The sequence below is a fragment of the Schistocerca gregaria genome, chromosome 5 (assembly GCF_023897955.1).
Source record: "Schistocerca gregaria isolate iqSchGreg1 chromosome 5, iqSchGreg1.2, whole genome shotgun sequence".
Lineage (NCBI taxonomy): Eukaryota > Metazoa > Arthropoda > Insecta > Orthoptera > Acrididae > Schistocerca > Schistocerca gregaria.
In genome coordinates, this window is record NC_064924.1 from 590599649 (window position 1) to 590671737 (window position 72089).

The window sequence follows — 72089 nt, forward strand, 5'->3', positions numbered from 1 at the left end:
TAGAGCCATACTGTATTCCGCAGCTACAATGCTAACTCTCTCTTCTTTTTAACTTAGGTAGTAAATTCCCATACTATGTCTTCTTAACATTTGTTCTTACTAGTTGTTTCTCTCAGTCTGTTTAAGCAAAAACGTTATGTCTAACCTACTTCAGTCCACTGAAAAGTACTAACATATTTTGAGAATTAACTACTAAATAATAAATAAAATAATATAGATGACTGTATGGGTAGAGACTTAAAAGACATTAAATAAAAAAAGTCAAACAAGTTCTTTTGATGCGCTTACAAAGACACAGATGGTGACTGTGTGGCAATGCTATGAGGCTGCTAATGATACAGCTTCCTGCAAGTCTGTCAGTATCAGTTCGCAACAATTGCCGAAAGAATGATGGATGGATGAAGAAGAGTGTGGATTGATCACTATGTTTTGGAACTATGATTCCTGGTGTGGAGGTGTCTTATGTAAGAGTACGCCTTTATCAAGAAGGGGTGGCGATAGCACTAGCAAGGTCAGGAGAATGTGTGTGATATTACGGCCTTAAACTAAAAAAAAAGATTAAAGGGCTTAGGCTGTAGCTAGAGTGACGGGCAAATGCCAGCAGGGAGGATAGGGTTGGGAAGATAGACCTTGTTGACGTTCCTTTGGATAGAATGTGAAGGATAGTTAAAGGGCCACCAACTGGTAAACGTGTACTATCGGTGTTAGGTTTTGGAATAAAGTCAGATTTTGATCTTCAGACTTCCGAGTGCTGCATGGTTTCAAAAGATGTGGTGGGGGTAGAGAATTGTGTTAGCTATTAAAAGGTGACATTTTGAGAGGGAAGGCTAAAGACGTTTTGAAATGCATTGATACGTATACAAGCTATGAGAATGGAAAATACACCTGTCAGAATCAAAGAACTCATCCAGTCTCACAGGCAGTAGCCAGACGCTACAACCTAGGAGAACACGACAAAGTCTCATGTAACTATATATATGTACAACACGTAGAGCAACATCTTGCAAGCGTAGTTAGCTCGCCATACGTGTTACAACGACCCCTCAGACCTCGACGCACAGACGTCAGCTCCGACTTCTCTGCATCCCTGTCTCTGCTCTTATTAACGAAGGTCAGAGCAATACTGCAAGGGAGGTTAGCTTGCTGGAACAACAAACGCAGTGACACTGTACTGACTGCAGCAGCAGGGGACATCGCCAAGTCCCCGCTAGACGCGATCTGCCGCGCCCATGACCCTGCACAAGTTGCTCCGTCTGCCCCCCGTACATTCCCACTGGCGTTACGGAGTGAAAAGCGTTCTCCTTGAATGGCAGCTAACGAGGCCGAACATCGGCTGCTAAATTGCTCCCGTCGAGAGATAAAAGCGTCAGAACTACTGAAACTGGGAGAGGGGAAGGGAAATCGCCGTATTTCCGCCCTCCGATGACCCTGACTGAAGGCTTAACAGGAGTTCCTTGCGTTGCCCCAAGGTCACCACACTCTCCAGAATGGCCAACATGGCAAGGCAAGGGTAAAAAGCTAACGTGCTCGTGGATATATTTTATTCTCCTATACTTTACACCACACGACATGAAATCAGTTTATGGCTGCATATCACGAGCTGCAAGCGAAGAGGATGAATTCCAGACGCTTATATCGGAGAGGATACTGCTGGAATTTGTGCTTTCGCATATGTTTTCCTGCACTTGTTAATTCACTGCGCATCGCAGTGACGAAGAACGATGTAGCAGTGTTCAAATGAACCAGGTAGACGAGAGACATAGCTAACAACGTTAACAGAGTACCATGTGATAAAACTTTTCTTTCCTACATCTGCGCCAACGGCCTTGCTGCACTTGTAACACCGGTTCCCGTCATATCACCGAAGTTAAGTAATGTCGGTCGGTACCGTTGGACCTTCGAAGACCTGTTCGGACAGGTTGTAGCAATATCAACGATAAGGAAATGGATAGCTGCGGCTGTAAATACGTGTGAAATTTGAGCAACTCTTCATTAATTTGTTACGTGACTTCATAGTTCGATTATACACTGAAGCGACTGAGAAACTGCTACAGGCATGCGTACTCGAGTACAGAGATAGGTAAACAGGCGAAACACGGCGCTGCGGTGGGCAACGCCTGTATAACACAACAACCGTCTGCTGCAGTTGTTAGACCGGCTACTACCGCCACAATGGCAGATTATCAAGATTTAAGTGATTTCGAACACGGCATTATAGTCGACGCACGAGCGATGGAACACAGCATCTCCGGAGTAACGATGAAGTGAGGATTTTCACGTACGAGTATTTCATGTGTGTACCGTGAATATCAGGAATCCAATGAACCACAGTTTCCGACATCGCTGCGGCCGAAAAACATCCTGAAAGTATTGGACCAGCGACCATTATAGAGAATCGTTCAACGTGACAATAGTGCAACGCTTCCGCAAAGTGCTGCAGATTTCAGTGCTGGGCCCTCAACAAGTGCCGGCGTTCGAACCATTTAATGAAACACCATCGATGTGGATTTTCGGAGCCAAAGGTCGTATCGTGTAACCTTGATGACTGTACGAAACAAAGCTTTACACCTCGCTTGGGCCTGTCAACACCGACATTGGCCTGCCGATGACTGTAAACACGTTGCCTGGTCGGGCGAGTTTAGTTTCGAGTAGTATCCAGTGGATGGGTATGGAGACATTTACTGAATTCATAGTTCCTGTATGTCATAGGGGACTGTTAAAGCTGGTGAAGCTCAGTCATAGTCTGAGGCGTGTGCAGTTGGAGTGAAATGGGACTCCTGACACGTCTAGATACGACTCTTGCAGTTGACACATAAGTAACCAGCGTGTCTGATCACCTACATCCATTCATGTCCATTATGCATTCCGACTTACACGGGCAATTTCACCACGACTATGCGACAACCCACACACCCATAATTGCTGCAGAGAGGCTCTAGGAACACTCGTCTGAGATAAAACACCTCCTCTGTCTACCAAACTCCATAAACATTATTTTTGAGGATATCATGGATGCCTCGCCACGTGCTGTAGAAAGAGATCTCCAACCCCTCGTCCTCTCACGGATTTATGGACCGCCCTGCAGGGTTCATGGTGCCAATTCCCTCCAGCACTACTTCAGACTAGTCGAGTCAGTTCCATATCGTGTTGCGGCGATATTGCTTGCTTGGGGGGCCTCTACGCGATATTGGGCAGGTGTACAAATTTCTTTCTCTCTTCAGTGTAGTTCAGTTGCCATATTATTATTGAAGATAGAAATTATCAATGTAGTTTTAGGAAATTTTTAAATTACTTTCCCATGTTTGAAGTGTACTACAACCGAAAAAAAATTATTTGATCTCTATTCATTTTTTAGTGAAAATGTGAGTAAATCGAATAAATGTCCACGGTCAGTTTAAAATCCTAGACAATAGTTTTCTTCTCCTTCCTGGCCTTATCTCATGCCTCGACGTGGTCGGAATATTAATCTGGCTTTTTCTCACTATTTCTGTACTTGGCTTTCCTTAAATATTTCCCGGACAACTTCCTCTTTCCGTATCTTATCAGTGAACACACGTTTCAACACATTTCTGTAACACGACATCTCATACGCTTCTTTTACCATTTTATACGATTTTCGCACAGTACGTGAGTTACTCTTGTACAATGCTGTTATGAAGAAGTGCTTTCCAGAAATTTATTTCCCTAATTAAAACATGTGTTGATGACTTTTATACTGCATTCACGAGAATTTTTTTCGTTATACAAGACGTTAGCTACGATAACGGTGAAAGAACACGACCTAACTAAGTGAATTACCACAATTAAATCAAGTCGTTTGAGCCAAATGTCTGGCCAGCGAAAGTCAAATAGGTAGTAATCTTTCATTTTCTCATCTTTCCCCCGTGTGAAAAACAGCCGATCGGAAAAAGTGTAAGTAAATGCTTCTAGGTCTTAGACGTACAGCACAAATTAGAATGGTTTCAGTGGCTTACGGTTCCGTGCGTTGTGACCATATTCATGTAGCCCCGCATGGCACAGATTTTCTACGACTACATTGCGTAACTCCCCTGATTATGATTAGGTCATAAAAGCACTGCCTTCTTGTAGCAGCAAATACGTCTGCTATTGTCTGCTGCAGTGTTCAGGTCATGTGGTGTTCTTATCAGCGAACGTTATATCACAACATGCTCTTGACATACAATTCTCATTATTTCGAGTGTGAGAGTGTAAGTTGGAGGAACTGCTGATAACATACGCCAAGGTAAGTTCTGAGGGACAAAGCAATATCATAAACTTTCTTCACATGTTTAAGTCGAAATATCAAATTTATATGTACAGCTCACTTTCTTCTTTTGCGTTAAATAGACTTTTGACTATGAATAGCATCCCAGCTCGTTCCTTTAACCAGACATTCTTCCATGGGTTTTTATATTCTTTGTATTGAAAAAGAACAAATATGTTCTTCACGACCCGTACATATTCCATTTCCGGTTTTTTAAAGATGGTTATCACAAATTTCAAACAGAAACAAGTTTTAGTACAAAGAATTGCCACCACGTGCTGTGTTTCTTGTATTTTGAATTGCAGTTATTTGCCTTACACAATTACTGATCTGGAGTCATGTAAAAGATAATATAGAATTTTTTTTACATCAAATGTTTGTGCTGGGAGCGTTACGTTTCGGCCTAAAATTAATTAATTCTATGTGGAGTATTCTGTGCGTGCTTGTGTTTAGGTCTGTGTACTCAAATTGTTGCACTTAGGTTTCTGGTTTCCCATTATCTTCACTGTCAACAGTGTTTTCAAAACTACAAACACAAGATTGTGAACAGCTGAAAATTTAAATGTGTTCTGAATGTGAGTTTTAAATCTTTCCGATGTGTGTATGACACATTGTGTGTGTGTGTGTGTGTGTGTGTGTGTGTGTGTGTGTGTGTGTGTGTGTGTGTGTGGATGCTTGTGTGACAATAAAAATTAATTCCACCAATCTTTACCATTATCATTCCCTTCCATTACAACAAAATCATACGTAATTTGTATAGAATGTTCAACAGCAGTGGTCTCTAGTGTTACATGCTGAAGTAGTTGTTTCCTTAACCTGTTTTCTTTTTAATACATATACTTAGTTAAATTACACAGTATTTCCCCAGAAACTATTCAAAGTAGACTACTGATTCAGTAACCAGCAAAACAACGTTTTTTGTTACGTTAAATCTTGCTGTTCACTCTTGGAGTTCAGTAATAAATAATCCATGGGGAAAACATGCAATATTCGTTACAAATATTTCGTTTGATTATAAGAATACGTACATAATTTATTCAATTCAAGGAGTATCTCTTTTCTAGGATTTGAGGCTTCAATATTAAAACCAAGTTAACGTAATTTCCATTTGTCTGTAGGATGACCTTTCACTTCGAGACAGTGAAGGACGTCAATTTTTATCACTTGGTCGAAAACTGTGACTCTTGTTACGAAAAGGGCTCAGTTCGTGTTTATCCTTCTGGATGCATTCTACAGAAACATTTTAAACAATATGCAATGGAAATAAAAAATTTTAAAGTGTACTCGGATGACATATGGGTAATTTCTTACCCCAAATCAGGTCAGTCGCAAGAATAAGTTTTAAACATTACTTGAGAAGAATTCCTGTATTTATAATTCCCGAGAATTAACGTTTTTTACTGTGCTTGTAAGTTCCACAAATGTTTCAGGAACGACGTGGACACAGGAGATGGTATGGCTCATAGAGAACAATTTGGATTTTGTGACAGCCAGGAGAACTTTGCAGCGCGACCGTTTCCCATTTTTTGAGTAAGTATTCTACGTTGTGAAGTGTGCTGCTGCTGAGCTTTCTTATTGTGACAATGTTACAGCTGTGCTTTTCGAAACCCTTGTTACGAAATTATAAACATTACGCAGTTCTTACTGTTGGAACGCCGTTCGTTTTGATGGATCTTCTGAAAAGGACGGGTGTCGATTGTAGTCCAGTTTGAAACTTTCACTCTAGTGGAAACTTGAAGCTACATCCATTTATTATGAGGCGCAGCATGTTTCACTGATTGCGCTTAACTGAGACACACAGCACCGCACCGGAATGCGAACAAATCAAGTGAGTATCCGAAATGGGAAATGTACTTATGTACATTGTGCATTACAATACGTTTTCTCTTGTTAGATCTTAGTCTGGTGTGAAGAGGAGAAGGAAGTAGGCTGAGAAAATATTTTTTACCTCTCATTTGTTCTGAGAACATGTCAGAGCTTTAAATGTAGAAACATGTAAGTTAATACAGATGGGTAGCAAAAATAAACCCATGATGTTCGAAAACAGTGATAGTAGTGACCTGCTTGACAAAGTCACTTTGTTTTAAATATCTGAGCACATCGCTACAAAGAGATATGAAACGGAACGATCTCATAACGACTGTGGCAGGGGAGTTGGGTGATCGATTCCTGTTTACTGGAAGATTTTTGGGGAAGTGTAGGTGATCTGTGAAGGAGACCGCAGACACGACATTAGTGCGACCTATTCTTAAATACTGACTGATTGATTGGGGTTCTCATAAGTTGGTCTAAAGGAAGATGTCGAAGCAATTCAGAGGCTTTCTGTTACATTTGTTACCGGCAGTTTCGATAAACATTCAAGTATTACGGAGGTTCTTCGGGAACTTAAATGAGAGTCCCTAGACGAAAGGGGACATTCGTTTACGGGTATGCTGTTGACAAAATTTAGAAAATCGGTTTTTGAAGCTGACTGCAACACAGTTCTAAAACAGACGACGTGGATTTTGTGCAAGGATCACGAACATAAGGTACGAGAAATTAGGACTCCTACGGAGGCATGTAGATATTCGTTTTCCCTCTCAGTATTTGCGAGTGGAACGGGAAAGGAAATGACTGGTAATAGTGCACTTTTACCTCCACCACACACCATACAGTGGCTCGCAGAATAAGTGCGTAGATGTAGATCTAACTCTTGCTTCTTTTTTTCATTGATGTTTCCTTGAAATCGTCCAGCCGGAGAATTCCCGAAAACTGAATGCGAGGCACTTTCATGACGACCTGTAGTGTAAGCACCTCTACTGTTACTGTAGTGTTATGCTGCCAGGGGCGTGAATAATACTGATATGATTAACACGTGCGCTTATACGTATGCGCAATGGCAATAAAGCAGTACAGAAGGTAATGAATCACTTGGCTTTTAAATTTCTGTGGAAGGGAAGTGAGTTTACGTATTATGCAGCAAGTTAATTATCTCGACGTGGCTATTCATTCGTTGTGCGTATTTTGAGTTGCTGGAGCAATATTTTTGTTAAGCTCTTTAGCGTCTTTCCTGCATTTACCATATGAGGGCAGCGCCGTACATATCCTGGACCCCTCGCCACTTCAACGGGCTAGCCCTTCTTCTCGCGCTCTGAGTGCTGAATTAAAAATGGCTCTTGATGAAGTTGTGGAAGTGGTTTACTTTATGAGATCATATTCTACCAACTCAAGACTTTTAATGCACTTGCGGAAACAAAAATAGACTTCACGTTACTTTGCCCCTTCACAAGTAGGTCCGCTCTCTGGTTGTAGGCACCTAAGGAAGATTAATAGTATTAGCCATCCAAGATTCATCCTAGCATGTTTATTGCAGTAAAGACTACAAACAAGTAAGCGAAGGAAGCTGCCACATCTTTTACATTCTTCGATATTTTTTAACAAAATAAGTGAAATAATCGTTTCCGATTTCGCGTCTTGGAAGAGATTGTTTAGTGAACATTAAAACCAGAGCGTAACAACAGTGTGTGTATTCCGAAGCATTGCAGGCAAAAGATAGCGACTTTTCTTTTGAAAATTGGTTAAGTTGGATATAAACGCATTAATATGAAATAGTTTTCTATTTGATTAATGTGAACTTTCTATAACAAACGGTTGTTTGTAATGTCTCGGTTTCGTTGTTTAAGGCAACCGGGTTCCACAACGCCACGCAGTCAGCTCCGGATTATGTTAGGATAACTTGTGGTTCAGTGAGCTGACCAGTTAACGCAATAACGGCTGTAAGGCGTGAACATTAACGCTAAGTGCGGTCGTAACCAGACGGTCAGAATAAAGAAAATGTAGCACTGTAGGATTTAATGTTAAGAGTATCCTACGTTACTGAGATCGCGTTCTCCGCGAATTTTCCATGATAAGTAACTCGAAATTCCATTCGATATTTACCGTGTTCTTTTACGGAGTTACAGTACTGATAATAGTGAGAATATGCCTAACGTTAAACCCAGTAACTAGTTCATGGGGTTCCGGAAATATAACAGAGTTTAAGAATACAGAGAGAACCGCCTTCCCTTACCACGTAGTCTACAAAAATATTGTAGCGACGAAGAACATATAGACAGGCTTTTAGTCATTGTTTAATAGGTAGGTATTTAGTTATTTAATAACATTATAATTAACAGTGCTCACCAAAAAGAGCTAAACAGAACTCAGGACATCTGTATTTGATTTATCTATAACACTTATCACATCTAAACTGCAAAAACCATCCGAAATTTCAAGGTCCATATTGTACGACTTACGATACATTTACAAGATAATTAAACAAGAATTAAATCTTCGGTACAACATTTTTCTTCTAGTGCTAATGCTTCAAACACATGCCTATAACGTGTTAACACTTTCATGAAACGAAGGTAACACCTATTTCTCTCGTAAATAAAACGAGTGGCAAACAAGCGAGAGATTAATGTATTTTGTAGATGTTGAAAGTTCTTCATTAAAAATGCAGTACTTCTTTGAACAAATGTGTATGGGAAATACGACCAACGTACATTGTAACGTTTAATAACAATTATTTAAACAAAAATTAATTTTTAATGTAACACGTGTGTAAATCTGAGTAAAAGGTGTAAAACATTTTCTCCTAGCCCCGTACAGATTCCGACTCCATTAAAGGTAGTTCTCAAAATCTCTGATTGCAAAGCTTTAATACTTATGAAATACCTATAACATGTATATCGATAAACGTGGAGTGCATGCAATAGAAAATAATCTGGAGGTGAACTATTCTTGCGTCAGCTATGAACGAATAATCTACATTTATTATGTTGTAGGCCTTACAGGTATTTTCAGTTTTGTTAAAAATTTACAATCAAAATTTTCATAAATATCTCTATTGTGTTAGGAATATGCAAGGTTCTACGACACTTCATTTAACAAAGTCTAATTTAGAAACGTCTTATATTAAAAATTTATTTTTGTTTAAGTAGTTATTTTGTGCATTTTGCATTGTGTGTATGACAGTTCTGAGTTGATTCTAATCATTATGATGGGATTGGAAGGGAGACATTTGTTAAAATTCAAGTTTATTTAAGTATCTTTCCACATGGGCATTTCCGAAATAATGATCCATCAATGAAAATTGAAAAACTTGTTTTGCTCGCATTATGTTCTAGGAAATTTAGAATGGCCTCCCTTGTGTGTGTGTGTGTGTGTGTGTGTGTGCGTGTGTGTGTTTGTGTGTGTGTGTGTGTCTTTGTGTATGTGTTTCTGTATGCGTGTGTGATTTTGGGTAATTTTATATATCTGTACATAAACACAAGAATCAGTAGCAATCTTCATAATTTGATAGACAGATCTCTGGAACAGAATAATATGATTTTAAATCTACAATAACGACTCTATCCATATCATGGGCGTACATATTACGGGAGACTACTCTCATACTTCTACATGGATACCCTCATTCATGAAATATGTAATGTATAACCAGCACTTAAGTTTCGGTCAGGACTTGTACGTATCACTGCATTTGTTCACACTTACTTACATCTGTAATCGGATGCTCATAGCAGTTTTAAACTCCCTGTTCATTGGCAGTCGCAATGTATTCCGAACTAATTGCCTGTGTTAGAACCATTGTACATATTTAGGCTTAGCACAGATCATTTAGAAACAGAGGGTTTCTGGTACCTGTAGGAAAGTAATATTGAGAATGCACCGTATGTCTTTCAACAGATACAATTTAATTGGAGATTCAGGACGGATGTCAGTAAGAAAACTATATTAACAGAAATTCAGTATTCGATGAACTTACCAAATGTATTTGGATTGATAGGACTACCATGATATTCCGGAGCATTCTTCAAACATTAGTTTCGTGATAATTGAATGTGACCTCAGCGTCATGTGCATCTGAAATTACTAATTTAATAAACAATAACAAACATTACATAGAAAACACCATCTCAGAATTCTGTACCGTGGTTACTTCTTTCGCTACATAAAATTGGTCACAGAAGGCCACCACATGAAAATAACTGAGAACAAATGAGTATTTGGTGATTAACATTGGAATGGACATTAAGCCGAAATGCGTGTTGAAAAAGGCAGTAAGTAAAAGTAATGGCTAATGAATTCCTTACCATTATGTATTACAAATGAGGATGTATTATATAAAACAGTGAAATGTTTCAAATTTAATATAACAGTCAAAATTCAGATAAGAGCCACGAGAAAGATATTGCTTGATTTCGAGGGATTCACCCAATTTTTATCACAGGTAAGACGTGTATCTATGTGTGGCGGCTGTGATCTTTGCTCCGTACATGCTCGGTAGAATAAAAATTTTCAGTTGTAGTCATTTATAGCCATTAATCCAGAAAGAGGCAACTTGGCGAATTACTCTTCCAAACACTACCAACAGTGTAAACATATTTTAAACGTGTCACTGCGACACTTTTGGTGTGGAATTTGTAACATTTGTAAATAAGCTTTTGGAATACAACTGTTAAACTTTGTGGGTTCCTGTATATGCATGAACGATTTTGCAGGATTATCGTGAATCAAGGCACTGACTGAAGCGATTTTCATTATGTGCAACCTAAAAGTTTCTGATTATGTTCACTTTAGTTTCACAAATAGTAGCATAACACTGCAAATAATATGCACTCTGCATACTAAGTTTAAAATGGGCAGCTCAGAACAAATAGAAAAAAAAAACATTGATAAAAAAAAGAATCTCTCGTTGTGTCATGCTCGTGGGTGGAAAGTGAGCATTCTTTTTCTGCTAGACCTTTCGATTTTGAGGTCTCTATGGGGCAATAGTAGCTGCTAGCCATGTCCTTCACAGCAACGTACAAGATAAATTTGTTATTAACCTATGTTTCAGTTTAGTTAGACTCAGTAACTAATGAAATAAATCAATGACTTTTTGTGATCTGAGGCCATTTTTTTCTCTATAGCGCAAACAAGGATTTGTCTGCAGGTAATGAATTTTAACAGAACTGAAACACCAATGCATATCATTCGCTGAATTACATTCGTTTTTAAAATAAAGTATTTTACTGCATCTCTTTTGCTGCTGCTAAACGAATTTTGCATTGAATGTTTGGTTTAGGATAACTGTCCACTGATACCAACGTTTGTTTCACGGTCATGTGAATTTGAAAACAGGGAATGCCCTTCAAATGCACAGGGTTAAATGCGCCTTGCTGAGGGATCAGAAGACGTTACATCCTCTGCAAATGATCGACTGCCTGAAGCGACCACGGTTCATCAAGAGTCACCTGCCTGTGGATCTGCTGCCTGCTCAGCTGTGGACTGTGAAGCCGAAGGTACAGCGTTTCATCACGACGCTGGTCATCTGAAGGCCATATATTGCAGATTGCGAGCTAACATTCCAAAGATATTCGGGCTCACATGTGGCTCCTCTTCGTCGAAATTTCTTGGTTGAAACTAGTCTAGGGATTGAACCGCACATGTCGCATTACACGCCTTAATTAGACGCTTGTGACCCTTTGGTTAAATTGTCTGGCTGACGGCAGGTTTGCGCAATACCAAGTTAATGTAACATATAATAACAGTAATAATAACGTCGGGAACTAAATTAACAACTCATAAATGATGTAGGCCACACAGTTGCGATTTGATTAGAATAATGTTTATTCAGAGAGCAAACTTATAGCGAAAGTGGTCGTATTTAGAGTTACTGTTACAGATGAGCACATATCCATTTGACACTGTTCGATCATTCACAATCTAATCTCGAAATACAAGTTATCTACGTGTAAAGTCAGAGTTCACACCAGGCGGGCGCTGCTCACCACTCAGAGACAAAGTCCCGCGATGCAACCGACGTAAAATTTTCTAAGTCGTTTCACTTCCTAGCTGCCTAAAGGGCCGACCGTCTGCTTTCTCATCTCCTTTGGTGTGTCCAGCCTAACTGTCCGATTTCGCGACTGCACCAGCACTGTCCCTCTGCCCGTTCCCGGCCGAATCCCGAATATCCTCGCTCAACCGACTAGGGCAGTTCTCTTTCCTGAAGCCGTCCGTCTGATTGGATGCAGCTTATTCTACATCATTTTACATTTTAACGTATTTAAATAATCAATGTTTGATAACTTTCACGTTATAAAATAAAGTAAAAACAATATGCATTACGTAATAAACGTTAAATTATTTTACATAAAACCAATACAACTTAGCTTTGAATGCCACGGCCAGTAGCCCTGCACCAATGTGTATTCTGATAAATAAATAAAGTAACTATTATCCACTACACTTCACAACAAATATTCAATTGCCTAATGATTCAATAAGGTGTCATACTGTAATAGTACAATGGGTTTCGTGTGGAAGTAATGATGATCTGAGGCTTAACTGAAAATACTAATAATTTAAATTTACTCTACCTTTTAGACAAATAAAGTTACACAGTTCAAATTTACAATATTTGTCATTTTAATGAGGCGCTTCTCTATGAAATGTCGATCGTTAAGATCGAACACAGCGTTCAGACTTTAGCATTGAGGTCTTTGTTACAAAACTTGTTAATTTCACCTTAACAGTAAGTTTTAAACTATTATAGATATGGTCAATATTCAAGTTTTATTGGGATCACCATGAAAATCTATGAAGCGTGGTGCATTAAAATTAATGTGGCTTCATTCCCTGGATTACCACAGAATTAAATAATTTCCATAAATGTTGCCCTTTATGGCCAATGTTAGGTCCGCCATATTTACCACTGCTACGACTCCTAAGCCACACACGGCTTCTACTGCGTTTCCCTAGGACGTAGGTTTCCATCTGTCTTACTCGCACACTACAGCGATTAGGAATCAATAGGCAATAGACGCCTGTGAGTTTCCCTATCTCGTGGTGAATCTGCGCCCTTTGTGGACGCTCTCCTGGATGACAGAGTTGGTTTCACAGTTCCTGTAGGCTGACTCTTTCGGTCATATACTTAAGTGAGAGCGAAATGCTCGTTAACTCACAAGATACACATTGAATTTAGGTACACATGAAAAAATTTTGTAAGTAAGATAACTACAAACTTGTTTTTACGTGATCGCTCTTGTCACAAGCATATTATATGGAGCGGTGAAGCACAGGAAGTACTGCTAACTAATCAACTGTGGCTGCAGCACAGGAGCGTTTCCAATTGTAATGACACATGGTAGAGAGATAAATAAGTAAGATAAACGACTGTTGTGTTCGAATCCCGTTTTGATCGATGGATTACGACTCTTCAGTAGCTATGCACACATTTCAACGTTTTCTGATAATGTCATAGTATAATATTTCTCTAGAATGAGATATAAAGCCAAGAAATCTTTCTCTGCCAGCCATTTTGTAGCTTATTGTATCACTTGCGCAAACACACGGTCCAGCCACATAATGTGACTGCAGACTATATTCGAATTCAATGTGCAATAACCACTCACAAACAAAAGGTCCGAGCATTATTAGTGGAGGTTCTATAAAGCGAGTCGCGGGACATAGAAAAGAATGCAGTCTTTGTGCAAATAGGGCACTTATCTGACGTCCAAACCGGCATGATCTTTGGCGTCCAGGATAAGTGTGGAAGCATTTCTGAAACGGCTAAGTTTGTAAACCGTTGATATGCCGCCTTGGTTGAAGTATGCTGTGCACAGCAAAATGGCGCTATACAAAACTGGCGACGAGGAAACTGTGGTGAAAAACATGGCTCCGACCACTATGGGACTGAGGTCACCAGTCCCCTAGAACTTAGAACTACTTAAACCAAACTAACCTAAGGACGACGCATACATCCATGCCCGAGGCCGGATTCGAACCTGCCACCGTAGCTATCTCTCGGTTCCAGACTAGAGTGCCTAGAACCGCTCGGACACTCCGACAGGCAACTGTGGTGAACCACAGTAAACCACGTGCCATAGATAGCAGAACTGGACGACGACAGTGCAGTTGTGAACAGGCGAATAGACGATCAACTATTGAGCGCCTGACGGCTCGTCTGAACCGACGGAATACGAACAGTGTCTCCTCAATGACAGTTCAGCAAACTTCACTACGTGTGGCTCTCTGTACAGGTGCCTGGTTCATGCACCCATATTTAACTGCTGTTCATTGGCGCTGCTGGAACTTACAGCCGATACGGTAACTGTATGTCTACAGGGTGGAAACACGTGACCTTTTGAGGTGAATCACGTTCCATGCTCCACCAGACAGATGGCCATTGTTGTCAGACGTCTGAAAGCAAACAGCCTGCAAGCGGGAGGGAGTGATATGGTGTAGGGCATTGTATGGGGACACCATCAATCAGGAAAGCACGATGAATCAACACATCTGTCCTTGGGTACCACGTCAGATCCTATATGAAGTTTGGTTTTACTTGGGAAGATGGCGCCTACCAGGAGGATAATGGAACGGGTCAATGCATGGTTCTTGGAGCTCTGGGATGAGGTTATAGTACTCCAATGGCCACGGGATTCTTCCGATTTAAAGATAAACGATAATCTATGGACCATGTCGTTAGGATTGTCAGAGACATAGACCCTCAAACGAGAAACCTAGAGCAGCTGGCTATGCTAACATAGTCGGCAATTCTCCGCAACCCTGTCTGTACATTTCAGGACCTCACTGACTCTCTTTCTGCACGTCTCACGCTGCAAAAGGTGATAATTCTTTCCTCTCACGGGTGGTCACGTTATTGTGACTGGACAGTGTGTATTTTTGTTGTGAGGTGTACCGTAGCGGTGTAATCTAACACTTTTCCTCTTTCTTCCAGATAATTTACGTTGTCCGTAATCCAAAGGATGTAGCAATTTCTTACTACTACCATCATAGGCTGATGCACGGCTACAGAGGAAACATAAATACCTTTGTTGAAATTTTTCTTTCAGGCAATGGTAAGTAATCAACATGTTGCCTAATACTCGTATCAGCTCTATAAAGTAGATTTACATGTAATCACTTATTTTACTCATTTGGGCAACAGAGAGTGTTCAGACTCCTGTAGATCTATAATTTTATCTCGCAATAAATTGTAGTAATCTGTCTGAACAAAAAATGAGGCTTCTAGGAAACGTGATCAGATGTCAGTGTAACTTCGTACACGTAAAGATCATCAGCGGGTATGGGAGTGGTTAGAGTTGTAATTCTCTCTGACAACTAGAATGGCCATAAGAGTTCATTAGCTTTCCTCTGTTTGGTATTATTATCAGGCCAAGTAGGATATACAGTACTGGCCATTAAAATTGCTACACCAAGAAGAAATGCAGATGATCAACGGGTATTCATTGGACAAATATATTATACTAGAACTGACATGTGATTACAATTTCACACAATTTTGGTGCAAAGATCCTGAGAAATCAGTACCCATAACAACCACCTCTGGCCGTAATAAAGGCCTTGGTACGCCAGGGCATTGAGACAAACAGAACTTGGATGGCGTGTACAGGTACAGCTGCCCATGCAGCTTCATCACGATACAACAGTTCATCATGATTAGCCATTGGCGTATTGTGACGAGCCAGTTGCTCTGCCACCATTGACCAGACGTTTTCATTTGGTGAGAGATGTGGAGAAAGTGCTGGCCAGGGCAGCAGTCGAACATTTTCTGTATCCAGAGAGGCACGTACAGCACCTGTAACACGCGGTGGTGCAATATCCTGCTGAAATGTAGGGTTTCGTAGGGATCGAATGAAGGGTAGAGCCACGGGTCGCAACACATCTGAAAAGTAACGTTCACTGTTCAAAGTGCCGTTTATGCGAACAAGATGTGACAGAGACGTGTAACCATTGACACCCCATATCATCACGCCGGGTGATACGCCAGTATGGCGATGACGAATACACGCTTCCAATGTGCGTTCACCACGACGTCGCCAAACACGGATGCGACCACCATCATGCTGTTAACAGAACCTGGATTCATCCGACAAAAATTATGTTTTGCCATTCGTGCACCCAGGTTCGTCGTTGAATACACCTTCGCAGGTGCTCCTGTCTGTGATGCAGCGTCATGGGTAATCGCAGCCATGATCTCCGAGTTGATAGTCCATGCTGTTGCAAACGTTGTCGAACTGTTCGTGGAGATGGTTGTTGTCTTGCAAACGTCCCCATCTGTTGAGTTTGGGGTCGAGACGTGGCTGTACGATGCGTTACAGCCATGCGGATAAGATGCCTGTCATCTCGGCAGCTAGTGATATGAGGCTATTGGGATCCATCACGGCGTTCCGTATTACCCTCCTGAACCCACCGATTCCATATTCTGCCAACAGTCATTGGATCTCGACCAACGCGAGCAGCAATGTCGCGATACGGTACACCGCAATCGCGATAGGCTACAATCCGACCTTTATCAAAGTCGGAAACTTATTGGTACGCATTTCTCCTCCTTACACGAGGCATCACGACGACGTTTCACCAGGCAACGCCGGTCAACTGCTGTTTGTATATGAGAAATCGGTTGATAACTTTCCTCATGTCAGCACGTTGTAGGTGTCGCCACCAGCGCCAACCTTGTGTGAATGCTCTGAAAAGCTAATCATTGGCATGTCACAGCATTTTTTCCTGCCTGTTAAATTTCGCGTCTGTAGCACATCATCTTCGTTGTGTAGCAATTTTAATGGCCAGTAGTGTATAACGGCCGTTAACAGCAACAGATGCTGAGCAATCACTGTGCAATCACAGAGAAGTAATCCAGCGGCAAAGCGTTATCAGCGGTTTACACAGGCTGGAAATGCTTCACTATGAGTCTCAATTTGGCCGACAGATCAAAGCATGCACTTTTTTGAGGAATTGGAATGTGACGTGGTTTCGGACTACGGGGGAAAGTAATGGCAGGCGTTATCGCTGTATGAGTCGCACAAGGGAAGATCGCCATATCGGGCGCCAATCACATCGTAAACGCTTACAGCTGGGCCTGCTATTTAAGACGTAAGAACTTCTTGCTACTTCTGTGTCATCCTCTACCATTGGTCAGACAAAGCCACCACCCGGACTAGGTGCTTACCATCTCATGCGTAGTTTCTCGTTAACACAAAGCAAACGATTGCATTTCTGTTGGTGCCGTGAGCAGGAAGGATGAAATTCTGATGAATGCCGTCGCATTGTGTTCAGTAATGCATGGCGGTTTCGCACTGCCCCTAGACACCATATCCAGCGAGTATGGTGGCAACCTGGGGAGAGGTCCCATTCTTTTAGTGTTTTGGAGGGACACAGCAGTGTTACTCCAGTCGTCATGGAGTGGGCAGCATCGGGTATGACGTCACGTCTCGACTGGTAGTGACTGAATAACTCTGATGGCACAAAGGTTATGGCGCAGACAGCGTGCTTCGTCATACGTTAACTAATTCGACAGTAACCTGAGGACGATATTCTACTGTACAATGTTCTACGACACAAGGCATTAGTCTCTGTGAATTTTTTGCATGATGTTGAGACATTGAGGTGCCTATCAAGATCTGCGACAGACGCTGTGTTACACCACCTCAGATGTCACCTCGTTTCCAGTCCCAGTATCAAGGACTAGTTACAACATTTGTTCGACAGATTGTCTCAGGAGAGATTACAACATATATATGCCGGAAGAGGTGCAACCTCATACTGTTAAATAAAATCTTAGTCTCACTCTCTTTGTATATCCGACTAGATTTTTATTCACTGAAAGAACATCAATTACACTCCCAAACATTTATAAGTGTCATTTCGTTTCTCCTCCCCTTCTGCTTGCTTCACTTTTTTATCTGCTCCTGTTCGGAATTGAGTCACGTGAGACGTAACACCAGATTTATTTACAAATATTGCAACGAATTTCGGCTGTTTTTGATTGTTTGTTTGCTTAATACTCTTAGCACAGGTATTAACATAAATACTGAAGCAAGAAGGCATTTTTTTATTTTTTAAGGTGGAATCGTATACGTTTTATAGCTGCCTTCGAAAGCACCTGAGAAGAAAATTACATTGATATAGCGTTTGTTAATATTGAGAATGAAACTGTCTTAAAAAATTCGAGAAATGTCCCAGAGTGTGACAGATCTATTGTCGGAGTTGGCATCAGCGGTGCAAACACGCCAGCAGTGTTCTCGTGCTACGCTATGTCAGAGAGTCTACACATTTGTCTGTTTACTTGTCTGCATTGCAGGCCGCTCATTCGTGCTTCAACATTCGTTGTGGGCAGACATGTACGCCACTGAGTAGAGGTTGTATATACTACCTTTAAATAGTGAATGTACAAGAAATGCTGTAAAAACAGTACTTGGCCGCATCTCGTTGTCGTGCGGTAGCGTTCTCACTTCCCACGCCAGGGTTCCCGGGTTCGATTCCCGGCGGGGTCAGGGATTTTCTCTGCCTCGTGATGGCTGGGTGTTGTATGCTGTCCCTAGGTTAGTTAGGTTTAGGTAGTTCTAAGTTCTAGGGGACTGATGACCATAGATTTCAAGTCCCATAGTGCTCAGAGCCATTTTAGCCAGTACAGCGGTACAGAGCTGCATTCACGGATCGCCAGTGTCCGACCCGCCGTGCACACGAACGAATTATTAAGACGCTATTGTGACAGGCTACTTGGACTTCAAAAAGAGGATAAGAAAGAGGACTGCAACTGTCAGAGAACGCAAAGAAGCTTTTCTGGCTACTACGTTAATGAATCAACACCGTGGTACGAAACATACTGCCTAGGAATTTGGAAGCAGCTCCCTCTAGTTCCATGATTATCCTCTTATGTCTCAGCAGATACCTACCTTCCTGTCTCTTCTGTCAGTGTCTTCCACATATTCCTATCGTCTCTTATTTTCAGCAGTGCCTTCTTATTCCTTACCTTATCAGTCAACATAATTTTCAACATTCATCTGTCGCACCACTTCTCAAATATTTCGATTCTTTTCTGCTCCGGTTTTCCCACAGTCCATGTTTCACTACCATAGAATGTTATGTTCAGATAAACATTCTCAGAAATTTCTTTCTTAAATTAAGGCCGATATTTAGTTTTAATAGACCTCTCTTGGCCAGGAATATACTTTCTGCCAGTGCTAGTCTTGTTTTAATGTCCTCCTCACCCCATTCGTCAATGGTAATTCTGCTGCCTAGATAGCACAATTCCTTCACTTCATCTACTTCGTGACCATAAATGCTGAAGTTAACTTTCCCGCAGTTCTCACATCTGCTACCTCTCACTACTTTCATCTTTCTTCAATTTACTCTCAATCCATACTCTGTACTCATTAGACTGTGCATTGCGTTCAGCAGATTATGTAACTCCTCTTCACTTTCACTCAGGATAGCAATGTTACCAGCGAATCGTATCATTAACATCCTTTCAACACGAATCTCATTCCCACTTCTAACCTTTTCATTTGTATCCATAATTGCTTCTTCGATGTAAGGATTGTACAGTTCGGTTGAAAGACTATGTCCCTGTGATAAACCCTTTCATATTACCGCTTTTAATCCGAGCACTTGCGTCTAGTTGATCCACTCATATTATTCCATATTGTACGCTCTCCCTAAAGCTTATTCCTAGCTTTCTTAGAATGTCGAACCGCCTCCATTATTTACAGTGTCGAACTCTTTTTCCAGGTCGACAAATCTTATGAAAGTATATTGATTTTTCTTTATTCTTGGTTCCATTATCAGCAGCTACGTCACAACTGCCGAGCTGGTGTTTTTACTTTTACTAAGGCCAAACTAATCATCATCTAAGATCTCCTCAATTTTCGTTTTCATTCTTCTGTATATTATTCTTGGCAACTACTTGGATGCATGATGTGTTTAACTTATTGCGCAATAATTCTCGCACTTGTCAGCTCTTGCCATCTTCGGTATTGTGTGGATTATACAGTCCTGGAAATGGAAAAAAGAACACATTGTCACCGGTGTGTCAGACTCACCATACTTGCTCCGGACACTGCGAGAGGGCTGTACAAGCAATGATCACACGCACGGCACAGCGGACACACCAGGAACCGCGGTGTTGGCCGTCGAATGGCGCTAGCTGCGCAGCATTTGTGCACCGCCGCCGTCAGTGTCAGCCAGTTTGCCATGGCATACGGAGCTCCATTGCAGTCTTAGCTCCATTGCATGCCGCGACAACGTGGACGTGAACTGCATGTGCAGTTGACGGACTTTAAGCGAGGGCGTATAGTGGGCATGCGGGAGGCCGGGTGGACGGACCGCCGAATTGCTCAACACGTGGGGCGTGAGGTCTCCACAGTACATCGATGTTGTCGCCAGTGGTCGGCGGAAGGTGCACGTGCCCGTCGACCTGGGACCGGACCGCAGCGACGCATGGATGCAAGCCAAGACCGTAGGATCCTACGCGGTGTCGTAGGGGACCGCACCGCCACTTCCCAGCAAATTAGGGACACTGTTGCTCCTGGGGTATCGGCGAGGACCATTCGCAACCGTCTCCATGAAGCTGGGCTACGGTCCCGCACACCGTTAGGCCGTCTTCCGCTCACGTCCCAACATCGTGCAGCCCGCCTACAGTGGTGTCGCGACAGGCGTGAATGGAGGGACGAATGGAGACGTGTCGTCTTCAGCGATGAGAGTCGCTTCTGCCTTGGTGCCAATGATGGTCGTATGCGTGTTTGGCGCCGTGCAGGCGAGTGCCACAATCAGGACTGCATACGACCGAGGCACACAGGGCCAACACCCGGCATCATGGTGTGGGGAGCGATCTCCTACACTGGCTGTACACCTCTGGAGATCGTCGAGGGGACACTGAATCGTGCACGGTACATCCAAACCATCATCGAACCCATAGTTGTACCATTCCTAGACCGGCAAGGGAACTTGCTGTTCCAACAGGACAATGCACGTCCGCATGTATCCCGTGCCACCCAACGTGCTCTAGAAGGTGTAAGTAAACTTCCCTGGCCAGCAAGGTCTCCGGATCTGTCCCCCATTGAGCATGTTTGGCACTGGATGAAGCGTCATCTCACGCGGTCTGTACGTCCAGCACGAACGCTGGTCCAACTGAGGCGCCAGGTTGAAATGTCATGGCAAGCCGTTCCACAGGACTACATCCAGAATCTCTTCGATCGTCTCCATGGGAGAATAGCAGCCTGCATTGCTGCGAAAGGTGGATATACACTGTACTAGTGGCGACATTGTGCATGCTCTGTTGCCTGTGTCTATGTGCCTGTGGTTCTGTCAGTGTGATCATGTGATGTATCTGACCCCAGGGATGTGTCAATAAAGTTTCCCCTTCCTGGGACAATGAATTCACGGTGTTCTTATTTCAATTTCCAGGAGTGTATCTACCTTGGCAGTGGATCCACCTTATTCAGTGCGGCTGCTCAAATAAGTCCGATCTCTTGTGAGAATCTCAGAGTAGAAAACATGGAGTCAATGTACAGAGACTGCTGACAGGTGGCATTTGGTGCAAATGTGCATAGGCTGTGAGGCGCGTCGAGACAGTCCGCGAAGCTAAGGTAAAGCTGTACGCGCACGGCACGGTGGTTAAGGCATCAGCCTAGGAAGCAAGTGATCCCTGGCTCGAAACCAGGGCCGGTACACATTTCCGCTGGTCGTCGCTGATTCGCTTAATATCCCACTGCAGCTGACAGCAGTAATCCCCATCAATTTACATATACTGCAGAACTAACACGTATTTCCTCATCTCACACCATGTCATTTCTGCTTCAACGTTCCATGAATGAAAACATATACACCAATGAGGAGGAGTTAGAGGTATTACTTCTATACTTTATCAAACAGAAGCTGTAGCGGCATACTGCCTGATGAAAATCTGGAAACGTATGCAAATTGTTAACAGTGTTCTGATGTCGGAGCAGCTTGCACATGTAGTAGTTCCATATGAAAAACTCGTAAGTACTCCTGTATATATTTCGTATAGGAAATTAGGTCTTACCGTACAAGGGAATATCCCTATCGCACGCTCCTCACATTTAGCGGTAAGTTGGCCCAGTGGCCCGTAAAAAACTGTACACATCTCAAGCATTCAAACAGGAAAAAGGTGTACTGAACTGTGAAAAAAGAACCGAAAAAGAAACAGTGTACAGTCCAAAGTCAAAAAGTGCCACATGGTGCTAATTTATGTAGCCATGGCGTTCTGGTTATGTGGTCAGCGTGTTGGATTGCGCGGCGGGAGATACATTTTCAAATTTCGCTCATCTCCTTTTTTTACACATAATTGTAACGTTTCTGTTAGTTGTATTCAATTTTGTGCCTGTGTTGTGGTGTAACGTTCGTCTGCAACGGCGAGGTGCGAGAAAGGTACCACTAGAAGTGTGTAACTCCTAGTTGTTCTGCACAAGTATCGAAAGTTACGACTCTTGCGTTCCGTTTTGGAAGTTTGAAATTCCTTTGTTGCAACCTAGTTCACACCCGTTTATTTGTAGTTTTCGCTTCTGTGAGAGTCTATGCGGCACCTCACCTGCTCTGTGTTCATCACACTACCACGTTTATTTGCGACGGTAATATATCCTTACTACACGACTCACATTCTGTAAGCAATGTGTAGTGTGACACTTGGAACACTACAGAAGAAGAACAGACCCGTCAGTGACCGGTCGGTGAGTTCATAATTTCGTAATTAAAACAATACAGGGATTTTAACAAGAATCTCCTACTTTGTAGTCCAACGCCATGACAACACAACTACGACACCGTTTTTTTTTGTTTTTTTTTTCCAATTTGCTTCATGTTGCATGTCTTAAGCTTGGAAATTTCGCTGTTTCTGTTCTCCTTCCTACCCCACACTTCAGTACACCTCCTTCCTGTTTTCATGCTTGAGATGTGATTAATTTTTGACAGGCTATACACTGGGCTATCGTACCATTAATCGTGAGGGGGTCAGATGAGGAGTTTCGCTTGTTAGCGGCGTAGACCTGTCTTCCTGCATCTAACGACGAGGCGTAGAATGTGAGCTCCAAGTGGAGGAGTTTACATTGCAGTGGATGGCTCTGGCCGCATTGCTTTCCAATATCAGCGGATTTCCCAGATTCTTTCGCGAAAGGTTTCAACACCAATGCTAACGAGCGCAGTACCGCTGGAAATGTTTTTTTTGCAATAGCTGTTGAACGTTGTTACGAAATATACACGCCTCCATTAAAAAACCCTACGTGTTCAATTGTCGGTACACACCAGAGTTCAGAGAGTTATCCATAGAAAACAAGCATAGTTTCGATACCTGGAAAGGTTCAGCAAATATAATCGCTCTGACTAGAAGTTGTCATGAACGACACAACATCGAAATTGGGATTACCAAAGCAAATGCTAAATTTCTGATTCCATTATCTATCGTTTCCTTACTCCTAGGTGGCGTACCGCTCCTGTTTAATTCTCACACGTGATGAATATTTATTTCAGTGGCTTTCGGAAGCTGTTGGTCTAGTTAAGCTAGAATATGACTGTAGGGTCAGATGAAATTCCTGCCACGTTCTATAAATAATTTCCAATTCAGATAGCCACTCTTTTGACCATAATATACCATTTAATCTCTAAGACAAAAGCAGCGTGTGCCCGGTGCTTGAAAGAAAGCACACTTCACACCCGACGTCAAATACAACTGAAGTGATTCACAACAGTACCAACCAGTATCGTTGACATCCACCTGTTGTACAATCTTAGGATATTATCTGAGCTCTAACATAACGTGGAATCTGAAGCTAACTACTTTTATCACGTAACACCCTGAAAGTCATGGATTATGACTGTCAAAAAGTTCTAATAGTTATTCCGAAAAGCATTTAACTGCGTATCGCGCCAACACTTATAAATTAAAATGCGATCGTATACTGTTCCAGGCGAAATGTGTAAATGGATTAACAATATTTTGGTGGTGCGAACGCTAAATTTTATGTACATGTACATGTACATGTACATCATACTCCTAATGGTGAGTGTCGGAGGGTACTTTCGGTACCACTATCTGCTCCCTCCAACCCTGTTCCACTCGCGAATAGTGCGTGGGTAGAATGATTGTCGGTAAGCCTCTGTATTGGCTTTAATTTCTCGACTTTTCTCCTCGTGGTCAATATGCGAGATGTATGTGGGGAGAAGTAATATGTTGTCCGACTCCTCCTGAAAAGTGCTGTCCCAAAATTTCAATAGTAATTCTCTCCATGATGCACAACGCCTCTCTTGTAACATCTCAAAGTGGAGCTTGTTTAGCATTTCCGTAACGTTCTCTCGCAGCTAAACGGCCCCGTGACGAAACGCACCGCTCTTCGTTGAATCTTCTCTATCTCCTCTATCAGTCCTACCCGATAGAGATCCCACATAGATGAACAATACTCAAGATTCGGGCGAACAAGCGTCTTATAAGCCACTTCTTTCGTGGATGAGTTACAGTTCCTTAAGATTCTTCCGATGAATCTGTGTCTGGTGTCTGCTTTCCCCACTGAATGTAGTCCAACTAAATCGCAGTCACCAACAGAACGCATGGAATTTCGGTTTTGGTACGTAGTAACAATAAAGCTTCCTAACTAATTTAGGTCTATAATTAGTTCTGGTATTTAATTCTTAGTTCTTGATTTTACATTCTGTATCGCCCCACAGGAGCGTAATCCATTGTAATAAATTATTAAGAAGGTAAGAAAACGCAGTTATGATATCCCTAAGAATGGAACGCATTAAGGACCTTAATTTTTATGACTAGTAAATGGAATAAGAACCCGATAAATGGTAAGCTGTAAGATTACAGGTAAGGCAAAATTGCAGAATTGTTATACAGCAACACAAACGTGCTAAAAATAGAGAATGGTGGAAAACGAATATCGCACAAAGAGGACTAGAACGCACACAATTTATAAATGTTTTTGCAAGATTTCGGAGGTTTGAATGATTTGATATGTTAATTTATGTTAATTAAAAGATTGAACAATAATCATTATCTGTCAGAAGTTGCGACGTTACGAGGTCAGTATTAGTGGCAGACTGTACGTTCCATCACGTCAGATAATGTTTATGTGGCAATGAAAGGAGCTGATAACCTACAAAAAAGACGTTCGCTGTTCTTGCTTACTGACAGTTTTACTCAGCCAGTAATCTGTCACTCTTCTTCTCTCTTCCTCCGTTTTCTATTTATTTATTTGTTTTTTGTACAAGTAGTCTATATTTGAACATTTAAGAAGCGTTTACTATACTACCAAAAACTCAACCTGGCATATAATATCACAATCTTGGGTCGATATCTTCTGCAGTTCATGCAACATCAGAGGTAAACTACTTAGGTAATATCGGTAATGTCTTCAGCACACAGAAAATTACACTGCTGAATTAGGACGTACGTGAGTCTGTCATTTACTTTTAAACATCAGCCAAACGTATTTTAACTATTATAAATGTCAAAGGAGTTGTATATATCTGTAATATTCTTTCAGTGGCTTATGGTCCATACTGGAGACACGTCCTAGACTTCTGGAAGCTAAGGGATGAGCCTAATGTGTTAATTAATTCCTTTGAAGATATGAAAAAGGTAATGTACAAATGAAACACGTTCTCATTGATTTTAAACTTTATGGTAGGTATGAATATATCCTCCGGAGTTACAGTTTTTGTGTCCAAATCAGAGATATAATGATGTCATAAGAGTATCTGTTCCATATTTGATAAAGATTTATAAACGTGTGGTACGCACTTAATGACATAGAAAAACAGTATTGTTTTTGCTTGAAATTCGTCAGTAACAAGAAACTTATCTTGTAAGACTATTGGTCATGTCATTCGATTGCCACTCAGAAAGTCAATGTTTTATTTTCGTTTACTTCTCGAACTTTCCATCCACATACTGCTGTCCTGATGAATTACTAGTGTCTTTTGCAAACAAATGTTTACGCTTCTACGTCCAGGAGCTAAGGTTAAAATAACTTCTAATTCTAATAACTCACTCCTTTCTTTCTATAATTTGAATGTAATTAGGGACATTTCCATTATTGTAGTTGAATAATTTCAAATAATTATTTACTGAATTTGTTTTCAATTCACAGGATATCTGCTCTGTCATCAACAAAACGTCACGCTTCCTCGGTCGGACCCTGAACGAAGATCAGGTGACGGCTTTGGCACAGTATCTGTCCTTCGAGAGCATGAAGAACAACAGTTCGGTTAACTTTCATAACACAGGGCCAGACAATGAAGTTATCGACTTTATCCGTAAAGGCGAAGTCGGCCAAGCGCCCGATGAACTCGAGCCAGACCTTATCGAACGCTTCGACGCTTGGAGTAGTCGGCATTTGCGGGACACTGACTACCATGGCTCTCTGTGATATACTTTGGCCACATGATTTTGTAAAAACTTTTGTAGAAATATTGCTGGGAAACTTATTAGTTGTTCGTTTTTCCTGTACTTTTCATACTTCCACTAGTGGCTACCTCCAGTCAACATGAAAGCAGTTAGTGGTGGCATCTGTTCCTCCCGAATAACCCGTTCACATTTTCTTGTTCTCTTAATAGACGGACGTCATGAAATCGTGCTTATCTTAACAGCAACCCTTTATGAGAATAATGGATCCAGTACATTTTGATCCTCGATCGTCATCTATCTTACGACGAAAACTCTTTTTACAAAGCAGATATATTTTTGCATGTATGAAAAAGTTACGGAAATGGAAGAGAGCACGTCAATTGTGCTACTTAAACAACGGCAGTCAGCTGATCGATCGATGGATTTTATGTGGGCTTAGAGTCTGAACCACGTATTATACACATGGTATACAAAGGGATGATGCAATACTTCATGCACGGAAATAATAATGAGCATTGATATCACACACTGGAAATGTAAAGGGGGGTTCACTGTACATCAGACACCGTGTACACAGAGAGCTCTCAGGACCACACCCGCAACGTTCTATAAACGCGTATATAGTTCAGTAATGCAAAGAAGTCGTTGCAGAAACATCACATGCGAGAATGACGACGTTTCATGAAGAGCAACTTTCTTCCTATAATACTGAGTTTAATAGCAACAGTGAATAAGTGACAAGTGGAAGTGAACTTAAAGGGACACCAATTTCAAGAACTGCCCAATAATTACCTTCGTTCCGCTGAAACTCCACATGTTTCTTCATAGTGGTATGATATGGTTCGTTAAGCGACTCCATCTTTGTGATGTATAATGCAAAAAAACTTCAGAGGATCCAACCGAACATCCCCAAAAAGAGTGCCCCACTGTTGAAACTATATTCACGTACTATTTGACTATACAACGTTGCACATGTAAGCTTCCATCCCTGTCTAGTATGTCAGTTATTTTCGATTACTATCGCACATCACCCTCTCCATCCCTCACTAACATTTCACAGACTGAGATAGTCATCTGTCCGGTCACCAAATGCGATCACCATAGACTCGACATTAATACCAAAAGTTTTCACTTAGTTTTGTGTGTCACCCGTTTGTCACTCTCTTCCGCACTCCTACCGATGTCGGAAGCTTCTTACTTCCACAGTCATTTTTCCTAATTCCTTAAGAATACAGAGTGATCTGTACCACACATCAACCAATGGAATCTTCACCAAGCCTTTTAGAATCGTTACAGGTTGTGCCATCGACCATACCATGGAAATTCCTACTTTATTTAGTAATTTAAATGGTAGGTGTATCCAGTAGGGAAATCCGCCGGGAAGGCAGTGGTGTTGAAGCCCCGCTTCCATTACGGGCAGGTGAACCGGTCCTGTATAGAATCCGCTCAGCGGATAAATGACGAGGTTGGTGTGCCGGCCACCCCCTCTTTGGCAGTTTCCCACACCCCACTAAGTGATTAACGGGATGGTGCTCAAGTCCCATTTCAGCTGCACTATTTGCAGTCATTTAGAGAACATTCGATCACTTTCACGTAAGTATCGGAATAACACTCCACGCAGACAGCTGAGATACTTCTACTCCATACCAGAGTTTTAGAGGGCAACGAGAGGAAATGTTTCTGCTTACCCCTTGAAATAAGAATGCCAAATATTTCAACAATTATACCGCCCTGTTTCGACACGGGACAGTGAAAAAATGTCAAAGAAGGAGAAGGAGAAGGATTTCGTTTTTTTCCTACCTTTTGCGTTTTGCGATGAATGCGACCTTGAACGGGAGTACTCTTGTCGCGTAGAGTGGCTGCACGGTTTGAGGCACCATGTCACGAAATGCGCTACCGCTGCCACCGGAGGTTCGAGTCCCCCCTCGGGCATGGGTGTGTGTGTTGTTCTTAGCATAAGTTACTTAAAGCAGTGTCTAAGTCTAGTGACCGATGACTTCAGCAGTTTGGTCGCTTAGGAATTCACACACATTTCAACTCATTTTTCAATAATATAGACTGTGTCTTCTTCTTAATCAAATGGTAGACAAATAATTTGGCTTTAGTGTTTGAAAATTGCTTTCTCAAGTATATCTTGGTTGATCGTCATCATTGTAGCTGTCATTCTCTGTCAGAAGCGATTATACAAAGTACATTGGAGGGTCCTAAAACCCTCTCCCTGTTATTGCAGTATACGACATAGCCATCACACTTGTCAGATGTTGCTGTTCTATGTAACGTTCCCAGTGTGCTTTCTGTGTGGTTTCTGTGGACGACTTGCATTCCGTGTTTCACTGATCTCACTCCTCGTAGCCTAAACACCTTTAAGTAATTTACTCAGTTGGTCTACACTTACCTTAACTGTATATCACAATGTATAAATACCACCTTAAGCGAAATTCGCACAGCTTGTACGTTTTGTGTGACAGTTTCTAGTGGATATTGTAAGAAATTTACGCCACTCTGCTCCCCCCGGCATTTAAAGTTTAATTCTATCATTAAGTCTCTTTATACCTAGCGTTTTAAAATTATTTCAACGCTATTCGAGCATTTTTCTCTCGTACTTCTGATCTAAACTAACACTCTGCGTATCTATAATAAAAGCTTCATGCCCAGTACATGTAGCAGACTGAAGTATTTTGTCCACTGAAGACTTCCAAAATAACGACCATGTTCGATGATGAACTATTTTGATGTACTGCAGGACAGCCAACACCGTTTAGCCCATGGAGGTTCAAAATATCAGTTTCATCTTACATTAGGATTCCACTTTGATCCATCGCTAGATTACATCACAAGAGATCGTTAGCATCCGTTGTTATTATTTGTGGCGAAAGCAGAGTAATCAAAAGATGGCGAATTCTCATCAGTAAGCTGAGTCAAACAGGCTACATGTAGGTTACTTGTAATTCAGACGCAATGTTCCCTATTTTAAGCAAGTTCTCAACATGTAATTTGTAGTATTTTATTATCTGGCAGTGAAAATGTGTTTGCTCAAGTGATTTAATCTCATTTTTCTCTAGCGCTTTTCTGTCCATAACCTCCAGTATTCTACCTCTGTTCACCTCTCCGTTCCTCTGCTCTCTGTCCATCTCCTCCTTCCCCTCTGTCCATCTCCCCCCCCCCCCCCCTCATTCTCTTTCCATCCATATTCTCCTCCTTGTTGTCATTGTTCATTTTCTTTTCTCCCCTCTCTCTGTTCTGCCGTAGCCGTGTGGCGCTTTAATACTTATGTGCTACCTAACATTTTCGTGCTTTGCGTTTATTGTACGTATGGTGTACTTCTTTCATTCTGCGTGTTTTATAGGTACTGTGTCTTAATTAGTAATGTAGCATCTGCTGTAAACTACACTCATACTCATAAATTAAGGATAATGCTGACACATGGTGAAACAACGCTCTGGTGGACGGTTTGCGCGTTTAAATCACCTCGGAGTATGACCATGCAGTGCATTTGACTTCCGGCCGGCCGGCCAGGATGCCTGAGCAGTTCTAGACGCTTCAGTCCCGAACCGCGCGACCGCTACGGTCCCAGATTCGAATCCAGTCTCGGGCATGGGAGTGTGTGATGTCCTTAGGTTAGTTCGGTTTAAGTAGTTCTAAGTTCTAGGGGACTGATGACCTCAGATGTTAAGTCCCATAGTGCTCAGAGCCATTTGAACCATTTTTGACCTCCGGTCGTCGCACGGTGGCGCTGGCAACAGTCCACATGCGAAGACGTGTGTTGGTGCATGTCCGAGAACGGTGAAGCGAGTAAGAGTGCAGACTTTTCAGACGTGATAATGGTGACGGTGTGTTGGAAATGATCAAAGGACATATTGATGACGTTATGAGGGTTAGAATCCTAGGGCGACTGGAGGCTGGTGAAACACGGTAGGTCGTAGCACGGGCCCTCCTTGTGCCACGAAGATTATGGCAACGACTCCAGAAGATAGAAAACGTGTCCAGGCGCTAGTACGGGATGTCCACAGTGTACAACACCACAAGAGGACCGATATCTCACAATCATTGCCCGCTAACGGCCACGGAGTTCTGCATGTAGCCTTGCTCGGGACCTTACCGCAGCCACTACAACATTTGTCTCCAGACGACTGAAAAAAAAAGTTCAAATGTGTGTGAAATCTTATGAGACTTTACTGCTAAGGTCATCAGTTCCTAAGGTTACACACTACTTAACTTAAATTATCCTAAGGAGAAAAACACACACCCATGCCCGAGGGAGGACTCGAACCTCCACCGGGACCAGCCGCACAGTCTATAACTGCAGCGCCATAGACCGCGAGGCGACATCTGAACAGACATGGTTTATTCGCCCGGAGCCGTGCAAGTTGGATTTCACTGACCCCTGGTCACAGGAGAGCCTGTAAAGCCTGGTGTCATGAACGCTGTACATGGTCATTGGAACAGTGGTCCCAGGTTATGTTCACGGAACGTTACTTCGCCTCCACGTAGTGCACCCTGGGTAACGCTAAATGAACTAAATTGGCGGCAGACAGAAGGAAGAATTCCTGCCCCACATCACAATGAAACATAAGTACAGACAAAGCGCTATGCAAGATAAATACAACGGCCCTTTTAGGAACCAACTGACTAAGTACCTCGGACCATGCATCCGAATCTGCCATTTCAACATTGAGGGCATAAGCAGAGCAAAATGTCAAGTACTGCAGAGAATTTTACACGATAACGACATTTTCCTGGTAGCCATACAGGAAACTCATGGTGAAAATAGAGCCCAACTTGAAGCTGGAGGAAGGATACTGGGATATAACCTCCTTGGAGACACGTATGACAGACACTATGACGGTGCGACATAGGTGCTCGGGGACATAGAGGACGCCTTTGTAGTTGAAGCCTCCGTTGCAAAAGATATCCCTGAAATTGTCATCAAAATAGGAGAAGTTACAGTAAGTAACATCTATAAACCTCCTGCTACTACATGACCGGCTCAAGTGATAAAGATCCACCCACACACAAGCGTATACGTTGGGGACTATAATAGTCACCACGAAATGTAGAAACACATTACGAATGATAGCAGTGGACACATGCTGGTCGATTGGTCCGAGGAACAAAATACATATATGGTCTTTGATGCCAAGGACCAAAGAGACATTCAGGTCAGCCGCATGGAACTGCAACTATAACCCGGATCTGTGCTTCGTTTCGAGGGATACAAACGATAAACCACTGACAGCCTCTAGAAGGGTCCTGACGGACCTCCCTCATAGCAAGCACCGACCAGTGCTTATTAATATCGGTATATCCATCCCAATAATAAGGTCTTTCCCTTGAAGAAGGTGGAATTTTACAAAAGCTGACTGGACAAAATTCTCTGAACAACTTTGTACCTTGAGCTGGATCCCTCCAACCAGCAAGAGCTATGAGAGGTTTGTGGCAGCGGTCATCAGCTCTGCGAAAACAGTGATCCCAAGAGGGTACCGCAAAAAATACTTTCCCGGTTGGACTGGGAATTGCGATGACCTGTACGCGGAGTTCCTCAAATGGGAGAATACTGTTGATAATCTAGACTTTTCAAAGTCATGCCGACAAGTCTGGTCCCTACTGAGTAACTTGGAGGCGCAAATCCATCTGAACATACAAAGGACGGCATTTCTCTCAACAAGGTTGCATCACGCTACGTTTCTGCGTCTAGAGGCCAAGGAGATAGAAAGCACACAACGAAAGGGAAGAAGGACTTAAAAACATTAAAAAGGACCCGTGTAATGGACTCAGAATATTCATCAGATATTCGTATCGAGGTGGTTAGCAATGCCCTGAAGAAGGTTAAACCAGGCAAAGCTCTGGGTTTCGATGGTATCCACCCTGAGTTCCTCATACATGTCGGAGCCTACACAAAACAATGGCTGGATAAATTCTTTACGAACATTCTCTAAGTGGATAACATTCCTCCCTCACTTAAACGAGCAAAGATCATCGTAGTCCTGAAACCTGGTAAACCAGGCGATAGGCCAGAGAGTTACCGGCCCATTGCCCTTCTCAGTATAGTCTATAAATTAGTAGAAAGGCTGCTCCTCAACAGGCCAAACTATACTAAAAAAAATCCCTATCGAACAAGCAGGATTCCGTCCCTATCGCTGCTGTACATATCAAGTCCTATCATTGACAACATATATAGAGGCGGGGTTTCAGAAGAAACATAAAGTAGCTGCAGCATTCATAAATTTAACAAAAGCCTATGATACAGTTTGGAAACAGGGAATCATGTACAGATTCACCTGTGCCGTCCCCTGCAAGAAGATAATCAACCTCATTGACGATGTGTTGTCAAATAGAACCTTCCAAGTAATAATGGAGAATGAGAGAAGTAGACAGATGAAACTCAATAATGGACTCCCACAAGGCTCTGCCCTTGCGCCTCTCCTTTTCAGCCTTTACATCGCTGACATGCCTGCAACCAGATCGTGCAAATTTGGTTATGCTGACGACTGGGCTCTGCTAACAGCCCACAGAAATGTAGAAACTGCCGAAGATATCCTTACAAGTGACCTAGGGGTTGTCAGCGAGAACTTTAGAAAATGGACCTAGTGCTACAAAGACGGATTTATGTGCCTTCCATTTGAACCACAAAATGGCCAACAGAGAACTACATGTATATCTATACAGGAAAATACTAAATCACTACAAACACCCAAAGTACCTTGGGGTTACCCTAGATAAGACACTAACATTCAAAGAACAACTGACGAAAACTGCAGTGAAACTTAAAACACGCAACAACATATTGCAGAAGCTCTGTGACACTACTTGGGGCTCCACAGCATCTATCTTAAGAACATTCGCACTTGGCTTGGTTTATCCAGTGGCAGAACACTGTGCCTCAGTGTGGCTCAACAGCCAACAGCCAACTTAATACAGCAATGCGTATTATATCAGGCACGATCAGGCCAACTCCTACAGTGTGGCTGCCCGTTCTCAGTATCATAGCCCCTCCTAACCTGCGCCGAGAACACGCTCTGGTTAGAGAATTTTAAAAAAGCATGACCAACCCTCAATTAGAAATCCATGAAGATACGACATCCAAGGAAACCGACTCCTATCTAGGCAACCTCCACTAAAGGCCGTACAGGAGCTGCGCCAAACCAACTTTAAAAAAAGTGACCGATGGAAAGAGGAATGGGAGAGCAGAACAGCAGTAAACTGTCACAGTATGCCATGCATCTTTAGTAAACCAAAAGGATTTGATTGCCCTCGCAAACTTTGGTCAACTCTTAATCGCATCAGAACCAACTGTGGGTGATGCGCCGACTCCTTACACAGATGGGGTAAACTTTACTCGGCTGCTTGCGACTGTGGCCCTGAGAGACAGACAGTCAAACACATCGTGCATGAATACCCAGTAAGGCCATATGAGGGTGACCCACAGGATTTCCTAATAGCGTCCCAAGAGGTAATCGACCATATATTATCTGAGTTAGACTTTTGTTTGTGATTGCTCTTCTGTGAGTGTAAATTAACAATTGGTGGTATCCTTATATACAAACTGTTATTTATTGTTCTGTTTATACATATGTAATTTTTTTAATCGTGTTGTTCCTGTACATGTTACTATGATATTATGAGCCATACGCTAAATAATAAATAAAATAATGTTCACGGACGAATCCAGGTATAGTCTGAACAGTGATTCTCACCGGGTTTTCATCTGGTGTGAATCAGGAATCAGATGCAAACCGCTTAATGTCGTTGAAAGACACCTGTATGGAGGCAGTGGTTTGATTGTGTGAGAAGGGATTATGTTTGGTGCAAGTACACCCCTGCGTGTCTTTGACAGAGGAACTATAACAGGTCAGGTACAGTGGGACGTCATTCTGCATCAGTTTGTCCACCTTTTCAGGGGTGCAATGTGTCACACCTTCCTAATGATGGATGACAATGCACTGCCACACCGAGCTGCCATCGTGGAGGAACACTTTCAAACAGAAGATATCAGGCGAATACCTGTTCTACAGACCTTAACTGCATAGAGCACGTCTGGAGTGCTCTCGGTCGATGTATCGCTGCACGTCTTCAAACCCCTAGGACCCTCCCTTTTCCGACAGACACTGGTGCAAGAATGGGAGGCTATACCCCGGCAGCTGCTCCACCACCTGATCAAGAGTATATCATTCCATTGTGCGGCCGATGTAAGTGTGAATGGTGATCATATCCCATACTGATGTCGAGGTACATACGCAGCAAACAATGGCGTTTTGTAGCACATGTGCTCATGGACGGTTTTCTCAATTGATCACCAATACCTTGGACTTACAGATGTGTGTCGTGTGGTGTTCCCTATGTGCTTATACTATTAGCACTAGTTTTGTGTAGTGCCACGTTGTGTGTCACGACATTCTGTAATTATCCTAAATTTATGAGCATGAGTGAGTATGAATTATTTTGTATCCATTCTGGGTTAATGCCGTTATGGAAACATAAGAAAAGCAATATCGTTGGTTGGAAGTAAAGTCCTGTGGAGGAGTGCTTTATCTGTACTCTAATATGACGTCCGAGCAGAATGTTCAGGAGACTTACTTGGATGTGACGCGTAAGAGAGAACCCACACAAATGGCGTGCACTGTCGGGCCTAAGTAAGGCGCATTTGTTAGTCTCGACACATCAATACCATGATGGACAGATGTAAAATAATCCAATACCATCCAGATCTTTCTCCATAACTGATCATTGCGAACTTTTTTTCTCTTGTACGTGTCCGCACTATTATATGGAGGACTGGGATAGTTGCAGGCGACAACGAAGTCCACGGCTTGACATCCGCAACGAAATGTGATGTTGTTTGATTTTAGTTCACGTTAGAAAACTTGTGAGACATTACGCAGTGGCATAATTTTAGTGACTTTACTTGAATAATAAGAAAAATAAGTGAAAATTGCAGGTATCTAATCTTGCTTGCCTGCCTCAGCGGTATGAAGAGCCGAATCGTAGATACAACCATGACGGATGAGTTTTTGTAGAAAGACCATACAAACGTGTGGTTCCTGAAGAGGGGAAGCAACATTTTTAATAGTTGCAATGGCAGCAGTTTGGATGAATGACTGAAATGGCCTTGTAACATCAGCCAGAACGGCCTTATTGTGCTGGTACAGCTAACGGCTGAAAGCAACGGGAACCACAGCAGTAGTTATTTTCGAGAACAAGTACCTGTCCTATATGGTTAAATGTTGATAGTATCCTCTTTGGTAAATTATAACTGAGGTACAGTAGTTCTTCGTTCACATCTGCGGACGAAGACTACTTAGAAGTACGTTGCATCAGGAGAAATAAAACTGGCTTTCTACGGATCGGAGAGTGGATTGTTAGATGTCATATGGGCAGATAGGTTACAAAATTCAAAAAAGGAAATGGATAGATGGAAGTTAGATACAGTGATAATTAGTGAAGTTCGGTGGCGGGAGGAACAGGACTTCAGGTAAAGGAACGTAAGTTCATAAATACAAAATCGAATAATGGTAATTCTGGAGTAGGTTAAATAATGAATAAGGAAATAGGAACGAGAGTAAGCTACTATGAACAGCAGAGTGAAAGCATTATAGTAGCTAAGACAGACATAAAGCACCCATCCACCACAGTAATACAAGTTTATATGCCGACTAGCTCCATCGAGTATGAAGAGATACAAGAAATTATTGATGTGATACAAGAAATTATTCAGGTAGTTAAGGGAGAGGAAAATTTAACTGTGAAGGGAATACGACAGTAGGAAAACTGAGAAAAGGAAGAATAGTGGTGTTGGCCGTCGAATGGCGCTAGCTGCGCAGCATTTGTGCACCGCCGCCGTCAGTGTCAGCCAGTTGGCCGTGGCATACGGAGCTCCTGCGCAGTCTTTAACACTGGTAGCATGCCGCGACAGCGTGGACGTGAACCGTATGTGCAGTTGACGGACTTTGAGCGAGGGCCTATAGTGGGCATGCGGGAGGCCGGGTGGACGTACCGCCGAATTGCTCAACACGTGGGGCGTGAGGTCTCCACAGTACATCGATGTGGTCGCCAGTGGTCGGCGGAAGATGCACGTGCCTATCGACCTGGGACCGGACCGCAGCGACACACGGATGCACGCCGAGACCATTGGATACTACGCAGTGCCGTAGGGGACCGCACCGCCACTTCCCAGCAAATTAGGGACACTGTTGCTCCTGGGGTATCGGCGAGGACCATTCGCAACCGTCTCCATGAAGCTGGGCTATACGGTCCCGCACACCGTTAGGCCGTCTTCCGCTCACGCCCCAACATCGTGCAGCACGCCTCCAGTGGTGTCGCGACAGGCGTGAATGGAGGGACGAATGGAGACGTGTCGTCTTCAGCGATGAGAGTCGCTTCTGCCTTGGTGCCAATGATGGTCGTATGCGTGTTTGGCGCCGTGCAGGTGAGCGCCACAATCAGGACTGCATACGACCGAGGCACACAGGGCCAACACCCGGCATCATGGTGTGGGGAGCGATCTCCTACACTGGCCGTACACCTCTGGTGATCGTCGAGGGGACATTGAATAGTGCACGGTACATCCAAACCGTCATCGAACCCATCGTTCTACCATTCCTATACCGGCAAGGGAACTTGCTGTTCCAAGAGGACAATGCACGTCCACATGTATCCCGTGCCACCCAACGTGCTCTAGAAGGTGTAAGTCAACTACCCTGGCCAGCAAGATCTCCGGATCTGTCCCCCATTGAGCATGTTTGGGACTGGATGAAGCGTCGTGTCACGCGGTCTGCACGTCCAGCACGAACGCTGGTCCAACTGAGGCGCCAGGTGGAAATGGCATGGCAAGCCGTTCCACAGGACTACATCCAGCATCTCTACGATCGTCTCCATGGGAGAACAGCAGCCTGTATTGCTGCGAAAGGTGGATATACACTGTACTAGTGCCGACATTGTGCATGCTCTGTTGCCTGTGTCTATGTGCCTGTGGTTCTGTCAGTGTCATCATGTGATGTATCTGACCCCAGGAATGTGTCAATAAAGTTTCCCCTTCCTGGGACAATGAATTCATGGTGTTCTTATTTCAATTTCCAGGAGTGTAGAAACCTGTATAGGGAATGATCGGGATATCACGCCAGGCGTGTGTAGTGTTGTAATGTGCAATGTACATCTGTTTAGTGTTTGCTGGACAGTGGTGGTGATTTGAACGATGTATCACAGGTGTTTTTTGAGTCTAGTAGAGTTAGTGAAGGTGTAATAGTAGCCTGCACCTGGTATGCGAATTATAGGTGTAACTGGTAAAATGTCAAGGAGTATTAAAGTAGAAGTGTTATGGCTGTAGATCTTGCTGTTTATCAATTGGAGTGTAATTTTCTCGTGATACCTGACCTGAAAATCGACATCCTGCAGAGGACCGGACTGAATTTTTGTGTAAATGGAATGAAAATATTGATTTTACTAACGGTAAATTTTTATCATGTGTAATAATAGCTTGTACGATGTGTCTGTTTTGGAAAACAACATATGAGGAGTAAAGCTTTCGATTAAGCTATCTGCCTACTAAAAGGGGCATTGTAGAATATGGAGAGGCATGAATAAAAACGGAGATAAGGAAGAAAGTAGAAATGAGAACAGCGAGAAACGTAACATCAGGATTGATGGTCACGAAGTCAATGGAATTAAGGAATTCTGCTACCTAGGCAGTAAAATAACCAATGACTGACAGAGCAAGGAGGACATCAAAAGCAGACTCGCCATGGCAAAAAAGGCATTTCTGTCCAAGAGACGTCTACTAATATCAAATACCAGCCTCAATTTGAGGAGGAAATTTCTGAGGATGTACGTCTGGAGTACATCGTTGTATGGTAGTGAAACATGGACTGTGGGAAAACCGGAACAGAAGAGAATCGAAGCATTTGATATGTGGTGCTTTAGACGAATGTTGAAAATTAGGTGGACTGATAAGGTAAGGAATGAGGAGGTTCTACGCAGAATCGGAGAGGAAATGAATGTGTGGAAAACACTGAAAAGGAGAACGGGACAGGATGATAGGACATCTGCTAAGACATGAGGGAATGACTTCCATGGTACTAGAGGGAGCTGAAGAGGGTAAAAACTGTGGAGGAAGACAGAGATTGGAATACGTCAAGCAAATAATTGAGGACGTAGGTTGCAAGTGCTACTCTGAGATGAAGAGGTTAGCACAGGAAAGGAATTCGTGGTGGGCCGCATCAAACCAGTCAGTAGACTGATGACCAAAAAAAAAAAAAAAGTGTATAACGGCCGCTGATAGCAACAGATGCTGAGCAATCACTGTTGATTGAAATTTAAGGAACATGAACCGTTTTTAAGAAACCATATGTCATAACGTTTGCTACTTGAGAAGCAGTAAGCATGGCGATTAGAAAGATGTGGAAGGGGGGTTATTAAAAGGACAGGTAGTTGGCCCAATAGTCCATTGGGGCTGGTAAGAAAAAAGGTTATGCGTTTCAAGGTTGTCCTGGATGCCAGAAAATTTAATGAAATTATTTTGAAAGATAGAGACAGACAAGCTTACACAGATCAAATTTTATAAATACTCTATAGATGTAGATTTTGACTTCTGTTATAGAACTTGTGGGTATTGGAGTATCAGCCTGCCAAAGGAATTTAGACCTTGTACAGTCTTTTTACATGAAGGTTTGTGCTATCAGAATTCCATTGTGCTTTCCAGATTAAACATATCTATTTGTGTGCAATTGAGAAAATGTCAGAGGATAAAATAATTTCCTAAGTTACTGTTTATGTTGATTCCGATTAGTTTGACTATTACAAAATTTAGGATAAAGTCTTGAAAGCATGTACAAAGGGGTAATGAAATGAAATGAAAAGTATATAAACCTGAATTTGATAAAAGCAAATTGCCTTTTTGGGTCACAAATTATCCAAGAGTTTATATTCCCTGATGTGGAAAAAGCGCTCTTTCTGACTTTCCCTCACCAACGGGTAAGGAGGAACTGGAAGCTATGTTTGGCCTTTTTGGATATTGTCGGAAATTTGCGACAGATGAGACTTACAACCATCCTTATCTAGGAAATTTACTGGAAAAATATGGAGCATGAATCCAGACTAAAGAGGGCGACGAGGCGTTTATAAATTTAGGGAAAGAATTGGTTGAAAGCACATTATTTACCATCCCAGTTTGTCATTCCATCTCTGTATGAGAACTGACTCAAGTTTTGTGTTGTGAGGATCAAAATGTTTCAGTAAGTAACAATTGAACTGGAAGTGATTTTGCAAGTAGAACTTTAGATGCACATGGAAATAAGTACCATATTTCAGACTTTGAATATTAGAAATTATTTTTGGTTTTCAGTGTTTGAATGTTATCTATTGGGGCACTAACCTCTAGTACATGTAACCACAAATGTAGAGTTGTCTACAGGAGTGTAGACTGAAACATAGAGCATTGTCTCTGTGAGCCATATATCTGCAACATTTTGATTTAAAGATTCGTTATATTAAAGGAACGGCCTACGTTACGCTCATGTTGTTCACAGAATGTCGGAAGGAAGGAAAGATAGTGACGACTCTGAGGACGATGGGGATCACATCCGGTCGTTTTACAGGCAAGGAGTAAAAGAGAAAGGTCAGTTAGAAAAATTTGCAAATAAATCAAAATAGAACAGAACTAAGATCCACAGTTCGTCAAACAGAAGTACAAAAACGCAAGGAACCAAAAATAAAACAGTACTGCAATACCATTCATAAAGTTCCACTATTTACAAGGAAAAATTTGGACAATCAGGAGTGGAAGCTGTCTAGTCCGAAACAGCATGCAGATAAGTCGAATTACTTTCTTCAAAACAGCAACGTGGCAAGGAAGATTCCAGCTACATTTTAGAAAACTATTTTTTACAACTTGTGGTGGAGAATTAAGCACAGACTGGAAGAGTGTGATAAAAGCCATTGATTTAAGACAACTAGTGTGCCAAGTAAATGGTTAACACATTCTATTTTGCCTAATGAACCAAGGGAACTAATCAATGCCGACCTACTGGGGACACTGCCGCTGTCCACAGAGGATTGCAGACATATATTTTTGTGCTATTCACTTTTTCTTACTTAAGAGATTAGATACTGGTTTCTTTTGGAACTATTCACGCAGTGCTTTGGGACATATAAAATGAAAAATATCAAAATTACAACATATTTTGCGCAAGGCAGTAGGAGCGAGAGGGTTATGAAGGAAGTCAGTAGATTTTATGGGACCAACTGCAGCAAAAGTATTTGGCATGGGCCTGCTATTACATCACTTTGAGAGTATTATCAGTAACTTACGGAATGAGGCTACAGAGTTTGCTTAATGCGAGCTCATCTTTAGTGGAAGACCCAAAAACATTTTCAGAAGGGAAGTGGAATTTCCAGCAATTACCGAACTTGCCCAAAATGAATATGTTAGGTTGAGAAAAAATCTGAGTGTGGATTCGGAAAAGACAGATTATTTTTTGAAGCCAAAAACTTGGAGTTTCTCTTACACCAAATACATGCTGATACGTCAGTGGAGAACTTTGATATGGGGTCTGCTGACCTTCGCAGACACATCACCTAGTTAGCGGTGCATTACCCTAGATGTGTGTTTCGATTCTTCTTTTACAGGACACTCAACTTACAAGTAACTTGTTGGTGTTCTTGTATTTTTCTTGTTCGTCGTCTATCTGGGGCGCAACGCCAGAAATTGTGGGTCCATATAGCTTAAGTGACTGGTGTTCTACGCCACAAAATCAGGGGTTCTGCTCCCAAAAACCAAAGTTTCTATTGTCTGTCGTGTAGTATAGTTGCAAAATCTATCTTTTTGCGAATACCATGTCGTGTTTTTTTCCCAAATTTTTCCTGTTTGGAACAATTGTCATACTTTGATTCGCATGTTGCCTCCTTGAAGCAACTGTCATACTCCGTTTTCCATAGCCAGGCTCGTTTGTTTGTTCAGGAAGAGAGATAAAATTTTAGGACAGTACATTGTCATAGGCAGTGGATAGAATATTCGTCCACCATGATACAAATAAGAATGTTTGGTGGAAACATGACTGATAACAATTTGCTTTATGGAGCATCGAGTGTGGAGTAAGATCTGGAGTTAGGTATGTGGAACGTGGTGGATACTCCACAGTACCTCTACGGCCTATCCATCCTAACACGACTTTGGTAGTGGGCTGGGGCACCATCTTCCTGAAAGTAAACTCTTCCGTCTCCATACAAGTCTCGGATGGCAGGTAAAATGAATGTCTGAAGCTTCTGAAGGTACACCTCAGCAGTAACTGTGCCGTCAAAGAAGAATGGCCCAATGAAACCCTGGTAAGACAACCCACACCACAGAATTACTCCCGGCAAATTCATGGCTTTGTCTACATGGACTTACGGATTTTCGTTGGCCTGGTAGATGCAATTGTGGAGATTTACTGTACCACGGAGTTTGAACTGTGCCCTATCAGACCAAACAATCATCTCTGCAAACTCTTCATCGTTGCGCACCATGTTGGTACACCACTCGCAATACTCAATTCTGTGATCTGGGTCGTCCTCGTAGCAATCAGGGGATGCATCACTTCCACTTTGCTGTCTTCAACATTCGCCGAACCCTCGAGTGACTCACTCCAGTTTCACGGGCATATTTGTCTTACAGGTTTCTGTGGAGAGCGAGTGAATTGTTGTAACACACAAAGGGAGTTAGCTGGACTTGTTACTGTTACAGGTCGTCCAGATCGTTGTTTGTGTACATCTTTAACACAGCTTCCGGCTTCAAATATGTCTCGAATGCGGCGAATCGTTAAACGTGTTGGTGGCTCTGTTTGATACTCACTTCGGCGTTGCCGTTGAACCTCATTAATGTTTTCGTACTTAAAATACAACTTCAAAATTGACTTCCTTTCATCGAATGTAAGCCTTGCGTCAGCCATGTTTAATCGAGCACCTAGGTGCAACTAAGAACAAACATATGGCGACTGTCATCTGACAAAACAAAACAAAGCAATACAACGATTATGTGGTGATTGTCGTAACTACAAACTATTATACTACCAAAGACTAGACAACTCCGTCTATTAGTTTGCCAGTTATGGACTTTTAAACAGTGGACACATTTTCTTGAACCCCTCTGTATTTTGGTTCTGATGTGTGTTTTTCTGAATGTGTAGAAATATTTGAAGTATGTGTTATCTCTACTCTTTGTACCCTATCTGCTAGGTATGATCGAAACCGGTCATTAACTACCCCTCTTATTACTAATGCTTCTAACTTACTTAATTGAATCTTGTTGTCGATTATATCAAAGGCCTTAGAAAGATACTAAAATATGACCATGACGCATTGATCTTTATCAAGAGCACCAAGTACAACTTTTGTGTGTTCTACTATGGCTGACTCCATATTTTTGCCTATTCAGAACCGAAATGTGATTCGCTTAAAAGATTGTTTTTATTCAGGTAATTCATTAATCTGTCTTTCATAAGTGCTTCTATTATTTTTGAAAATTGTGACAGCATGGAAATGGGCCAGTAATTTTCTATTTCTTCTTACAACGATATATTTACGTAATTTGTATACATAAACATACAGGTATGAATGTTCCCGTTCGTAGTCGCTTATTACAACAATATGTTTACTTCTTGTGCTGTAACATATAGCTATAATCAGAGGCGGAAATATATTTGCGAACGCCGACCGTGTGCGTCTGTCTCTTGTTGGATCGTCTGATCAGTTCGGAAGTTGTATTGCAGAGGAGAGTAAATGCCTATTCTAGATACAGTTATTTTTGGATAGCTCAACATGAATTTCCCAAGGGACCGCAGTTTACCAGCAGAATATGGCGCGGAGAAAATATTTCGCCGCATGCAACTTCCGTCCGAACTCGACGAAAGAATTCATGACTGTGAACTCTCTATTTAGCAGAAACATAAAGAAAATTAAATAACTTCACGAAGGAGTGAGACATAGATCCTATATTAAATAAACAGTCCATACACCAGTTCCTTTTGACTCTGAATTTATGGCAATTAATAGATGAACTTACACTGAAATGAAGGATTTAACGTGGATGCCGTTTTGACTGCCACTTCTCTTCTCGTAATGACAATAATTGCTTTGAAGATTTCACATACACGTCGCACAATAAATTTACTGCTATGCAATATTGCACTTTTAGTATTGCACTTTTACTTTACACTAAAATAATATAATTTTAACGATAATAATACGGCGGCAAGAGATGCGCGTCCGACACAAGTTACAAGAGACAAGAGAAGAATGAGTAACGGTTCATCGAGAATATCTCGTACATCAAAAAAAAGTCTAAAAGTATTCTTCTTCTCTCCGTTTTTCGCGCCGCTGTTTTCAAAGTCAATAACTCACTGCATCTCTGACGGCGCTTCGAGAATAAAAAAGTTACGTCACAGGTCGTTCATGTTTTACATTTTCGCAATATTATTTGCTAACTGTAGCTGTTGCCGAGCGACTGCTCGATTAGTGAATGATTTAAAATGATAAGGCAGTCACACAATGTTACATTCTGAATTACCTTTCTTAAGCAAAGGTATAATTCATGGCTGTTTGAACTGCTCTGGAAATGACCCTGATGTGAAATATTCATTTATTACATTTGTACAGATCTAGCGCATCTGAGGTCAGGGTATATGCCGCTGAGAATAAAGTGAGCAACAGTTATCTCTCCTGCCGTGAGTAATGTCTTGTAGTCCAATAACTAACGTTCTGAAATACTCTCAAATATGGCATACAGTTCGATTTCTCTACTGGTGGGTTTAATTCGTGATTTCTTTGAAAATACTTGCTAATTAATTCCGAATGAGAAATTACTATACAAATGCAATGAGTACTGGCTTCTATGAACAATGACTAATTGCAGGACAGTGTTGACAGACTTATTGTTTACTTTGTGCACTATCTTAATTGTTTCGAGTTCCTTAAGAGTTATGAGGACAGTGATACGGTGAACTTATACGCAAACGTTTAGCCACATGTGAAGCGTTTTGAGCCACTCGTCTGTGTTATGTGATTACTGTACTACAACAATTTAACAAGCGATGAACTAGAGTATTAAGTAACAATATGCTTTCTTTAATTCGCACTACATATGGGACCCTACATTGGCCACACCAGTAAATACCTTACACCAAGGGTCTAATTAAAGTGTTTTAAATCTACCTCTGGTCTTTGTTACAAAACTGCAACTTAAAATTAGTAGAAGTATAATCTTTCAGTCACTTTTGGAGCCCACCCACCTACCAAGAGCAACAGAAGAGGCTTATGCAGAAAGAAGCAGTTATGCTAAAAGTCCAGTGCAAAGAAGAGAAAGGTTAATGTTGGAAGAAATGTAGAGTCTATACAAGGGAGACGCGTTTGGAGACAATATTGTAGAAAGAGTTCGTAGGAAAAGACGGGATAGAAGATATGACACAGAGAGAATAATTTTATAGAGCAATGGCAGACCTAGGTGGAATGAAGATTCCGCGAGTAGACGACAGCCTATGGAGAGCAAGCCATAACAAAACTCTTCCCTTTGGTGTGCAATGTGTATGAGACATGGATGTACTCTCTGCCTTCAATTAGAGTATAGTAATTCTAATTTTAAAGAGGTAGGTACACACATCTGTAGATATTACCGAACATCCAGTTTAGTAAGTCATGGTTATGAAATACTAACACTAATACTTCACAGAAAACTGGAAAAAACTGGTAGTATTCAATCTCAAGGAAAATCATTACTGATTCCTAAGAAACGTAGAAACTCGTGAGGCAATAGTCAACCCACAACATGTGTTAGAAGCTAGATTGGGAAGAGGAAAATCCACGTTTACACCATTTATAGATTTAGAGCAGAGGTTTGACTCGAAAACTGCCTTTGATATTATGAATTCAGCAGGTTTAAGATACAGAGAGCGACAGTCTGTTTAGAGCTTGTATAGAAAACAGACGCTTCCAGGGGCATGAGAGGGACTTAGTGGTTGAGAAGGGAGTGAGCAAGGGTTGTAGCTTATCCCCAATTCCCCGATGTTATTCAACCGCTAAAGTGAGCAACCACTAAAGGAAACCAAAATTGAAATTTGGAATTGAATTTAGACTTTAGTGAGAATTAAAACTTTGATGTTACCAAGGACCTTCTCTCACACTGCAAATAACTTGTAAGAGCAGCTGAATATAACGGAAAAATAAAAGCGAAATAAGCTAGTGGAATTCACTCGAAATATATCCGATGGTTCTTAGAGAGTAAGGTTAGGAAATGAGACACTTAATGTAGTACACGAGTTTTGTTGTTAAGATAGATAAATTACTGATGAGGCCACGGTAGAGAGGATATAAAATGTAGTCTAGCAATGACAAGAGAAGTGTTTCTGGAGAAGAGAAATTTTATAGCGTATAATATTGGTCTAAGTATTTTGAGCCTCTTCTGAATGTATTTATGTGGAATATAGCCACGTGTGGAAGTGAAAAACAGCTATAAACAATTTAGACTAAAAGAGAGTATGTTCTTTTCAAATGTGGTGCTACTGAAGAATGCTGAAGATTATATGGGTAGACCATTTGATTAATGACGAATTGCTTATAGAATATTATAGGGAAATGTGGGAGGTAAAAATCGTAGAGTTGGCAGATGTATTAAATAATATTCAGAGGCGATATTATTCTTGTTAATTGAGTAACGACAAAGTAAATTAAGGACATTCTGGCTACTGCGAGTGAAAGAAAGGAAAAATGGAGTTAATATGTTTAGTTTTCGTCTATTATGATAATCCTATTGTGTGCTGACTTCGTTCATGTTTTGGTGATGTCATTCTGTTGAAACACAAAAGTTTATTTGAGTCCGTAAGTTTTCATAATAATCATAATATTTTCCAGGACATAATTTTCCAAGTCCCTGAATCTATTTCACGTAAGTAGACCCTAAACGTAGGTTGCGAAAATTACTGTCATAACCAAGAGATAACTCATATCAGTCGTTTACTCTTCATTAACGAGTTTAAACATCTTTTCCAATGATGTGAGTATTAGTGATATAAGACAGGTTCCTTTTTATATATTATTATGTCGTGACGTGTTGTGGTGTACGAAACGTGTAAATCTTCTGTTTCCGCACGTACAGCTAATTGCTTAGAAATTAATTGCTGTCTGCGTTATTGATGAGTCACTGCCCTGTTGAGCTGGGGACAATATTAAATCATTTCAGTATTGTAAATCCGATTGGTTGTGATTTCTGTGAGTCATGTAGTACCCATTTTCGTTTCGTATTTTATGTGAATGGTGGCACTGTTTGAAGTTTTAAATAAAAATCCATATAAGCAGAAAGTACTCCAGGATAAGTGGTTGCTCTTTGAATAACTTGTTGTTCACTTGCGTCCACTAAGCAGTCAAATTTTCCTCTGAGGCGATAGCCTTGTCCAGACATAAATTCATTGGGCATAAACGATCACAGCCATATTATCGCATTAAGCAATTAGTATGGGGGACGTTAAGCCAGCCCCAATATATACCACCTCGAACGCATTCCGATACTACCCTTCCACAATCCAATGGTTCTTCAGGGCAACCGAGATATCAGACATTACCAAGCCCTCTCACACCAATCTCCACCTCAGTTGGGTGTTCCTATATAAACCTCCGTAACTGATTCTTACACCCAAAGTACATCCTTAAGGACTATAAATAATAAGTGTTCTATGTATTGTTGCCATCGATCTAATGGTTTAGGAGGAGATATCGAACGGATTACAGAGTTAATGTAGTGATCTCGATATGTATAATTGGCATTTTGAGCTCCTATTTGGGTATTATTCCACGGTCACCTGTACTTTGGCGTCTAAGGATCTTCTGTACATTTTCGTATAGTCTGTGTCTGGCCTCCTGCTTATTTTATTTTATTCTTGTTTCCAGATAAGTGTCTCCAACATGTGCTTTTATAGACATTCAAGATTATGAGTAACGTTAGAAACAACCGCACAGTTGTGTGTGCAGGTCTTCAATGGCTCGGTCTAGGGACATGGCGCAGACCCTCATACAAAATATTTCTTAATCACCGGCGTTTCAGCTGACGTACACACCAGTACGAACGTGGGAGGTTGTTGATTACTCATAGTAAGCGGTATGGGCATATTAAAAATTTTAATAATGATCAGACTGTGATATACCTTTTGCATTTCTTACTTTTATGTTTTCATCCTCTTTAAAAGCAAAGAGAAAAGATGAGGTGGTAGTAGCCCAGCGTAGAGCCTGTGCCTACCGTCAGTTATTTTTTACTTTCAGATGTTAAACGAGAGAGCAGTTTTTGTTCTTGTACGAGTTGTTGGAAGGAAGATTTCGCTCAGTGAGTGAACGAGTGAGAACCGCCATTTTTAGCGAGTAATTGCAGTCCGCCATTGTGTGTATTTTCTATGTGCATCGAACAGAAATATAGTAGTGTTTTATTAACAGAATATTTGTGAGAGTTATTATTATTTCAAGAAGTAATGCAATAAGAAGAAAGGAAGCCCACCTGTGTACTTCGGAAAATTTACGAAGATCCGAATATAACAACACGGCCACAGTCAAGGAGACGGCGATCGGACATAATATTAATAATTGGTACGCATAAAATACTATGAAGACGATTTATTTATATAAATATAAACTAAAATGATTCCTTTCCCGTTACAGGCAATGCCTAGCTTATTGTGCTTGTCCTTCATGCCAAAGAATTAATCTCTTTAGTTCATCCATTTTAAAAAGCCACACATTCCAACATTTTATTATCATTCATTCCCCATCCTATTATAATATCATTTTATTATATTATAAAGTGGCGACAAGTGACAGGCATGATACGTAGTGGGCAAAACTGTGAGTACTAGTATTGTTAGGAAAATGAATATACATGTATGTTAACAATTTCTTTATGTTCCATGTACACTGATGATGTGACGGAGACGGTGATGTGATACTGAAAGGAAATAATAAATAAATTAGAAGGAAGAGGACGACAATACCAAGAACGTACAACAAAGCACAATAGAGGACGTAACAGTTACAAGACAACAATCAGGTAGGACCGCGCAATGCATATAGAAAATGCGTTCCCAGTAAGCATATTAGAAAACGCAAGCACCTATTTCCTAAAATCGAGAATCTAAAGCTTCAGAGATTAACGCTATTGTATTCGAGTAGAGACAATGACCGAACAACAACTGAGATCACAATTACATGCAGCTGTATATGCATTTTTAGCGTGAGAAGTACCAGGAAAGTGAAATCTAAAGAGAGAAAATACTGATTTTCATAACTGTAGTGCCTTAAGAGTTTCTATAATGGAGAGTCAAAACAATAAGGAAATGTCATTCGAAAATCAAAATGCCAATGTAGTGGATGTGCATTTACAAAACGCAACAATGAGTGGTTTAGAACCGTTAACCGGTGATTATTTGGATGCTGGGAGCAACATGCCATTGTTGCATTCGACGCCCGTGAATACAGAACATTTCAGTACCAGCAATACTTTGATTACAATAGACGAAATTAATGACAACTCAAAGCAGGAGAATATTTTAAATGAACGTAGTACGCGTAGTACAGACGCAGATGCTGACAGGCGTAGGCCGGAAATGAATAGAGAAGATATGCAAGCATTATTTCGAGCTTTAACAGAAACTATACAAACTAACATGAACACAATTAATTCAAAGATGTCGAGTTTAGACATAATAAAAGCAGACATGACTAACATGAAAGCAGACATGACTTAACATGAAATAAGACATGACTAACATGAAAGCAGACATGATCACAGTAAAGTCCGAGATCGCGAAGGTAAATACAAACATGACGCACATTGCAGGCGAGGTACAAAGTTTGCGCACAGAACTCAATAATATGGATACGAAGTTCACACAGCAGATTTCGCAAATCTCCACGGAGGTGGATAGGAAAATTAATGAACAAGTGCAAATTTCAGTTCATGATATGGGTGAGAAATTAAAAGGCATAATGAGAGAAAATTTTGAGACACTAACACACACATATCGACAGGAGCTATCCGGTATTAGAGAAACCCAAGAAAATTTACAGGCTATGCAAAAGAATACGCAGGTTAAGTTAGACAATGTACAATCAGAAGTAGCGAAACTACATTCTTTCTGTGACGACTTGCCAGAAAATGTAGAGAAAATCACAGTGGAGATAGGGTTACTCAAGTTAGAACACACGAGAATCAACTCAGACATTGTGCAGCTTTACGAAACGGTAAAGAGTAATACAAAGGACGATAACACAACGTTCGCAGAAAAATGCGTACGTGAACAGCGCACTTATGTGGAAGCGGTAAATGAAGTAATGGGGGAAAAGGAAGAAGAAATCTTAAAACGCATAGAACAGGATATCAGACAGGTAGAACAAAGGTTAAGGGACGAAATAGTTAGCCAACAAAGTACGGTAATATCATCGCCGGGGCGGTAAGCGGAGCGCTAAACAGCCATCCGCCAGTGGGAGGAATCAGTGGCGCGGACAACAATGCCCAACCCACGCCGCGCGACCGCATGTCGACGCACGACGCGAGCAACGGGCAAAATTTTTGTGAAACAAATATACCGTCACTGCAGGGAAATGCTGTTCCGCACTCCTGGACAGCGTTGTTAATGGATGAGAGCTTAATAAAACATCGACAGTTTCCCGTATTCTCAAATGAGAAAAAGCGAACGCACCCGGTAGTGTTTGTCCGAGCCTTAAGAAATGTACTGCCGAGGACTTGGACAGAAGCTCAAAACATCAAATATGTAGTAGGACATACCGAAGGTGATACCCTTTTGTGGGCTACGGAGATGTCAGGACTTTGCGAGACATATGATCAGTTTGAGAATGCATTTTTAGATAAATACTGGTCTACAGCTATCCAGGAGAGGTTAAGGCGAGAGGTATTTAACCCAGTACCATATCATTCAAAATTCGGGGGGCTAAGAAACTATTTTGAAACATATCTAAACAAGACCCGTTACTGGAATAATCAGATCTCTCATGTAGATGTGTTGAAAATCTTAAAGAACAAGTTACCTGCAAATGTTAGGGAAAAATTAGTAACTGTTCCCGAATATGACCTTGAGTATTTTCTTTCAGTGCTCGACTCAATAGATCTGATTCATGAGGATGGGCAAGCCATGCCTAGTTATCGTAACGGTAATGAACACTACCCAAACGGAAAGATCAACTATGGTAACGGCAATGGATTTGGAAACTATAGTGGTCGTGTGCGTATGAATGAATGGCATCCGTATGCACCGCCGCGTCACAACGGCAATCCGTACAATCGGCCTACCCACCAGCCACAGGGTGACCGAGGGTACGAAAATAAATATCAACCCCATAGGTACGGCAATGGCCGAGACATTAGGAATCCGAGGGAAAACTTTGACAACAGGCGACAAGGAAATGTAAATTACCAGGATCGGAATATGCAACACAGGGATCCGAGAGAGAACAGGCAGCCAGTACAATCAAATCGAAACAACCGGGACACGAACTGGCGAGCACGCGAGCATACAGTGAACATAGTAGAAATGACGGCAGAGAATGAATCCATACTTTTACCACCCCCAAGCAATAGTAATCGAGCGTGACTAGAGGAAGAAGGTAATGAACTGTCAATGTGCCACAGTACTAATATGAGCGTCATAAACACTAACACGAACAGGGACGGAAAGGAGGAAGTAGAAAATGAAACAAACCTACACATACAGCACATCCGGAATCTATTTTTAAGGTATGATAAGGACACAGAAATGAAAGAAGACCTGTTTACTGAGGAGAAAGGAACAACATCCAAGACAAGTGAAACTATTCAAGCAATAGTAAAGGTAAAAGTGCGAAACATAGATGTACCCGCTGTTTTGGATACTGGCGCGTCGACAAGCCTCATGTCTACTAGCTTGTTCAAAGAGATAGCGAGGGAAGGAAGTGTACCCACGCTACCCGTGGAGAAGTGTAAGATCGTAACGGCAATGGGAAGTAAATCTAAGGTTATAAAATTACAGGCCAGCATACCCATTAGCATATGTGGTGTAACTATGCAGTGTACTTTCTTGTTGATAGACAAACAGATAGTGAACTGTATACTTGGTATGGAGGTGTTCAGAAGGTATGGGGTAAAAATAGATATCGGCTGCGGGGAATGTCAATTTCATGTAGGACTGCGCACACTGACAGTGGACTTAATAAAAACTACAACGACGAATCAGGATAGGCAGATACCCGATATTGATGTTAAACTTAGCTACCCTCAAGTCTTAATAGCAATGGAGACGGAATTTGATGACCCTGACGGTGAGATCCTAGATGAGCAAACAGTAGATAGTAAAATAAGTAAATCCACTTGTCTTAACAATGAACAGCGAAGTGAACTGGCAAAATTACTCTTCAAATATCATAACATTTTTTGTAAACAACCCAGTGTTATTAGGGGATATGAATATAAAATGGAAGTGTACCCGCATGAAACCTATTGTAGAACGTCATATGGCATTCCTTGGGCAAAGAAAGACGCAGTAAGACAAGAAATAGAGCGTATGATTAGGTGGAAGGTGATTGAAACATCGCACTCGCCTTACTGCAGTCCGATTCTCGCAGTTGGTAAAACTGACGGAACGGTGCGGCAGGTGTTAGACGCGAGAGAAATAAACAAAATTATCGTTCCTATAAGAACAAGGCTAGAGAATCTAGAAGTGCAGTTATTAAAGTTTCATGGCGTTAAGTATTTAACATACCTCGATTTGAAAGCCTCGTACTGGCAAATTTTGTTGCATGAAGAGAGTAGAAAGTATACAGATTCATAAATGCCGGGAGGAGTTACCAATTTAGGGTGCTGCCTTTCGGATTAAACGCGAGCGCTGGTGTATTTATTGAAGCATTAGACAAAGTACTTGGACCGGAGTTGCTTAGCCAGGTTACACTCTACGTGACGATTTATTAATTGCAACTCAAACATTGGATGAACATGTAAGTATTCTGGAAAAGGTTTTTCAAAAATTCGATGAATACAATGTCACAGTTAACTTTAGAAAGTCTGAATTCGGAAAGGACAAAATAAAATTTTTAGGGCATATTATTTCACCAGAAGGGATCTTACCTGACCCCGGTAAATTAGATGCGATACGAAATTTCCCAACACCCTATAATAAGAGACAATTAAAAGGATTTCTAGGAATGGCCTCGTTTTTCAGGAAATTTCTGCCACAACAATTGTTGAACAGTAGCTCGCTGTTAAACCTACTGCGTAAAAATCCAGTTGGCTGTGGACTAAAGAGTGTGAAGTGATTTTCAACGCATTAAGCAGGCACTGATTAATGCACCTATCCATAAACACCCGGATATGGAGTTGGACTTTTGTTTAAGCACTGATGCTTGTTATCAGGGGATTGGCGCGTGTCTGTTTCAAATAATAACAAAAGATGGTAAGGAAGAAATCAATGTAATAAGTTTTGCGAGTAGAACTCTTACAGAATGTGAAAGATCGTATTCTGTAACTGAACTGGAATTGTTGGTCCTTTCGTAAATTTCAATATTACCTTTGGGGAAAACATACTAAAGTTTACTGTGATCATCAAGCTTTGTCCCTTCATCTGACATGTAAGTTGTTACATAAGAGAATAGCGATGTGGTGCATGTACTTACAGGAGTTTGATTTTGAGGTTTTGTACATAAAAGGGGAACAGAATGTTTTGGCAATGCACTATCACGATTACCACAAGGCCTCACCGATTATCACGACTTAGAGGAACAAACATCTGATTTCAAAGTACTTTTAATAAATGATGGAACTTTTAAACCATATTATATCGAAATGTGCAAAAACATGCAACGTGTGCAGGAAGAAGACCCGAGATGGAGCAAGGTAATAAGATATTTGCAGTCCGGAACACACGAACAGTTAAAGCTGTATTACATTATACATAATAGCGTCCTCTTTCATAGAAGAGATCGGCGAATGGATAAGTGGTGTGTGTGCATACCTCAGGAATATGTGGACAACTTAATTCAACACACACACGTGGGGACATTATGGAGTGCTAAAGTGTGCTGAAAAAATTGCAACGTATTGTTATTTCCCTAATATGAGGCGACGTATAGAGCAAGTAATCAGACGATGTGCGGTGTGTCAGAAGGTCAAACATCAAAATAGGACATGTCTTAATGTACTACACCCAATAATACCAAAGCAACCAAGGGACCTTGTATCTATTGACGCCGCAGGACCTTATCGCCAAGCCCGCGGCGGGGTTAAATACATCGTAGCCTTGTATGACGTTTTTAGTAAGTATCTCCAGCTGTACGCAGTCAAAACGGTTAGGTCTGGACCAATTATAAGACGGATTCTGGAAGACTACACACCACGTATTGGGAAACCGCAAGCGGTTCTAATTGATAATGCTTCAAATTTTACAGGTGACCAATGGAAATCATTTTTAAAATCACAAAACATACGTCATATTTTAGTATCCAAGTTCCACCCGGAAGCAAGTCCTGTCGAACGGTGCTTCCGTGAATTTAATAGGTTTATCCGGACATATATACCGCAGAACCAAAAGAAATGGATAGAATACGTGGGTCCGTTTCAGCACATAGTAAATCACCTACCACACACATCAACAGGGTACACACCGGCCGAACTTATGTTTGAAAAGGTGGAACTAGATGAATGGGCATAACCGATACCTAAATTAGGGCACAAAGACATAGCCTTAGATGACAAAGTACGGCAAGCGCTAATAACACTGGAAGGGCAAGCTCAAATAAGGAAAGGCATTTACGAGAAGAAATTGAAAAACGTAATAGAATTCCAGATTGGACAGGAGGTACTACTAAGGACTCATCCGAAATCATCGAAATTAAAGGCATTGAACAAAAAATGGCAATTGTTATATGTTGGTCCGTATATCATTGTTGACAAGCCACATCCTGGGTGCTACTTGATAGGAAATATAAAAAAAATGTTAAAATTAAAGGCATGTATCCACATAAAGATTTGCGGAAATTTATTAAATGAAAGTGCAAGTCCAGTTCTTTCCTTATTTGTTGCGTTAATAAAACCCAAGTAGGTAGGAGGTTTGTCACTCTATGGCCAATAAACCGATTGGCGCTCGGTTCCTCTCCAGCTAGGGGGTACAATATTTATATTTTCGTTATCCTCTCCCTCTTCTACTGTCCTGTTTGGTCAATAAGGAATGTTCAATTTTCTTCTACTATCTAAAATGCAGAGATGAGAATGCAACCTAGTCGTTAGAGATTTTTCTTGTAATTTTGGTATTGAACTTTCTTAAGACTTAAATATCAATAGAAACACAAGAAACTTTTTCATATTCCTTAAAAGAACACTAAATATATGGGAAGAAATAAAACAATTGTACACAATAGTGGACGAGTGAAAATCATTAGATTACGTAGTTACAATACATAAAAATAATTAAATAAGAGCGATGGAAAAGAAAGGAATTCACAGCGCGCGAGCTTTGAGCTAGCGGCACGAGCGATGAAGAGTACTGAGATGCGCAGCCGCGCTTGAAGCGGAGTGTACTTATATCAATTACATACGAAGCGGCTAACAGCTGATCGTAGGGGTCGAGTAGGCAAAAAGCACGGTTGAGTTCAGTGTCCTCAGCTAGATGCGCAAAGACACACTGCGCATCGCGACGGAAACCATTCTAGAATTTAAGCGAATCGGCATTCACGCTGCGCTGCCAACTGGACAAAACAGAAGCGACACGAAATGAAGTACCTATCAGCTCATTACTCTAACGTAAATCAGTTACACAAACAAAACGAACACAGACATTTATCCCCAAGATAGAGACTATACTGTAAAGAGCACTAATTTTATGAGTATATCATTAAGTTAAGCATACGTAGTTTTAAGAAAAGGACCGCATCGGTGCAAGTAAAGTATAAGGAGCGTAGAATACGCTAAAATTGTGAACTTAAAATAGGCTATTGAAAGTACATAGTTAGAAATAAGTATGAGTATTCAAAGGAGAAGAAAATATACACAGATATTCCTATCAGACTATATACAACAGTATTAAGACAAGTTTAAAAGAAAAGTAACAACATGTACACTTAAAAGAACACGATTAGCACTGAACTTTATTGAGAACTAAGCGGCTTACATAAAGCACGCAAGTCAGCGACGATGGGAAACGTAGAATGAAATATACACATAGAAAAGTGCGTGTGACGGAGAAATAAACTACAAAATAACATATTGTACGAGATTTAGCGAGAGGAGCAATTGTGCACTTATAAGACTACACTTCTTTACAAACAACATTAGAATTAGCGAGCGTGACGTATAGGGAGAATACATACCCACGAATTCGCTATTACAGAACTCACTTATGTTAGTTGCTATTAATTACATGGTACCTTATACGAAAAGCATAAGCAGCTGAGTAAAACTGTCAACATGAATCGTACAACTTGCGGGAGATAAGCTAAGTAAATACGAAAACCAACCAATACGCACACAACGTAATTATACGAACTAAAATAAAATAACTAAGGTAAGTACTGTATGTTTAAAAAAGCAATATACAGAAACAAATTAATTTCACTGCTGGATAATACTTGGAAGTAGAGAGAGTGTGAAAAGTTTTAGATTCGATTGGAGGTATTAATTAGTTAATCTACGTTTGTGGTGACATAACATGCATGAATGAATCCAGGAAGAGAATGAAAGTGTATTAGAGTAATATGAGTTTATTTATATTTGTGAGAAGAAATAAATAGGGCGGTGGTTCTAGTGTAAGAACCCTGTAGGTAATACATGAGTATAAATGGCGATTTATGTGGAAGATTTTTTTAATGAATAATTACATGGATGTACGGCGATGAATATGAAGACTAATTTTGCAGTGGTACCTAGGAAAGGGCCACGAAGGCGACGTAAGAAAGAATAGATTATATAGTTTTAAGTCTTAGAATGAATGGTTGTATGAGTGTGGAAAGCAAAGTATGATGATGTATGTACGGTAAGTAATTATGAAAACGACCATCTTGAAGAAGCAGTGAAGAATAAAGAGGAATCAGTGGAGTCCATAGTAACAAAGGTACACGCTACATATAAAGTACACTACAATACAGTAATCTGCTACATAGGCGTCAGAAAGTAAAACAAATTAGTATGAAAAATATTTCTTTAGCGACTAACTGTTACAGCTTGAGCAACTGTAAGGTGAATATTAATGAAAATATGATATACGATTCGTATGAGGAACGAGCAGAAAATGCAGTGAAACAATATTTTCTACACTGAGTTCTTGACACACGCAGAAGCGAAAATAGTACTTTAACATAGGCACGTTCCTCTTTCGCGGGAATGAATTATGAGTGGAATTACACATGGCAAAAATACAGTAAAAGTATCGGCCACACGTTACAAAGGGTAAACACGTACATGTCGTCGCATCAATAAGGCAGATATATGACTTGAAATATGTGTACATGATTGTGTAATATTACGACGATTAACAAGCAGTGATGAAGTCAGGATTGTCAAAGGAAAAAACATCCTACACACTCGCTTACAAACGAGCACTTGTAAATATTGTACGTAGTATGGTGTCTATCAAATGCCAAGGATAGAATAAGTACACTAAAGACGCACTACAAGTACCAATCTTAGAAGTAGCTTGATCTCTGAAGCCGACCTTAGCAAATCTTCTTTTTCCATGTAGTGAGTAGTGCTGGAACGTATTTTCTATGTGTTTTTGTGAAGGTAAAAACGCGCAGGAGGTCGGGCCTGCAAGTCAAGAGAAGAAAATGCAAATATTCAGAACAAATGAAAGATTCCTTCTAATTTACTTATTAGTGTGTAAAACGATACCAAACATGGAATCCATAAATGAAAACTGAAGGTTAATTATACATTTAGTTGTCAACTATATTATTGTCAATGTCGAAGTCTATGTAAAGTGTATGTATGTACTGTTTTCTATGTGTAGTTGTGAACGTAAAAACGCGCAGGAGGTCGGTCCTGCAAGAAAGGAACAGGAAACCCAAATATTCAGAATACATTAAAGATTCCTTCTGATTGCATATTAGTGTGTAAGAGGGTGCATGTCATGGAGTCCTTATATGAAATGAGTATGAATTGTAAATTTGTATGTCGGCCTTATTATTGTCAACGTTTTTGTCTATGTAAAATGTATGTACTATCGTCAATTTTATGTGAAATTTTATTCTTGAAAAGGAACCATTTATGTATGTATGTGAAGTGCAACGCGACGGACGAGTAAAACACTCGCACGTGTGAAGTAATACAAAAATGTTAATGCCTAATAATACTGAAAATAACGGCTGAGCCGTAGTAAGAGTAAACGCTACAATGTGGCGAAGTGAATACAGTGAGTGTGATGCGTGTGCGACGGAAAAATGAGAGGAAATCCGTATAACCACGAGTTGTGGTGTGAGGACCGCTGAACTACAATGAACAACGGAAGACAATGCCGAGTTCTGCAGTGCGGCCCTTACCTCACCTTGCTGTGCGAAAACCTCGTCCAGGCGCGAGATGATGTATTGGTGTTCTTCGGGTTGACCGTTGGAGCTGAATCCGTCGTATCCAGTCTCCGGACTGGAGGGCATATACAACACCGACTTCATGAGCCTGGAGCGACATTACGATGGATGCATGGGCAGTGCTGCTGCTCACGTGGCGCTCGCGTCACTGCGACGGGCGCGGTAAACAATGAGCTGCTGCTAGCCATAAGCGCAGCGAACAATGAGATTGCGTGTGCTGAAAAGACACCTTCTCAGAACGGCCAATGAACCAAAAGCCAGTGAGAAAAGAATTTTTAAAACATGGTGAGGACAATTTACGAAATGTAAAATTTTTCCCCTGTCCATACAGCTTAACAGGTATAATGAAAAATCACAGACTAAGACGTTAGCACGACATGGACGTACGATTATGTAATATAAATATATGTGAATGTCGTTATGTGATATAAGTGTATGTGGATGTATTTATATGTATGAATTTGTAATGAAAAAGGAAATGAACTTCGTAGACTTACTTGTAGTAGCTTAAGGGTATTAAAACTCCATTGACTTGCACCAAATGACTCAACATGAGCCCCAAGGTAAATAAGGCTACTGTATACTGTCTCACTAAATAAAGAGACTTATTCCCGACAGTATACAGTAGGGGGGGCTATTGTGATAAACCTTTTGCATTTCATACTTTTATGTTTTCATACTCTTTAAAAGCAAAGAGAAGAGATGAATTGGTAGTAGCCCAGCGTAGAGCCTATGCCTACCGTTAGGTATTTTTGACTTTCAGATGTTAAACGAGAGAGCAGTTTTTGTTCTTGTACGAGTTGTTGGAAGGAAGGTTTCGCTCAGTGAGTGAACGAGTGAAAACCGCTATTTTTTAGCGATTAATTGCAGACCGCCATTGTGTGTATTTTCTATGTGCATCGAACAGAAATATAGTAGTGTTTTATTAACAGAATATTTGTGAGAGTTATTATTATTTCAAGTAGTAATGCAATAAGAAGAACGGAAGCCCACCTGTGTACTTCGGAAAATTTACGAAGATCCGAATATAACAACACGGCCACAGTCAAGGAGACGGCGATCGGACATAATATTAATAATTGGTACGCATAAAATACTATGAATACGATTTATTTATATAAATATAAACTAAAATGTTTCCTTTCCCATTACAGGCAATGCCTAGCTTGTTGTGCTTGTCCTTCATGCCAAAGAATTAATCTCTTTAATTCATCCATTTTAAAAAAACCACACATTCCAACATTTTATTATCATTCATTCCCTATCCTATTATAATACCATTTTATTATATTATAAGACCTTTGGTCAAAGTCTGTCTAAATTGGTGCTAACTTCAGCAGTGTACTTGATACCGTATTCGCATGGAAGCATAGTTAGATATATCAGTACATTATTATGTTCAAGAAATATCGACATCCTAATTAGCCCTAAATCGACCCACATTCACAGGTTCCATCTGCAGCAGAAAAGGGTAGTGTTCTGTAGCAGTCAGTTTCGGAATGATAAAATTATGTGGAACTGTTTGCTTACAAAATTAAATTTCTAACTCGACACCTAAAGTGTATGAAACTCTCTTATAACTGCGAGACACGCGATATTTTCCAAGTCCAAAACGATGCCAACTAGACAATCATAGCACCGAGCGAGGTGGCGCAGTGGTTAGCAGACTGGACTCGCATTCGGGAGGACGACGGTTCAATCCCGTCTCCGGCCATCCTGATTTAGGTTTTCCGTGATTTCCCTAAATCGCTTCAGGCAAATGCCGGGATGGTTCCTTTGAAAGGGCACGGCCGATTTCCTTCCCAATCCTTCCCTCATCCGAGCTAGCGCTCCGTCTCTAATGACCTCGTTGTCGACGGGACGTTAAACGCTAATCTCCTCCTCCTCCATTCCTATATCCTAAATTTTAAGTAAAAACAAAAACTAGAGGAGTTTGTGTGAAGGAATAATACTTCTGATGAGTTAAGAAACTGGATTGGTACTACGTTTTATCTACACACAATAGATTAATAAAATATTTCCGCAATTATCAGCCAGTATGAACAATAACTCTTCAACCATCACACATAGTACATGTTCTTTAAATCTCTTTGGAATTATTTCCAGGTGTCAACGGGAAATCGCATCAACACTGTACGTTACCATACAAACTAATTAATTGGAATAATAGGATCTACCTATCTGTGGTGAACTTAAATCACTGTAACAACACCCAATTTAATGCTAGTACCTTATTAAACAATAACTACTCACGTAATCTTAACAAATTAGGCACACTTCCTCTCTTTCAACATTTATATATTGTGTTAATTAGTCATTGATGTTAACCACGAGAAAAAGTTCCTAATATCTAATGAGAACTATGTGGAGACATTCTAAATACATTGTTCGACGGAGTTTGAAACCCGTCATTCAGTAACCCTTTCTGATCCCTGTTGCAAATCTTGTTGTTATTAATTTTGATAGAGGTTGTACTTCTTAATTAATCTATTAAAAATGGTTTGTTCAAGTGTGGATCTACCTACGTGACTTAATTTATGGTTGTTAATATACAGGGTGATTATAAGTTGAACTTACAAAACGCAGTAGAAGTAACACCACTGGTCAAATTGCATCGGATTATTATCGGAAAAGCGGGAAAACGTGTGGGAGAAAGAAAAATTTGTGTGAAAATTGATCAGTAGATGGCTCTTTATGTGTCATAATACGTAAATGAAAACACCTGGCATGCGCACTGTCCATTGAACTTAGCACAAGCCCACCGGGTACACGACTTTTCCTCCTTTCGCGCCTGAGACGTTCGCCATGACTGTCTCAGTGCAGCATCGCGCTTTGCTTGTGAAGCTGTATTACAAGAACGAGGACTGTGCGAACGTCGCTCTGCTGAAGTTTCGGACACTGAAGAGTTTAAAAAAGGCATTGGTCTGATGACTTGTAGAGGAAGGAATCGAATTGATTCCACGTCTGTGGAAGCAGAGTCCACAGCAGTGCTGGAGGAGACAATGGTTGTGTACAAAGTCTACAAACGTGAAGTGCACGGAGAATTGGCCGAGCATTGGACATACCCGTGACGACTGTGCGTAAAGTCCTATGAAAGATCCCTCTTTGCTACCCATTCAAAAGTACCCATATGCACGAGTTGCTTCGTGTTGAGCTGCCAGCTAGAGAGACCTTTGCTTCAGAATTGCTTTCTCGCATGGAAGTGGACAATGACTGGCTGTAGAAGATTTAGTGGACAGACGAAGTCCACTTCCATTTGACAGGATATATCAATTCACAAAATTGTCGAATATGGGAAACGGAAAATCCACATTCAAATCAGTCAGAAACAACTTCATCCTGAAAAGGTCACTCTGTGGTGCGGATTTACTACGTCATTTGTCATAAAGTATTTTTTTTTTTTTTTTAGGCACGTGCTTCCGCTCCTGTTACCTGCTCCGTCACTGGTAAGCGCTATGAGTGTCTTTTGCGCAATCACATCATTACTGCTCTACAACAGCGTCGAAGGGCGGATGGGATCACTTTTGTGCAAGATGGCGCACCTCCACACATTGGAAATCCACTTAATGCTGGAATTACCAGCCGCCATTTCCCTATAGCCTGGCTGTCCATGAGACAGATGACCTTGCTCTTTGGTCTCTTCCCACAAATCAATCCAATCCAATTCTGGCCGTCCCGATCACCTGACCTTAATCCGCGTGACTTCTGGCGGTGGGGCTATCTGAAAGATGTAGTGTTCAGTTTTCCGACTGCAGCCTTTGCTGCACTGAAGGCACGCATTGCACAATACTTTCTGAATGTGACCATGGAAACATTTCGAACAGTTTTGGAAAATGCTGTTTCTCGATTACATCATGTTGCAGAAAACGGTGGACAGTATGTTGAACATGTTTTGCGCCAGTCACACGGATATTAATAACACGATTTGATTTCGATAGATGCTTTTTGTGAGGTTTTTGGCCTCAGAAAAATTAAAAACCGATGTGGTTGATGCTTTTTATGCGGTATTTGACCTCAGGACAAATAAAATTTTTTCCATCCTTTGTGATACGACCATCACCTGGTGGATGGGCTTACGTAACTAACAGTATTAGTCCCATACACCCTTGCACAGTAAGTAGTACAGCTTCTTTAACGTCAGACGAACACTTACGCATTGTTGTATAATTCATTTGTCATTGTCACTTTCGACCACTATTAAATTACGATGCCTACAGTGCCATATATTGCTACATTTTCTAACTTTATTTTTCTTCTTTCTTCTCCGATAATGACCCGTTGCGATTTGACGTTATGCGGACCAATGGTGTTGTTTCTACAGCGGTTTGAAAGTTTAACTTTAACCCTTTCGCGGCTGGAAGGCTGAGCGTCCTGCCTGCCTGGCCGGGTGACAGGGACGAGCGCACTGCGCGCCTGGCCGGCGGCGGCTGTCGCAGCCCTGTGGCCGCTGCAGGCTACGGCCGCCGCAGGCTTCCCGCGTGTTGCCGCGTGCACAGAACCACTGTTCAGCAGCGCCTTAAAAAAACACTATACTCTGTATGGTCACTTTGGTTATAGTTTCTGATAACAACGAAAGAGAGCTTCGAAAATAGCCAACACTTTCAGTTATATGTTTATTATGGGCTGAAAAATGGTTGGTTTAGAAAAATGATAGGAACTTTTTTAATAGTAATTCCAAAATCCTCTAACTAGAGATTTACACCGTCGATGTATGTGCCTAAAACATATTAAAATTCCACTATCATCACATGAATGTATTTCAAGATATATAGTTTTAAATAGAGTTGTGCGTAGCGAAAACGCCCAAATCTCGAACAATATTCTTACTACGGTCTTAAATAGATAATAATTACAGAAATTTAAAACCTAATTTTGTCATGCAATCGGACTAAAAGTTAAACAAGGAATATATCTGCATAACTCATTTTGCGATAGGCCCTTGCCTTCGTTTGTAATTAAAACCTAAAGTCGATTCTCCACAGTAAGAAATTGGATAGTAAACGCCTACCTTCTTTTAGCTCGCTGTCTTCTTTTTCAGCCCGTCACGTTCAGTACGGTTTACTTTAATGGTTTCCCATCCTCATTTTCGACGCAGGCTTTGGACTGCCGCTGGCTGAGTTAAAAACCATTTTTTTTACTTTTATCTGCTTTTTTTTGTCCGCAGCTCGTGGTCTCGCGGTAGCGTTCTCGCTTCCCGAGCACGGGGTCCCGGGTTCGATTCCCGGCGGGGTCAGGAATTTTTCACCTGCCTCGTGATGACTGGGTGTTTGTGTCGTCTTCATCATCATCATCAATCATCCCCATTACGGTCGGAGGAAGGCAATGGCAAACCACCTCCACTAGGACCTTGCCTAGTATGGCGGCGCGGGTCTCCCGCGTCGCTCCCCTACGCTCGGTAAACGGAGTATGGGACTCATCATCATCATCTGCTTTTTATTTTTATTTTTTTATTTTTTACTTTTATCTATTTGAAACGTACAAAGTTACTAAAACGTGCTAATATTTCTTTAGCGTGTGGTAATTTTCGAAACATGGCACCATGCAGAGAGCCACATCGCACTTTTTGCATCTTATGCGTGTCATTTTTCGTTGTGAATGAGCAGTGCATACTACACAGCGTCTCTGGGGAATCTCCTTTTTCTCCGTTGCTACGAGGAACCCTGGATAATGTCCCTCTTTATTCTGCAGTCGGAAAGGGCTTTCTTCTTTGGTTGTCCGTGGGATCGCACTTTTACACGTTTGACTATGAAATCTTTCAAGCAATTGACGGATTAGCTCCAAGTGGTATTTCGCTAGTGGTATCTTCTGTTGCTTTTGTATTTCAAAAACAGTTTTTGCGTTCAGCACACACAAGTCAGTCAAATGAAAGAATACTTTCTTGTACCACTTCAGTGTCTTTCGGATGCACTGTACAGAAGATAATAGCATGTCTGTCTTATCCACTGCACCCATTGACTTATTATAGCTGACGACACAGGTGGGTTTCAATTTGTTTTGGCCTGTTCTATGTTCTTTCTTCTGTGTCTCCACAAACTCTGGTCCATTTACGGTCGAAAGCATCCACACTTCTTTCTTGTTCATCCATTTTAGTGCCATTAATGTTCCACAAGATTTGAACTGTACTTCCCCTTTTTTCAGCTTGTCTGGTAACGGTGGTAGATGTTTCCTGTTTTTTCGTACTGTTCCGACGGCGTTTGTACATTTTTTGTGGAGCCATAGAAATAATTCTGGGCTCGAGTACCAATTGTCCAAATAAATGGTATGACCTTTGTTGAGGTATGGCAATAACAAACTCACAACAACATCGCCTGATTTTCCCCAATCAGAATTTCCAGATTCTATTTCCGTGGCAGCACCAGTGTAGATAATATAATCCAGAATATAATTCGTTTCTACGTCACAAAGGACGAAAATTTTAATGCCAAAGCGACTACGTTTATTTGGTATGTACTGCTTGAATCGGAGCCTTCCCTTGAAAAGTAGCAAACTTTCGTCGATCACTAGGTTTTCAAAGGGTACTACTGCCTCGCGGAATTTATTTCTTGTGTGACCTACAATGAGACGTATCTTTACAAGAATATCTTGAGACGCGGTGGAATTGTCACAGAAGTGCAATAAACGCAGAATCAATTTGTACCGGTCCCTGGCCATTATGTTAGAAAATATTGGTGTCTGAAGCAAAGAATCTGTCGACCAATATTCATTCACTTCTAACTTTTTACTTCTAGGCATAAGCAGAGAACATGCTAGGAAACAATAAAATTCTGATGGCTCTATATGCTTCCAGCGTGCTAATCTACTGGGCACTGTCGTCATTTTTTCAGTAATAAATTTATAATAATTATTGATCTGTGTACAAATGGCAGAAACAAATTCCATGGACATGAAGTACAAAAAGAAATCTAAATGACTTGCTGACTCTTCGAAGTCCACCTTTAACCCGCTAAATGTGTTCACAAAACGGTGTCGTTTCGTCACAGGATGATTCTCCGTCCAGTCATACTTTCTTTTTCCTGACGAAGTTTCACTTACTCTATCTTCTTTTCCGTCTTCAGAGGAAGAATCTTCTGTTCCTGATACCGAGGATTCAGCAATAAGTCCAGGAGCATCCAACTCTTCATCGGAAGAAAGCTCCGAAGTATCACTACAATCTTCGTCACTGCTATTCATGAGGATATCCATGATTTCCTTGTCCGATAAACTGTGTCCCGACATGGCAAAGTCTACACACGCGAACGCTGTCGTCTCACCAGAAGCGAAAAACGGACTGGCCGATTGTTAGACTCGTAAGCAGAAAGTGTGCAGGGGAGGGGAAAACTAAAGTGCTTTCTCACTTTACAAAGAAGACCAGACAATGAAAGTGTTGTCTGAAAAGTGGACAACAGCCAGCAGCCGCTCTATTGTGAACGTTTACCTGTTCCCGAGCCCGGGCGTATATGTATGCCCGTAGCCGCCTGGACTTCCCGCCGGCTGGGCATACATCTACGCCCGTAGCCGTCTGGTCTTCTAACTGCCGGGCATACATGTATGCCCGTAGCCGCGAAAGGGTTAACCCTGTTTGTATATAAATCATAATTTGTGACGGTACGCACAGCTACGCTAAACTGGTATCTCTGACAAAATGAAATCAGCACACCAGATTTTGAGATGTGGTACTATAGAAATGTTTCTGTGTTTGAGGAGATTTAAAAGATGTCTAAGGCTCAAAAATAGCCCTTGGTAGCTCACAGTACTGGATCCCATCGCACACATCTTGCGGTCCGTGTAAAAATAGTTTTAGCCCATACCTATTAACTATCTTACTCATTCGGTTTTGAAAGTTACTGTCAAATAGATACCTTGCTTTGAGGTACTCACAATGGTTGTTTGCACATTGTTGCCCCTATTGTGGAATCAGAGCAGAAATAATATCAGCACCAATGGCTCATGGCTTTTTAAAAATATCCTAGGTTTCTAAGTTGTTTGCACACCTCTTCATCCTGACAGAGTCCGTGGAAGGTAGAGGGCTAAACAAGGACTTCTAACAGCTGTCAGTCTCTCCAAGTTAGCTATGTGTCCTGATTTGTTTATGCCTGCTTGTGTGCGCCACATCCACACACGTCTAAATGCCAAGTGCGACAACTTGTCACGACATACATTTATGAATCTTAATATATCCACATAAAGCTTCACCTTCATCCAATGATGAAACCAATCAAGAATAATTTTATTGTAAAAGTTGGACGATATTACAGTCTAGGCTGTTATTTATAGAAGTAGAGTATGCACAGAATTTTATGTATGACGGAGTTGCGTTTTCTTTCGCAGCCACTCCTTCTTCAGTTGATGGCTAAATCGTCACATAGATACGAATCAGTAATAAATGAGTTAAAACATTCGGATGCTTACTGTTTGTGATCTCACCTAAGTCAACCTGTTTATTGAGCTGTGCTACTGACTGCGATGACTGTTGCAGCTCTTCCTTAGAGCTGTCATGTAGCAGTCACTGCAAAGGGAATCTTTAATGCTTCACCAACGTAGATGTCGCGCTGTTGCTGCTAACGCCTGATACCTTGTACAGCAGTTGGAGGTGAGGAAGGCCGGGATTGTGCTGTGCGAAATGTGTGTCTACCCTCTGGGACATTAATAGGGGAAGTTAGGTCACGGGCCGAGGTGTGGATCCGCCCATGCATTATTCACGCCTCTCCCTAATGTATTATTCTTCTTTCGGCACCTGCTCCGCGGACTGCCCCGTATACATGAAGCAGAATTGGTAACAGATGGCCATCGTGTTGCATGGTAGCAGGAATCTCTTATCTAACAGGACGATATTCCCCAAGGAGAGCACCGAAGCGGGATGTAGTGGGTGGTGGGGAAGGGGAGGGGGGGGGGGGGTAGAGGGTGGTGTGGTGGGATGGCAGGATGTTTCTCTCGCAGTGCGGCAACTAGAGGCGAAGACCAACTGAGACAAGCTCTGCTATTCGCTTCCTTACATGCTCACAGAACAGTTTACAATGATAATGAGGAACATTACACATGGCTATCTTGCCTCAGTTATTACATTCATGCGAACAACAAGGTACTTCAGCATACTTAATTCGTGATTCTGATTCTTTCTTAGACTTGTGGTAGTTTTAAGCAGTAAAATATCTTATCGTTGTCGAGACTTTTACTATTAGCAGTGCGGGTGACTACTAATGCTGAACTATACCCTTTAACAGAACTTAACGTTTTCATCACAGAATTTGAGGATGAGTGCAGTACGAATCGATAACTACTGCGTAGTGAAGACTGTACATTTACATCTAAACCACTTCGATGTTCATAGCAAATGAGTAAGTAAGAAAATTCGTTACATATTCCATAGATAATCTGAATGATACCTGTTTCAAAATGATGAATAATGAGGCAGTTTACTGGCTATGTATACGTGATCAGAGTTAAAGTAAATTAACACATCAGGTTTAGTTCTACTGTTGCAACAACACTTAAAACCGATTTCTCAAAGCTAACAGTTTGTAAACGAAAATTCATTCGTGGAATAGAAAATATTTTCCAGGTGGTACTATTTAGAGTTGGATATAAAATTTGCTTCGTTACCTGTCAGATTACTTCATGTTATTCGGAAAAAATTGCAAATATTTTGTTCCTGGATACTGGACTTCTTTCTGAACCACCAGCCTTAATATTGCTTCATAAAGTTAATTTTCTCTTCTAGTAATGTAGGTTTGGACATGACTATTCCCCACGAATTGTGATGGATTGCTTATGACGGAATTCATTGGAGAATAAATGCTTTGTGATGTTACCATTAAAATGCCTATCTCCTTCTAGAGGCATGTACATGTTAACCGTAAATGAACACTGCACGTTATTCTTATTGATCTCTTTTGTGCAATTAATATTTTCTTTCTGAGTAAAGACGTAAGCCTGAAACATCATTCCACGAGGCAGTACTAATTGGAAACATTTAAAATGTGCCAAGACATTTATTTGTTTCCAGAATGAGAATAAGGCAAAGGTCCCGAGTTCGAGTCTCGGTCGGGCACACAGTTTTAATCTGCCAGGAAGTTTCATTTATTTGTTTGTTTCCAAGACTAACAATTACACAAAGAACAAAAGCAACTAATTGTAATTGTTTGAGAAGCTCGGTAATACGTTTCTTCTACTTAAAATTTTCAGCAGTATGTATACCCAACAAGTTGGCATTTTCTATCGTAATTACTGATTCGCGTAAAGTACTATAAGAATTATTGGTATGGCTCTATTTGTTCTACAGCAGTAATTCTCAATATTTGGGGTAGTGTATTTTCAGAGACCTACGGAATAATTCTGGGAAAAGCAATATTAACAATCCCCTGTGTTTCTTTCGCTCTTGTGAGATTTATCAGGAAACTGGTATCGTCTGCAAAAAGTATATATTCTTCTTGGTGACTGATAAGAGGGCATGTCTTTCACATACATAAGAAATCGAAGTTAACCCAAAATTGGACCCTGTGGGACCCCCTTTGTCATTTTACTCCCAACCACAAAAATTTTCTATCCGTACAGCAAGGAATTCTCTTTGTTAAGTAGTCTATGTTACAAACCAGTTGTGTCCGAGCTAATAAATTTCATAAAAGTTAAGCCTTCAAGAGAGTCTTTGTGTATCAATTAGCCAAACAACTTTTTAGAAAACGCTGTTTCCTAGCGTTCACGTCAGTAACAAATCGGAAACTTTTTTCTTTAGCACCTTTAGTCATTCTGCATCCACCTCGCTACCTCACTCATCCGCCCACAGCCATCCGGTCGGAAACAAAGGTCATAAAGTGAAGGCGGCGGTTACACGAGCCGTTTCCACGGCAACGCCCTCGAGCCATAAAAATGAACGGTCCCATCGCCTACTTGGCGCCCTCCGCCGCTACCTCCGACCGCCGTCTCGTTGGTGGTCTGCCAAGCCCGGCACCTTCGGACGCGCTCTATTTATCTCGCTGTGAACTGGGACGGGTGGAACTCCCATAGCGGCAGTCAACGAGACTTCCAACAGTCTCCGCCTGCAAGGACTCAGCCCTCCCGGGGTGTGATTCAGCACTGCGGGCTGCTCCATATGACATTCAGTTCGCGCTGTCCCCTAGGCGCAATGGCTATCTCACTATGTTCCATGTGCTCGTTTCTCCAAGCTTACAACATATTCTTCAGTCACTGTCATTGTTGTTTATATATGGTAAGGAGAACACGATATGAGAGACGAATTTTTTGCTAATATAACATTGCTCGTATTATACTTAGGAATAGGATATTTCAGGACCTCTGTTATTCCAAACTAAATGAAGGAATGCATGCCTTTCCGGAGGAACTGTGCACCGTAATTCCGAATAACACAGACAATAACACAGACACTGCAAAATCATATATATCTTCCGACACAAAGCAAATAACTTTCAAATGAAATGCTTCCCCTGTACAGGGTCATTCATAATGAATGTACAAGTAAGGGGTTCGGGACACGTGGTTGAGGCCATATGAAAGATCGCGCCTGTTGGTGAGTCGAGCTCGGATATTGCAACTATAAGGCGACCGCTAGCGATGAGCGAAAAATCTGGGTTCCAGTGTCGATCCAGCAAGAATTTTCGTTGTCTTCATTCCATTATACAGCTGATGGTGGTCCTTATTCGTCATTGCGAATACATTTCACATATTACAATTAGTTTACTTTCCTTCTATGTTTTAAGATAAAGTGTCAGGTACAGGGTATGGCATAAGTATATACTTAAGTAAATCCCACTAAAATAATCTACTTACAAGATTTACTTAGTCAGCACATAGTAAATGTATATTCTCAGTAATATTTTTTGTTCATTTATGACACGTGTGTATGAATCTACTCACCTGATATTCATGGACCTGTTCATACATGTTTTCCTCTTTCCTTTTTTAAAAGAAAACTGTTCCTGTTTCAAGTCATAACAATGAAATTATACCAAACGCTGTATTTTGCATTAGAATAATATTATATTTATCTCTGTACAAGCGCTTTAGAAATTACATGGATTTTCAATGAGAAAATATGCTGGGGACTTCATATGTAATATAGTTCAGTATCTTATCTGGCACTCTATAGTAAAGTTCTGTAGTGAAATCAGGTATTATCACATTGAACATACAGAGATCAATATCTAGCCACTCTATAAATTATGTTTACACATACATAGGACAACAATGTCAGTATGTTATAACTATGCAACCCCTACCTTCAGATTAACAAATGAGATTATAGTGTCACTAGGATTGTAACAAGCCCGGGGGTACAAATAGGTGGGGGACCCTTAAACTGGTTTCTCACTTCGGACCGTGCGCTCTGCCCACACCACGTAACGGACAATCCCGTGGCTGTCGTATTATTCTGCTCCACACTGCCGCTGGCTTACCTGGAATTATGAATATACATTTGCACGTGGGTTTAGGGGAGCCAATCTGGTATGAACATCTGTATTCTGAGACGATATGAAATCACCGGTTGCACTGCTTACATTATAAGCCATAAGTATTGATACCAATTTCTAGATGATTATCTGTCCACAATATCACTTGGACGAACGTACGCGTAACCGAACATGACACGGATGATTGTTGATGATACATAAGCCGAACAGTCGAACGAAGGTTCTTACTTTCACCTCGCATATACAGATTTCCTTTGGTACATGTCCTCCTTGACACTGGTAATGATATAAGACTGTTCATAAAGTCAATTTTTCTCTTCTCAGTTCTCACTTGTACGAGCGCTCGCGTAGCTGTCGCGGAGCGGCTGATTGTTGATGATGCGTAAACGCGATGATCGAACGCATGTTCTCACGCTCGCTACAAGACAGTGGTACTTGATTGAACTCTTTTGTGGTAACTAATTTTTACTGATTCACGTTAGTTCATTCTGGGAGAGCTAACACGGCGCGGATGATTGATGCTCCACGGTACGACACACAACGAGCGAGAACACACAAAAGCTTTATCGGCGACCGTACTCATATTTCATTACTACTTTACGTACGTTTCTCTAAATCCACTTTCCATATCTGAGTACTTCACTTTAATAATACTTGCAGGAACACTTGAACTTCGATAATAACGATGCATCTCACATGCAGAGCTACCCACAACACAACATAACGGTTCCGTGCGCCATGCTCGACTCTGCAGACGCGGCTGCCCGCAAAGATACTCTGCAACTAATCCAGCGATATGACAGTACACTTACATTCCAGCACAAAAAAGTTTTCCAATTGTAGAAGATAAAATCGAAATCTACAGCAGGGGTGACAGAGATGCTGTAAGGGGAGGGGGATATACTTCTCCATTCCACGGGTATAGACCCAGTGCCACATTGTGGACTAGACGTTGAGTTACAATCATGGAAACATAAAGAACAGTCGTCAAATACCCAAAATTTGGCATAATAAAAGAACCCTACCTACAGTGCAACATGTACGGCTAAACACAGTTACATCATAGTGAATAAGCCAAGAGCTAATATAATAAGAAACAAAAATGTTGTCCTTGTAATAGAAAAGTTTAGAATTACAAATACGATAGGTTAGATATGATAGGCAAGTGCCTGGAAGAAAGAGATTTTAAAAAAGTAGAAAAACACACGTGTCCTCTGATACTACAAGTAGACAGTATCGTAGATGGCACTATTGGGCAAAAACTAGAGAACCTCCATCAGCACAAGGCTGTCAACATCTACCAAAAATTGAATATTTCACTACTCACAACACTGTGTCGCAAGGGAGTATTCTTTGCATTGAAAGGGGTGGGGAGTGACTTTAGCATCGATGCTGCACCGACTGGCAGATTTGCAGTATAGGCGTCAGCTCTCCACTCTCGCCTCGCGGTAATCCGTCCATTGGCCTACATGAAACACGTTAATGACGCTCCTAACAACCTAACAAACTACTCATAGTCTGCTACTACTACAGCAGACATTACAATGTTCTGTATGAATACACCGAGAGGCTAATAACAAAAGAATATATGGATCTCATGTCAGTCAAATGTCATTACTAAGTGGATGGTACAAAAAGTAATAGCAATCATTAAGCAGGAGTAGTAAGATTTTTCTATAAATGAAAACATTTTGGATAGCAC

The 72089-nt window shown here is 41.2% G+C and overlaps 1 protein-coding gene across 2 annotated transcripts; it reads left to right on the plus strand.

Annotated features, from left to right (window-relative positions):
* The first annotated feature begins 4162 nt into the window (after positions 1–4162).
* On the plus strand, positions 4163–27079 carry LOC126272807 (luciferin sulfotransferase-like). Of its 2 annotated transcripts, XM_049975992.1 has the most exons (7): positions 4201–4243; positions 5383–5585; positions 5695–5794; positions 11436–11574; positions 15012–15132; positions 25576–25670; positions 26182–27079. In XM_049975992.1, exons 2-7 carry the CDS (start codon positions 5384–5386, stop codon positions 26458–26460), a joined length of 936 nt encoding a protein of 311 aa, XP_049831949.1. In that variant the 5' UTR covers positions 4201–4243; position 5383; the 3' UTR covers positions 26461–27079. The 2 variants fall into 2 exon arrangements, with proteins under 2 accessions (XP_049831950.1, XP_049831949.1); XM_049975993.1 differs by lacking the exon at positions 5383–5585 and having other exon boundaries at positions 4163–4243.
* Positions 27080–72089: the final 45010 nt, after the last annotated feature.

Coding starts and splice junctions, on each gene's coding strand:
- LOC126272807 (XM_049975992.1), top strand. CDS start 5,384: ATGACCTTTCACTTCGAGACAGTGAAGGACGTCAATTTTTATCACTTG. Junction 15,133..25,575: donor AATTTTTCTTTCAGGCAATG/GTAAGTAATCAA, acceptor ATATTCTTTCAG/TGGCTTATGGTCCATACTGG. Junction 25,671..26,181: donor CCTTTGAAGATATGAAAAAG/GTAATGTACAAA, acceptor TTCAATTCACAG/GATATCTGCTCTGTCATCAA.